We start from the raw sequence: 72,089 nt of genomic DNA, 5'->3' as shown, positions 1-72,089 counted from the left end.
TCCACCTTCAAGGAATCAATTCATGTCACAGAATTTTATGCTTATATTCTTTTTTAATCTGATACATTTTAGAAAGGAACTGATAACTCGCCTCAAGCTTTAGCTTTCATATTTTTGCATCCTTTAATTTTTCAACTTTTGATTATTTGATTTAATAAAATTATAGTAATTATAGTTTGAATTATCAGAAGTCAGAAGTTTTGTGTTGTTAACCTCAGAATCAAGCATTGATCTCCATCCTTGATATCCTGTGATGGTCATACACTGCAGGGATTTTTCAGGGATCAAGCATTTATCTCCATCTTTGATATCCCGTGATGGTCATACACTGCAGGGATATTTCAGGGATCAAGCATTGATCTCCATCTTTGATATCCCATGATGGTCATACACTGCAGGGATAATTCAGGGATCAAGCATTGATCTCCATCTTTGATATCCCGTGATGGTCATACACTGCAGGGATAATTCAGGGATCAAGCATTGATCTCCATCTTTAATATCCCGTGATGGTCATACACTGCAGGGATAATTCAGGGATCAAGCATTGATCCCTGAATTGCATCGAGATCAAGCTGTCAAGATCAACAGTATTCATTCAAAATTTCCATTCTCAGGTTGATATAAGGATTATAATTAAAAGCTTGAGTAAGTAATCAGTTCCTTTGCACACTGGTCTACAACATCAAGTATGGATTGTTGTTGTTGTTGTCAGTGATGTGGAGGAGGTTATTCCTGACGCATTTATGGGAGTTATTGCGTCATACAATCTTCAGTTTCAAGGTTTTTTGGATTTATTTTTTAATAATTTTTCAATTTTTTAAAAATACTAAAATATACCTTTGGTCATTATTTACCAGTCTCTGGCTGAATTGTTACAACATTAATATATTTTTTTTGGATTTTTCAATATCGAAAAATCTTCTTCTGACTCGTAAGATATTTTAAAATCTGTTTTTGCGCATTTTTATAATTTTCTAGATCTCAACAGTAATATTCTTCTTGAGAGGTTAGCAGAGGTAAGATTAAATACTTATATGTTGGGTTTAACAAAATGTTGATCAAAATAGAAACTAAAAATTCAAAATTAATGAAAAGCGAAGGTATGGATAGTTGAACTATCTCTGTCTAGTGTTGCTATATTGCAGAGAACTTGTGGGGGGATAGGTGGGCACCTGGTAGCAGTCATACTTTTCAAAATTTGTTAAATCCGTTTTCAGTTCTGTATTAAATTATGATTTCTTCAAATGAAAGCTGTTAAGGCTGCTTCCGCTAAAGTGTTTACAGAAAAGCTGCTTCTGCTGTTCAACCGTGAAGAAGATCCAGCACAGCTCCTCGGAGAAAGGTAATCTAGTCGGTTGGTTGCATGGTTAGCCAGATGGTTGGTTAGCTGGTTCATTATTCAAAAAGTTGTTTGGTGGGTTTGTTTGTTAATTGGTCAATTAGTTAGTTTACTATTTGGTCAGTTGAATGTTTTGTGTATTAGTTAATTTTTTGATTGATCGTTTAATTGCTTAATTCGCGGGTTCGTTGATTATTTGGTCACACACCCCTGACCCTTTAGTAAAAGTAAATTCAACCTAAATTGTGACCGCGTCAACCTTGTTGCACCGGTTAGTCCTATTGAGTGTCTGCTTTATTTACCCAATGTCCGGGCGATACAAACAAACTGGGACCGGAAAGGTGGACCCAGCTCGGACAATCAAATGTACTACGGCTGCCCGTGTGGTTGGTGGATTTTCTGATTCTTTGGTTGGTTTGTTGTTTTTTATTTAGTGGGTGGGTTGTTGGGCTAATTATTTGCCTCAAGCTCTAATTTTTAAATCCCCAATTTCTGTAAGACCTGAGCTGAAAACTTGAAAATAGTGGATAATGAAATCAATTATTTTGAAATAATCTTTTTTGTTATTCTCCAGACTAGTTTAATCTTAAGCTGGTATCTGGAAAAATATGTAAATTCTACCAATAGAGTGATGTATGCAAAATCCGGAATAGCCAATCACGAGCCGGAAAAAATTTGAAATTTTAAGAGAATCTTGTCGGAATGTAGGAGGGATATATATAAAAAAAGAGAGGATTAAGCAGGAAATTTAAAGTGTCCACATTAGATATTCAGATTAATCGATCGGGATTAACGGTATCCAATTCTAAAGTTCCCAGCTCTGATGTCTAAATCCTTTGATATGTTTAACTTTAAGTTCTTCTAGATTAAATAGATTTTAAATTAGATTAAATTTTGCAAAGTCAATGAGATTAGAAAATTAGAGTTTATATGCAGTAAACATTTCCTTTGAATTACATTTGTTTAGCTGGTTTATTGTAGCGGTTAGTAGGTTAAAGTTTCGGTTGGTTGGTTCATACCTGGTCGATTAATTGATTGATTGATTAGTTGATTGATTGATTATATTTTAGCTATGATATAAACTCAGTGCACAAACTGATCCTGGATATATTCTCAAGTGAAACATGTTGGAAACATTTTTATCTGAACGATCTGATGGTTCTCATAGATATTATTGCTAGGTAAATAGAACCTTGGTAAANCTGCAAAGGAACTGAGTTTTGCCATGAACTCTGTTTTTTTTATTCCTATATCTTTTCAATCCGATGTCGTAAACCATTGATATTTCAAAGTATGAGTAATTTTAGACCAAATAGTTTAAAATATCAAAGGTTTATACCATTAGGTTGCATCGATAAAGTGAAAAGAAAGCTTGAAGTTTTGGTATTTGCAATTTCGTTTTATCATCCAATTGACAAAATTATTTAAAGTGTTTAAATTATATAAAATTCTAGATAAGTCTATTTTAAAAACTTAATTTCTTGCCACTTATATGTTAATAATTTTATCCGGGATTTCATTTCAAAAATGTAAGAATTTAATTTTGATGGATTTTAGTTTAGTTTTTATTTTAACATCTTAAATTTATTGTTTACATAATTATAATGTAAGCTTATGTGCAGACAGCTGTGTGACCTAGGACCTGGTGTACATAGATATACTTACCTTGAGATGTCACATCTTGTACTTTCAAGGTATTATTATTATTATTATTATTATTATTATTATTATTATTATTATTATTATTATTATTATTATTATTATTATTATTACCATTATTATTATTATTATTATTATTATTATTATTATTATTATTATTATTATTATTATTATTATTATTATTATTATTATTATTATTATTATTATTATTATTATTATTATTATTATTATTATTATTATTATTATTATTATTATTATTATTATTATTATTATTATTATTATTATTATTATTATTATTATTATTATTATTATTATTATTATTATTATTATTATTATTATTATTATTATTATTATTATTATTATTATTATTATTATTATTATTATTATTATTATTATTATTATTATTATTATNAACCACTTGACCGGTTGCCCCAAATTTTGATTGGGGATTTTTAAAAGTTTTAAGTTGAGAAGCTGGATTTTTATAGGAAAAATTGTTTCCGGGCAAAGTTGGGTTCCCAGGCTACTATATATATATATATAATTACAGGTCTGTTTGCAGAGGATACTAGGAGAGGAAGGACAGTCCGTGGATAAAGAAAAAACGGAAGAAATTTGTAAAGCATTTTCTTGTTTTAATATTGATGTTTAACCATGTAACAAAATATACTTCTTGATTCCTTCTCAAATTCTATTTACGTATTTATAAAAGTTTAATATAATCACTGGAACAAAAAATTAGAAACTTTAAGAATAATTTTTCATGGTTTTTGAAGGCTTATTTCTGAACTAGAATTCAACCATGACAGTTTATTTTAAGCAATTTTTGGAACTTATCTGTATATAAATTTTTCCCCTTCAGGTGTGTTACTATATTTACAGGAAGATGGAATAAAAAATTATTACTACATCTTTGACAACATTTGAAAAAAATTTACTTGAGGGTTCAAGTTAAAACTTATTAATTTATGCAAATGTAATGATGATACAAATGCTTTTCTTCTCATGCAAGATGTAAATTTTACTTTCTAAACCTTTGAGAAAATTAAGGTTTAACGCCTGTATATGCAGGGTAATGTTAGATCCATTGAATATAGAATAAGGTTAGCTCGATCCTGCGTATACAGTGTAAAGATAGCTCCGGTGAATACAGAGTAGTGTTAGCTACAATGTATACAGAGTAAGCTGTTAAATCCTGTGTCAACAGAGTAAGGTTAGCCAGTGTAAAGAGTAAGGTTAGCTCCGGTGTATACATAGTAGTGTTAACTCCGGTGTATACAGAGTAAGGTTAGCTCCGGTGTATATACAGTGCAAGGTTAGCTCCTATATAGACAGAGTAGTGTCAGCTCCGGTGTATGCTGAGTAAGGTTAGCTCCGGTGTATATTTCCGATAATGAATCTCTGCATGACTTTTCTCACGACTGTATATAGAACACAAAACATTAGGTTATTCATTCATAGAGCTGAAAATAAGAAATATATCGGACTCGGGAAAAAAACAGAAGATCTTAAAACCTGCATTGACCTAAAAAAAAAATTACAAATTTGAGCATACAACATAAATGGGGAAAGAAATCAAAAGTTAAATCCGAGATTACTCTTCTTATGTAAAGTTCTAATATTGGCAAGTATAACATTTTTAAATCAATAATTTTATAAATTATTCCTTTATACAACCTGTAGCCCTGTATTGATACGTTTAGCAGAAAAGATATGTTTGTGGGTAAATAGTGAGCTCTGGCGTGATTGGAGCTGATTAGTTGGTGAGAACCAACCTAGGAGTATTTATAAGTATGGGCGAAATACAAAGAGATATTATTGTTACGACGGTGTGAACCAATCTTTGGGTATTTATGTGAATCGGTGAAATACTAAGAAATAATGTTGATTAGATGGTAAGAACCAACCTAGGAGTATTTATAATTATGGGCGAAATACAAAGAGATAATGTTGATTAGAGGGTGAGAACCAACCTAGGAGTATTTATAAGTATGGGCGTAATACAAAGAGATAGTATTGTCCAGTCGGTGTGAACCAATCTTAGAGTATTTATATGAATCGGTGAAATACAAAGAGATAATGTTGATTAGTTGGTGAGAACCAATCTTGGAGTATTTATAAGTATTGGAGAAATACACAGAGATAATATCATCATAAGTAAATATGATTATTAGTTATTCAAAGATTCGTTCTTTCGCCAAAAAAAAATTGATGTTTATATAAATGCTAAAATGCTTTCGAGTAAATAAAAGTTTATATCAAATTCCCTTTGTATTCAATTAACGGCTGTACGGAAGGCTCATATTTTTTGTGGCAACTCACATATCCCTTAGGAAAGATGGATGGCCAGTCAGAAGCATAAAATTGTGGCTAGAAGAAATGTCAAATTTTAAACTTCAACAACGAAATCAGAAAATCCTCTAATGTACGACAATAAAATAGCGGTTGGATAGCAACATCTTATACTATTAAAACGGGTGAAAAGCGTTCAAAAAGGCTAGTTTTTTTAAAAGAACTTTTCAATTCGTTAGTAGAAGAAAAGATTCGATTAATTCTAGATGAGTGATTTTTTTATTATTCTGTCTCCGTCAAACTAAAGTGGAATTGAAAACTAACTTATTTTCATTGATAATTTCATCACTCCTCCTATTTATTGAGAAGAAAAATATTTTGAATTTCTAATATATAACCGGATATATTTACCTTTCTCATACATGTGCATAAAATTAAAACTAGAGGAGCTACGTGGTCACAAACTCGTTCCAGTATTCATACATAAATTTGACCTTCTCCCTCCGTCTAGCTAATTTACAGTTATTCATAATTTTATTCTGTACATATCTATCATTTGGTATTTCGCCTTGTTCAGAATTTTTAAATAACCAAACCGATGAATTTTTATGCTTTAATATTTAAAGAAAGAGTTATACGAATAGAAAAAAAACATGGGTGAAAACGGGCTTGATATTGAAGCATGACTATCTGATATCTACACCGTAAAGCTCCAAAATATCTCTTAGATCTATTCCTCGCTACTTTTCTTCAAATAATACTAGATATATACAATAAAATGCACTAAATAGTGTTAATAATCTTTCATTACCTATATTTATGAATAAATAAACTATATATGTATAAATATATAGCGGAGAAAATATTAACTAGAGTTTAAGCTTTTGATTTTAAAACTACATAATTGATATATATATGACTAAGACAGCTTTTGATTTTTAAACTGCATAATTGATAAATATATGACTTAGACAAAAAGAACACTTAAAAATTTTCTGAAGTCTATTAAAGGGGCTGTAAACGTTATTTCAAGTGACCCAGTAATCATAGATTTCCATGTTCGATTCACAATAGAATACCCTTTATCTGTCGAACAATGAAGCAGATATCCGTCCTTTTTTATAATTATTGTATTAAATTCTGCTAATTTCATTCATGTTATCTGCTGGAAGGCATTATTTTTAGAAACCATAAATAAAAATCATGAATTTTGAGATAGAAAAACTAGGATCCCTAATATCTGTATTGTGTTTGCTTAGAGGCCGGGTACCTTTGTGATTCGGATACATGCAACTCTCTATATGGAGTTGCTCACTTTGAGTTACCAAGAAATTTCCTTCTAGGATTTTTTTAAATATGGCATTTTCATTTCATTTCTTTAATTTAAACTTTTTTAAGATAAGATTTCAGGTAAATCAGATATTAGACAGAATAAGATTGAGGTACTATGATAAGGTCAAAGAACTAGGATAAGATTAAGGAACTATTATCAGGTTGAGGAACATGATAAGGTCGAGGAACTAGGATAAGATTGAGGAACTATGATAAGGTTGAGGAACTAGGATAAGATTGGGGAACTAGGATAAGATTGAGGAACTACGATAAGGTTGAGGAACTAGGATAAGATTGAGGAACTAGGATAAGGTTGAGGAACTAGGATAAGATTAAGGAACCATGATAATATTGAGGAACTAGGATAATATTGAGGAACTAGGATATGGTTGAGGAACTAGGATAAGATTGAGGAACTAGGATAAGGTTGAGGAACAAGGATAAGATTGGGGAACTAGGATAAGATTAAGGAACTAGGATAAGGTTGAGGAATTAGGATAAGATTGAGGAACTAGGATAAGGTTGAGGAACTAGGATAAGATTGAGGAACTAGGATAAGGTTGAGGAACTAGGATAAGATTGAGAAACTAGGATAAGGTTGAGGAACTAGGATAAGGTTGAGGAACTAGGATAAGATTGAGGAACTAGGATAAGGTTCAGGAACTAGAATAAAATTGAGGAACTAGGATAAGATTGAGGAACTAGGATAATATTGAAGAACTAGAATAATATTGAGAAACTAGGATAAGGTTCAGTAACTAGAATAAGATTGAGGAACTAGGATAAGGTTCAGTAACTAGAATAAGATTGAGGAACTAGGATAAGGTTCAGTAACTAGGATAAGATTGAGGAACTAGGATAAGATTGAGGAACTAGGCTAAGGTTCAGGAACTAGGATAAGGTTCAGGAACTAGGATAAGGTTCAGGAACTAGGATAAGATTGAGAAACTAGGATAAGATTGAGGAACTAAGGTTGAAGGACGGAGGACTCGGGACAGGTGTTACTCCGGTGTGAATTCCATATTGCAGTAACCAACATTCCACTCCCAGCTCAACACATTTCTTATTAATAATAATGTTTTGTTTTTTTAATCAATAATTTACTTTAGAATTTAAAAGAAATATTATTTCTGCTTTTTTCATTTCTTATTAAAAGATATTTTATGATATAATTCCGTTTATAATCCTGGTTTGCGTTGTTTCCATAACAAACGTAATCCTTCTTCTTCTTAAAAACTTTATTTAAATAAGATAGAATTCAACAAAAATATATTTTAATTAAAAATATATATGATGCTGAATATTGCTGTCTAATGGTAAAATTTCTATTTATGTCAAATTTTAATGGGTTTTTGCAGGGATTGTGAAAATACTTATATTTTGATCGAAAACCAACTAGAAAAAGTAAAATCACAGCAAAATCTTTATTCGCACGTATGATACCCATTACAATTATATTTACAGTTTAATTCTACTTTACTCAACTTATTTAATAGGTCGATAAAGTTACTTTATCACCCTGTTGTAGGGCGATACCTTATTACCCTACAACGGAAAATGTTAGGTATGAAATTTGAAATATCAATAGTAGGGTGAAAAAGTTACATTTTTCGCCCTGTTGTGGGGCGATAAAATAACTTAATCACCCTACAACGGGAAATATTAGGTGTAATAAATTCCCTCAAAATATCAGGATTTTTTACTTCCGTAAGATTATAAAAGAGAAAAATACCAACTTTTAAAAGAAGGTAAATGACACTTTTATCACAGTGCAGCCATAAATATATGTTTTTTTCGGTTTGCTTAAACCTTCTTCTTTCAAAAAATCATTTTCGCGGATATCGAGGAATTAAAATTGCGACACACGTGGATTTCACTGTTCTGTCAATATTTCAGAAAACTGTGACTTTCGATCAGAATTTGACCCCTTTTACATAATTTTATAGCATTTTATCATGAATATGTTTTTGTTGGCATATACATTTTGAATGAAAAAGTATAAAACAAACAAATCTGTAAGTCTAAAGACTGTTGAGTTATAGACGCAAACACGTTTGATTTCAAATAAAAGAAACCGAATGCTTCTCTCTTTCGTTTGTTCGGGGTGGACAATGACCTTTCTGAAAGGGATTATTTTTATCAAAAAATAAGGGTTCGAAGAAACTAATATTTTTGCGTGGTTAAAGTTAATTTCAATACAAATATAATAAATTTACACAAAAATTCTATGGATGACAATATATCCTAATTATCATCAAATATTATGAAAAATTCTAGAATTTATTATGCTTAGAACTTTAATTTAAAATGAAGGTTTTAATTCTGCTAATTTATGATAATTAACTTTTTATTGTTATATCGTCTAATCTTTACCTCAGCTCACGAAAACTACAAATTGTTTATTTGAAAATTCGCAAAATATTACTGGAGATTTATTGATTTACATAAGGAAAATTTCCAATTCCAATTTAGGTTAACTTCTAACATTCATGGAAAACTTAACAGATTTCGGTGAAATTATAAAAAGTTGCTAAATTTCATTGAATTGTTTGATTATTTTAGTATTTACTTGCTTTCACTTCATTAGTTATAGTAGTGTCACATGTTGATATTCGTCAGAAGTAAAGATCATTTTTTGTTAGCATTTTTCTGACATACTCCTTTTTCTTTTTTAAACATCCCTTGCTCCCTGGCCATGAAAGAATAAGTGGTCTATTTTCTTTAATGAGCTGGCTTGAAAAGTTAAGCAGCTAGAGGGACGTGTATCACACTCCCTTTCCCAAATCATGGGGGGGGGGGGGTTCCCAATTACATTATACAAATCCTTTACAAATGGTACTGATTACTCGCATCTAACTCTAATTTTTCTAATCTCTAATTTTTTGCAACATGATGGTGAAAACTTTTGATAATTTAAACTTTGACTGTACTATGAAACCTGTTAAACTTAAAACTTTTCTGAGTTTAAAGAATTATGTTTGTTGCTCAATTCATTAAATTCAAATATAATGTAAGTGCATTCCATTACTCTACTGCAACAGTTTTTTGGCGTAAATAATCCCCCCGCCCCTCTAATCAGTGTTCCTGAATAAGGCCCAGACAACCCAAGGCCATGTTTCTCTGATATATTACTTTATAATTAAGAATGTCCAATGTCTAATAAAACACAAAACTCATCAATAAATCAGGAGAAAGTTTTGACGCTAAATATCATAGTTTGCGCTCATTGTATTTTAAATCATGTTTCACACTTTTAATACAAGTTTTATAGAAAGCTCGGGTATTGTAAATAGTTTAGTGATTCAGGTTGATCCACCAATATATATGCTTTTCAGTCATTTAACTTCGTGAATTAGAAAATATTCAGTGGAGGCTATTTTTTTATATCTTCTGATATCCATGCTGAGATCAAATGTCCAAATCAAATTAAATTTAAACAAATCATAAATATTCCGGCAGTAAGATAAAAAAATGTTAAAAATAGATACAGATTACAGATAAAACACTAACAAGAGAATATAGATACAGATTACAGATTACAGATAAAACACTAACAAGAGAATAGATACAGACTACAGATAAAACACTAACAAGAGTATAGATACAGATTACAGATTACAGATAAAACACTAACAAGAGAATAAATACAGATTACAGATAAAACACTAACAAGAGAATAGATACAGATTACAGATAAAACACTATAACAAGAGAATAGATACAGATTACAGATAAAACATTAACAAGAGAATAGATACAGATTACAGATAAAACATTAACAAGAGAATAGATACAGATTACATATAAAACACTAACAAGAGTATTGATACAGATAGATACAGATTACAGATAAAACACTAACAAGAGAATAGATACAGATTACAGATAAAACACTAACAAGAGTATTGATACAGATTACAGATTACAGATAAAACACTTACAAGAGAATTGCTGCCATTTTAACGAAATTTCCTGCTTACGTTTGATAACTGAATATTTGATGGCCATTTGTTTTGCACCGGGAAAGTTTTCTCTCAAAAAATTGGTTTTATGAAGTTCCGAAATGTGCATCTTTAATAATCTCTATATCTTTGCAACCTAATGTCGTAAACTATTGATATGTCAACCTATCAATTTTGTCAGAAAAGAGGGTCTAGGTTTTAAATATCAAAGGTTTTCATCATAAGGTTGCAAAGATAAAGGGAGTGTATATTTTCTTTGCAGTTTTATTTCAATGAATTGCACGATTTTTTTTTTACAAATGATTGATTGATTGATTAAAAACAAGCCAATACAATGTAATACAAATGATTTGACCAAACTCTAACAAGTTTCTTGTAGTTTTCTGTAATCAAATAATTCCCCCCCCCTCCCTTCCAAGGTTTATGGTGTGATTAAATAAAATGGTTTGTTACTACTGCATTGTTGCTAAGATATCGATTTATTAAACCCAGCTTTGATGTTATTGTTAAATTATATTAATAATACAAGTGTGTCACGTCTCTAATGTATTCAAAAATATAAGAAAATAACGTTTATATAAATTAGAAAGGTAAAGCACCGAGTTTCATAATTTGAATATTGTTTCCAAACTATGAAATAATCTTTATTTGTAGTTTAAAGACAAAATTGGGTAAAAACAGTGTATGATTTATAAAGTTTAAATTAAAATAAAAATTATAAATTATAAATAATGTAAAAGTAGTGTTAACTGTACATTGCGAAAATATGAATGTATGTCTCTCTGGTAATTTTTTGTATATAATTAATGGCTCAAGTCCCCTACTTTATTGAAATTAAAAAACACAAATTTTTGCAGATTTGCTCTTGAAAACTTTAGGGATCTTTTATAAATAGTAAAAATCGGCATTTATTTCCAAGAAAATTTTCAAAGATTCAAAGTCTTATTTGCCTAAAACTTTTGTTATCTGTCTGCAGGTATTTTCAAATTTGGAACACACTGCACGTTAAATAAAAGAAAATTTCACGATTGATTGAAATCTGATAAGTCTTCATCATAATTCTTTTCTTTAAAAGATTTTGACAAGAATAAAAATGATTTGAGTTTGTAATTATGTATGCAACCGAGGCTGGGAACATCAGAATGGTGGATATCGAGATCAATGCTTGATCCTCTCTTTTCTTAATCTCGAGACGAACCTAATCGTGTACTTGTATCCTGAAAAGTGCATAAAATTCAACCAATCAGAGTCCCGTATCAGAAGCCGGGAAATTTGAAATTTTGAAACTTAATTTTGAAAAACCGGTTTTTGATTTTTCTGTACTATATCCAAAAAAGAGTGGATTAAGCAAGATATTAAAAGTGCCCACTTTGGATATTCGGATTGAGCAATCGGGATTAAAGGTATCCCATATTTTAGTTTCCAGCTCAGGTAAACTAGCTTTTCCTGCACTTGGGAGTAAAATAAAAACTATAGGTCACAAAGTCGTACCACACATTTTGAAAACATTTGACCTTTTCCTAAGGTCAGGATTGGAATTGATCAAAAGAATTTGTTTTGCATTTAAAAATAATTGAGAAATCATTAAGTAAGTAGATTTATTTCAACAATGTTTTCGTCCAGTTTTTTAATCATCAGCAAAATAAGTTGGAAGTTGAAAACAAAAATAAATAATTAATTTTAATCCTCCTGTTTACTAGCCTTCTACAGTTTTCCACTTCATAAATATTTTCAATATGATAATCAATCATGGGTTTTTAGACCTTCAAGTTGATAGTAAACATAATTATTCATGTTTATTTATTCAGGGGCAGAGCGTGGATCTAGTCAACTATATATATTAAACAATTAACATTCTTAAGGGTATTAGATATACAGTGCACCCCATAAAACTTTGAAAAAGAAAGACGACTTTTAGATTTAAAATAGCATTTTAGATTGGCAAATAAACATAAAAAATAGCAATTTTGTATGCAATGTACACTGTAAAGAAATTAAAATTTACACTGTAAGTTTATTTCAAAGATTACAAAGACAGTGACTGAGGTGTAGAAGACCATCTATTAAAAATGAAAAATCAAAGAAAATCTGATGATGACACACTGGAAAATGGAAAATGCCAAAATAAAAACATTAGACATGAAGGAGACAATAGACAATTAAAGGCAAAAGACGCAAATAATAATAACAAATGACACTGACACATTCATAAAGAAAAATAGGCAAGACATAAAATAAAATAAGAGTGAGAGACAATAACAAGAATTTGGAATAGAAGCCTGTAATGACTTGAAATTAAAATACGACCAAAATAATAAAAAAAATTTAAAAAATATGTTGTAATCCCTTGAATAACAAAAAATATTTCAGAATATAATACAGTATGGTGCCTGCACTATTCTCTATAAAGGTATGATTAACAAGAAGGGGAATATGCAGGGCGGAGGGGGGGGGCAGACAATTTCCCCATAGAACTGATTATGTAAGAAACTGGTGCTGTATGAAAAATAACAAAATAAAAATTGCATTGTCTACTGGTTTAGGAATAAAATTATTGGAAATCGGGATTAAGATATAATCTGATATCCATATAAATTCTTTATTTTTCACTCTCCACTAAAACCAAGAATGTAAGGCAAGGAAAGGCAATTGCGGTTGTGTATACTCTGTGTACATATTGAAACCAGTTCTCTCTGGGCGGAATTTGTAAACAATAATAGATGCATCAGTGTTCGTTTAGTATCCGAGGAGGTTAAAAGCATTAAATTTTGATAATTTTGATAATACACATAGTAATTTCCTATGACCAGAATATTTCATTGATTTTTTATGTGAATGATGGATCCCATGTCAGGCTTCGACATCCGTCTTGTGTTTACATTAGCGCCCAGAGACAGTACACTGCAGTACTAAAGATGTGTACACTTCTGAAATGACTTTCCTTGCCTTACATCCTTGACTAAAACCCGCTATTCATTCGGTCAGTGTACTGCAAAAAACTGCAGTACACACCGAAAGCGTAGTTAATGGTGTTTTCTCATATTTTCTTTAAACTTTACTAAATGAATAAAAAGGGTGGAGGAATTATAAAATGTTAAGAGGGAGGGTGGGGGAGACGAGAAACGAGCTCAAAAAGCCAGTATTTACAGTACATTCCAGTTCATTTCATGTACCGGGCCGAATTTCAACTAGCCAGGGCAAGCAGTACAGTACAAAACAAATGAACGATCCCCTTCTACTGAAATTTATGTGTAATGTCTTATTAGAAATTCTCCTAGTCCGCAGTGACGGGACAACTAGGTGTATACCAAATATTTTTAAGAGGAGATAATTTTCAAATAAAAAAATTTTGTTCAGTGAACACACATATATATAGCCAAGATTGAAAATTTGCCTTTCTTCCCCGATTCTGCAAACTTTAAAAAAAAACATTCTAAATAAATTTTTTAAATTTAATGATGAACAATATTACGTTAAAACAACAAATAATAGAAGGACATTTTTTTGTAAAGCTTTACATAGTCAAGCTTAAGAATGGCATTGCGACATGAGCTTAAAGCTCTTGTATTGGAAACCTTTAATCACGATTACTAAATCTCTGTATCCGATGTAGACACTTTAGATTTTCTTCTTAATCCTCTCTGTTGTATATCCCTGAAGGATTCCAACCATAAAATTTCTACTTTCTAGATATTAGAGTGAGATTAAATTAATCTTAAGATTAATTAAAAGAGGAGACCTCGATATCCATAATTAATAAGTTTTCAGCTCTTGAATGTTAAAATAATTATAGTGCATACAACTATTTAAGGGAATATAATTATGGTGTTCTACTTATCAATAATTGCAATAGCATTAAATAATGATAATAATAATCAGAATAATAAGAATAATCATCTGTGGAAAAAAACTTTAGTGAGTTATATATTTCATATGAATGAATTTGAATAAATAAGACAATAAACTTTATATATTAACATTTGAAAGCATAAAAAAATCAGATTTTTTTCATCCATAAAAAATGTTACAACATAAAATATTATTATTTATAATTTGGGAACCCAGCTTTCAAAGCCAATCAACTCAATTTAGAGTTTTTAACCATTCCCGTGGTTCTACCAAGTTCACTAATCAAAATTTGAAGCAAATTAGTCAATGGGATCATGATATATGATCGTACATATACAAACAAACAAACAGAGATTACTATTATATATATATATATATATATATAGGTATATTTAGTAAGGCAAAAAAGGTTTATCTAATATCTATTTAGTTTAAAATCTAAACAATAGTTTTATGATAAATAATAAAATAAATTATAATTTTAAATAAGTTTAATCCCTTTTATTATTTAGAGCCTGTTGTAGACTAGTGTAGACCCTGTTTGATATTTTTAACAAATCTTTCCCTCAGTGAATTCTATTTAGAACCCCCAGGCATGATATTTTCTCTTTTATTATTATTTACACCCATATGAAAAAATCATACAAAAAGTCAGGGTTTTGACAGCATCGAACCTTTTAATGTTTGTATCTATTTTTGTCCAAGAAATACAAACAACTTTCATATTTCTTAAAATTTTAGAAATTTAATAGTAATTAATAATTATGTATAAATAAGCATCATAATTCTATTTTTAAAACCCCAGTTTGACATTTTTTTTCATTTGGGTGTTTTTGTTGGTAGAGTGGTATGTTATAGTAATTATATCAGAGACCCAACCATTGATTAGCATTTATACCNTTGATGTTGCAATAAAGCAAGCTACTTTGTTTTACACTCAATGGACAGTTTAAAGTCATAACTCAAGACTCTTCCGATCACATGGTGTTTGCAGGCTATAGGTCATACTTTGGTCCTAGTGTAGCAATTCAAACAGTTTTAAAATCAAGGACTCAATTTTTTCACCTTTAATTATAAAACAGGTCATTTATTTATTTTCCAAAGAATCAGTTTTGTCAATTACCATTAGGTCAACTGGCCTAAAGGAATTGAGTCTTTGCCACAAACTCTGATTTTCTAATCACTATATCTCTGGAAGCCAATGTTGCAGATCTTAGATATTTCAAACTATGAATTCTGTTAGATCAAATAATCTGAGTTTGAAATATCAAAGGTTTACAACATCGAGTTCTAAAGATATTGAGGTTTAAATATTTGCTTTTGTTCCAAAGACTCAATTCCTTTACCACAATTTACAGTATAAATCCTAGTTGAGCATACTTTCATATCTTTAGATTTCTCTTAAAAATACGATTTTTAAAGTTCAAATTTGAACAGATAAATAGTATTCGATTTTGAAATGGTTGTTTGATATGAACTCTATTCACCCAAAAACATAACGATATAATAGGTATAATATTTGATTTAGAAACTTTTTACTTCTATGATAATACACGCTAGCCAACAGTGCTGTAAGAATTGTACTATAACAGTATTCTCGATAAGTTTCCTTTTGTAATTCTTTTAGAATTTCAAGGGTACCCATAGGTTCCCTCAAAAAAATTCAATTTGGTCCAGCCGTTTGGCCAAGTCATAGCTAACATATATACAATTATAATTATAGAAGCTAAGAGCTTTATTATAAAGATAGATTTGTACAATTTTTAAATTTTCGAAAAATTGAAATCTGGACAATTTCCCAACTTTTCGGTTAATTTTACCAATGTCCAGGCGATACAGTACAAACTGGGACCGGAAAGGTTGACCCGGCTCGGAAATTCAAATGTGCCACGGCTCCCCGTGAGTATGGATAAACAGATAACAATGAGACAAAGAGAAGCTGTTAATTAACAGCTTCTCGTAATGAAAAGCTGTTAATTAACAGCTTCTCGTAATGAAAAGCTGTTAATTAACAGCTTCTCGTTATGAAAAGCTGTCAATTAACAGCTTCTCGTAATGAAAAGCTGTTAATTAACAGCTTCTCGTTATGAAAATCTGTCAATTAACAGCTTCTCGTAATTAAAGGCTTGTTAGAAATCAAAACTCAAAAATGAAAGTCGTCTTCAATGTATTCTTATAAACACCGAAAACTGTATTGATAAAAACGCCGAGAGCTGTATTATACTTTTTTATTTTAAACTCGCTCATACGATTGGACAAAAGTTATTGATTAGCGATGGAAAAATATTATTGGAAAAATAGCGATGAAAAATAATGATTGGAAAAATATCAATTGAAAAATATTAATGGAAAATTATTAATGGAAAAAATATCAATTGAAAAATATTGATGGAAAAATACCGATAAAAAATATCTGTAGAAGATATAGAAAATTTGTTGGAAAAATGTCCTTGGAAAACATTCATGAATAATAGTTGAGTTTTTTCGGAAAAATTACTTTCAAATATTTAAAAATATTTTTAATTTTAATGTAAAGTGGTTGTCTGCCTACCTTATATTGAGACATCAATTTAAAAACTTTTCAAGCGAGACGATTCTAGAAAATTTTTCTAATTTCTCTCAAATTTCCTGCAGTGTAAACAAAGAAAGTGCAGCGAGCATGAAACCACACTATATCTGACTATTCTCACAAGCTCAAAAATTAATCTTTCATCCATTTTTTTATTTAAAAGTTTATAAAAATTACCTTCATTTTTTTAAAGAACATTTGAGACTCAACCTATAATTTATGAATTAGGTTAAAAAATATTTTTAAAAAAATAATATGGAGGTTATTAAAAGATGAAATTACGTTTAAATGTTGCGAATTTTTATCAATTTTACCTTGATATTGCATTGTTAAAGTAATATCAAACTACGGAAAGCAGTTCGAATTTTCGAGTATTATATTCGAAATATGTTTAACAGAATACGGATGGAGGAAACAAAAATTTTAGATCGGAAGTTTGAAGGAATTGAACCTTTGCCAAAACCTTTGGTAGACCTTCAGATATTTCGAATTTATGATTAATGTTAAATCAAATAATCTTATTTTGAAATATCAATGATTTATGACATTGGGTTGCAAAGGTTTAAGGATTGGAAGATCAGAGTTTGTGACAAAAACTTAGTTTCTTTCAACTATACAGTGAACGTGGGTAAATTATATTTTAAGGATTTTTTAAAATCGTTGTTTTATTTACTTAACTGCTGTATGTTGTGTTTTGTGAGCAAAAACAATTGAAAAGAAGCAAGAAAAAAAATGAAAAACCCAGCTTTTACATTCGCTTTTTTTCATTTCGACATTCATCGTTCTTGAAGGGCCCATTTCGTTCGTTTCTTTTTGATCGTTCAAAATAAGACAAAAAATTTCGTTCGTTCTCAAATTAATCGTTCACTTTTCATCTATTTCGTTTATTTTCTTGCTGAACGATCTTTCAGTAAATCGTTCGTTTAGTAAAATTGTTTGTTTAGTAAAATCGTTCGTTCAGTAAAAATAAAATTAGTTTACAAAAAAGACAATAGTTTTTTCAAATTTTTTTGGAAAAATCGTTCGTTCAGTAAAAAACGAACGTTTTCAAGTTCGTTCGAATGATTTTAAATTGGTCACGAAAAATTTCGTTCCTTATACTTTTAAGCGGACATAAAGGATCGCTGGCCTGTAGACTGAAATTAAGCTTGAGCAAGATATTGTTGACCAAAAGTATGGTTCTTTCCAAAAATATATGACATGAAATAGATTTAATACACAATAAAGAAATAGTAAGGGGGAACTCTGGGTGGTGGGGGGGGGGGAGTTTTGGGCAGAGAAGACGTCGGGAATAATGAATTAAAGACCGGGTTAAATATAATTTATAGCTCCTAGCACAGTAAAAGAATAGCACCTAGATAGGTAAAAAGAGAAACATGAGTTTTTTGTCTGGTTATAATAAAAATTACTTCACGCCTGAATAAATGTAAGAAACCCCCCCCCCCCTTCTTTCATTCAACCCAACAGCTCCCTCCTCCCCCTTCCTCAGCCAACTACTGCAGCCCCCTCCCCTTAATCAACCCAACAGCTCCCTCCTCCCCCTTCCTCAGCACACTACTGCCACCCCCCCCCCTTAATCAACTTTTTAATGCAATTCACGGCAATTGAGACTTCTGCATCACACTGCACAATTTAGGTTGCAAAAAGTAGAAAATGCAAATCATAAGACTGAAAACTGCAGTTCTGGAAAGTTTAATTTTAATGCATAATTTTAATTATTTTAGTTTGTACACCAAATACAGGGGGATACCCACAAAAGATGAGAATTTAATGGCGATCTTAATTTAGTCGTTTACACTTAATTGAGTCTTTAAAAGGTATATCAAATTGAGGGGTTGACTAAATCATTATCTCAGTATCTCGGGGAGGGGGGCATAATTTTGGGCCACCCCCTGAGCCCCCCCCCCTAAAAATTGAATAAAAAGCAGTGAATTCCTATTTCTTATTTGTTCAAAAAATACCAGTTTACAAACTCTAGTTTTCCCACTTTCTATCTGTAAACTACAGTTCTCCTACTTTCTATCTGTAAACTTTGGTTCTCCTACTTTCTATCTGTAAACTCTAGTTCTCCTACTTTCTATCTGTAAACTTTAGTTCTCCTACTTTCTATCTGTAAACTTAAGTTCTCCTAATTTATATTTGTAAACTCTAGTTCTCCTACTTTCTATTTGTAAACTCCAGTTCTTCCACTTTCTATATGTGAACTCCAGTTCTCCCACTTTCTATCTGTAAACTCCAGTTCTCCTACGTTCTATCTGTTAACTCCAGTTCTCCAACTTTCTATCTGTAAACTCCAGTTCTCCCACTTTTTATCTGTAAACTCCAGATCTCACACTTTCTATCTGTAAGTTTACAGGCATATTAGTATAAATAATAAGATGAGAAAACAATTTTAACGGGTTTTTCTAGTCATTTATTCAATTCCAATTTGGTTGTGCCTTTCAAACCAATTGACTTTTTATTTCATATCATAAATTTCCATAGGGGGGGGGGGCGGCCTCCCCCTTCCAGGAGCTCAGGGGGGCCCCGTGGCCCCAGGCCACCCCGGTAGTCCGCCCCTAATCACATTTTCTGGCAAGGCTAGAAACAAGTGTGCATGCAGTGGCAAGGTGTACTAGAAATTTAGTAAAAAAGACTGAATGAAATACAAACTGTCGTTTTTGAAATCTCAGTACTGACAAAGAATCAAGACTTATGAAAGTATATAAATAATTCTTTTTTAAGATCTTCAGGAAAACCTGGAGTTTAAAACTAGTCTATATATAATAAACTAGGCTCAAGTTCAACTTTTAATTTGGGCTCTATACCTATGAGTATCTTCTCTTTGTACAATATAAAATAATAACAACAAAAAAGTCCTTGGATTTTATAATATTTTTTTGTGAATTTTCGAAATTTTACAAAAATCCAAAATTTGTGGAGACACATTTTTGTAGTTCTCAGCGTCCATAAACCTTTTGTCTCTGTTTCGGTGTTTGCTTGTTTAAATGTCCAATCATAGCTTGATCAGTAACCTTCTGTCCGATTTGCCTCAAATTTTGAATGGAGGAATCGGTATCACCGCGAAAACGGGTTTTGGCTCGATTTAATAGTTCTAAATGAGTAGGCTGACTCTTATAGAGTAAACTTCCAGGCAAAGCTGGGTTAAGCTAATTTAATTTCTGCACGAGTTTCTCCTTAAAAATGTATTAAAATTGTAGAATTGTGTATGCTTCATAACATTGTTGGAATTCAGTGCTTTCCAAGTTGAAAAAACAAGGTTGCCTACGGTCTACTGTTTTGATTGGCTAAATTCTAAATGGTACCATTGTGAAATTGACATATCCCGCTTAATTTTACTAGAGGTTTATTTGATATTACTTCTGCACAATATATTAAAAAAAACACTGTCCCAGTTTGCTTACAGCCTTAAACAGGGCTGGGCACGATCAGACATTGTTCTACCCGTTCGTTCTAGCTAAGAACTGAACGTATAGCTAAGAACGAACGGACAGGAAAATTTTGAAAATGCGCAAAAAAAATTATTAAATCCGTGAATATTTTTTTCGTTCAAAAGAGAAGATGTTCTATCTAGATAGAGCCACAATTAAATGTTCTTTAACTGTTTTGGTTTCAAGTATCCGTTCGTTCTCAGCTAAGAACTAAACTTTCCGTTTAGTTCCGTTTTAGCTCGTCGTTTTGGGTTCGTTTGCCGTTCTTCAAGAGAATCTTCTATTAATTCGTAAACGAGACTTTGCCCAGTCCTAATTTTACATTAATCCATAATTCAAGAAATATGCTTTTAATAAAATTTGAATTTTGAATTTTCTGTTTAATTTTGTAATTTCCAATGTAATTTGTAATTCCTTTTTAAAGTTTTATCTAATCTAACTTTTTATCATATATTTCTAAAGTTTTAATGAATTTATCAAAATATATAAGTTATTCTTTTGAAAATTTAAAATCACATTTACTTTTATGAAAGTTTTATATTTGAAGGGGTGGGAGATTATGTAAAATTTATGAAAACTAATGTTCTTACACTCACTAAATTCAAACTTTTAGAATTTAGTTCTACATTCATTTTCTCCTGTACTTCTTTATCCCAACAAACATTAATATTTGTACAATTTATCCACTATTTGTCCAATTTGTCCATTATTTGTCCAATTTGTCCACTATTTGTCCAATTTGTCCATTATTTGTCCAATTTGTCCATTATTTGTCCAATTTGTTCACTATTTGTCTCAGTATTTATATAAAATAAAAACAAAATCTTGATTTTTTGCAAAACATTAATATTTAAATTATTGGTAAAGGAATTGAGTGTTTGCCACAAAATTAAATTTTCGAATCCCTATATCTTCGCAACCTGACGGCTAAACCTTTAATATTTCAAACTTTTATTATTTGATCTGACAGAATTCATGACTTAAAATATCTAAGGTCTAAGACATTGTGTTTTAAAGAAATATGGACTAAAAGACAGAGTTTGTGGCAAAGACTCAATTCCATTTTTTGCAGATTCTGAAAATAGCAGCTAAGAGCTTTCTAAAATTGTGTAATTCGTCATATATACTTTAATACAACGAATTTTAAGAAAGGGGGGGGGGCGGACAAGCTCTGGCACAGAAAAGGTAAAAAGGAGAGGCATTTTGAAATTTGTTGAGAATTAAAACGTGCACGCCAACTTGGTGAAAGTTTGACAGTACAGGGGTAATGGACATTTATAAAACGTTATTTAAAAAGAGATATTAATATTAAAACAATGTTTAATAAAGATGAATTTGTTAATTTTCCAACCCGGGCGGAAACTGGTTTTATTATTATTATTATAGATATAATCTGTACACTGCAAAGGTACATGCAATGGTACAATCACGGGCAGCCGTAGTACATTTGAATTTTCGGTCTCAGTTTGTACTGTATCGCCCGGACATTGGGTAAATAAAGCAGACACTCAATAGGACTAGCCGGTGCAACAAGGTTGACGCGGTCAGACTATAGGTTAAATTTACTTTTGCTAAAGGGTCAGGGGTGCAATATATATATGCAATATTATGAGAAAACAAAAACAAAAATTTAGTATAGATAGACATATCAATATATTTTTATTCGGGGATAATGATCGGTATCTGCCTTATAGAAACCGAGCATTAGGGGTAACGGTCGGTTTCTGCCTTATAGAAACCGAGCATTAGGGGTAACGGTCGGTTTCTGCCTTATAGAAACCGACCATTGCGACCATTTTGTTGGAGAGCCCCAACTTTGCATTGGAGAACCCCAGATTATCATTGGAGACTCCCAGCTTTTCATTCAGACCCCAGATTTTCCTTGCAAACACCCAGATTTTCAATGGAGACCCAAATAAAGTCATTGGAGACCACAGATTTTTTTTTAGACACGCAGATTTTCATTGAAGAACCCAATTTTTTCAGAGGAAATCCCATATTTTCGTTGGAGACTTCCAAATTTTCATTGAAGATCCCATATTTTCGATGGAGACCCCCAGATCATAATTGAAGACCACCAGCTTTACATCGAGACCCCCAGATTTTTATTAGACACGCCATGAAGTTCATTATAGACCCCAGATTTTCTTTGGAAACATACAGATTTTTATTGGAGACCCCCAGATTTTCATTGGAGACCCTCAATTTTCATTGGAGACCCCTATATTTTCCTTTGAGACCACCAGAATTTCATTGGAGACCAACAGATTTTTATTGGAGACCCAAGATTTTCGTTGAAGACCCCAAGATTTTCATTGGAGATCCTAAGATTTTACTTACAGACACTAGATATTCATTGGAGACCCCAAGAATTTTAAAGGCCCCCTAGAATTTTATGGGATATGCCTAGATTTCATTGGAGACCTCAAGATTTTCATTGGAGCTCCCCATATTTTCACTGGAGACCCCAATCTTTTCCTTGGAGACACTAGATTTTCGTTGGAGACCCTAAATTTTTCATTGAAGACCCCAGATTTTTGTTGGAAATTTACAGATTTTAGAATCAACATTTTTTGAAAAAAAATCTGTTCACATTTTTGAGTTTTGAATAAGTAACGGTTAAGGTTTCTTGACCTAAAAGCCTAAAATTCGGCAAATATTATCTAATTAAAACATAATATCTGTGAATTGAGAAATTTCTCTTCAGATTGAAGTTTCTCTAAAAAGTACAAAAAAGGTCCTTTAATGTTATTATTAATGTTATTGTTCCATATAATTCTGGGGAGCACTGTATGTTTAAAACATAATTGAAATGCGAAAATTTTATTTCAAATTTTCAATTAAGATGTTAAAGATGTAAATATTTTTGTTTGTCAACGTATTCAAATAATTGGTAAAATTTAAAATAAGAAAAGAGAATATCATATTACTAGTATTCAATTAGTTTAAATACAATCTAATAATATTGATAATAGTGATATTTAGTGTTCTCATAACCTTCATTAGTTTAGAGTAATATCAATGCAAGCTTTAGCTTTAATAATAGCTCTTTCTCGACTAAATTTCAGGTTTTTTTTCTGCTAAATGTTATTAATTATTACATTTGATTTTGGGCAGCGGAAGTGACCTTTTAATTAAAAAGTGCTGGAACGTTTCACTTCTTTATGTTAAACCTCTATTAAGCATCCTTTAAAAGTGCTGGAACGTTTCACTTCTTTCTGTTAAACCTCTATTAAGCATCCTTTAAAAGTGCTGGAACGTTTCGCTCTATCAAGTGACCTTTTAATAAATAAGTGCTAGAACATTTAACTCTATCAAGTGACATTTTTATTAAAAAAGTGCTGGAACGTTTCACTAATTTATATCTAACCTCTAAAAAAGCATCCTATTGATTAAAAAGTGCTAGAATGTTTCACCTCTATTAAACATCCTATACGATTAAAAAATGCTAGAACGTTTCACTAATTTATGTTTAACCATTAGTAAGTATCCTTTTAATTAAAAAGTGCTGGAACGTTTCACTCTATCAAGTGACCTTTTAATAAATAAAATGCTGGAACGTTTTACTAGTTTATGCTTAAGCTCTAGAAAGTATCCTTTAGATTAAAAAGTGCTGGAACATTTCACTAATTTATGTTTCACCTCTATTAAGCATCCTTTAAAAGTGCTGGAACGTTTCACTAATTTATGTTAAATCTCTATTAAGCATCCTTTAAAAGTGCTGGAACGTTTAGCTCTATCAAGTGACCTTTTAATAAACAAGTGCTGGAACGTTCCACTCTATCAAGTGACCTTTTAATAAAAAAGTGCTAAAAACGTTTCACTAATTAATGTTTAACCTCTATTAAGCATCCTTTAAAAGTGCTGGAACGTTTCGCTCTATCAAGTGACCTTTTAATAAAAAATTGCTGGAACGTTTCGCTCTATCAATTGTCCTTTTAATAAAAAAGTGCTGGAACGTTTCATTAATTTATATCTAACCTCTAGAAAGCATCCTTTTGATTAAATTGTGCTGGAACGTTTCTCTTCTTTATGTTAAACCTCTATCAAATGACCTTTTCATTGAAAAGTGCTGGAACGTTTCACTAATTTATGTTAAACCTCTATTAAAGTATCCTTTAAAAGTGCTGGAACGTTTCACTAATTTATGTTAAATCTCTATTAAAGTATCCTTTAAAAGTGCTGGAACGTTTCACTAATTTATGTTAAACCTCTATTAAAGTATCCTTTAAAAGTGCTGGAACGTTTCACTAATTTATGTTTAACCTCTAGTAAGTATCCTTTTAATTAAAACGTGCTGGAACGTTTCAGCTCTGATTCAAATGTACTTGAGTTGAGTGTGATATTTCTCAAATAGAAGTTTAACGGATTTTGAGATTGATTTTAGATCGACTTAAATCACGTGACCAGTTTCTTTTTTAATTTTCAGTTCTGCTGATTTCGACTGTGAATGCGGGGCTTATGAAAATACTGAAGCGGAGGCTGCTAAATGTATGCTAAAAATCAAGGGACAGATTTTGAAAGAAAAAAAATATCAAAATTTTTTTTGTGAACACAATTAGTCCCGAAAAACGTAATTAATTTTTTTTAAATTTCATGTTATGTGTCTTACAGAATACATAAATTACAACGAATTGGAATTTGATCGTTCATTTTGAATTTTATAGAAACTTCTCATCTTATCTTTAAGTCATTTAAAATAAATTAACTCAGAGGAATTAATTTTTGATAACGCAAATATTTGATATATGTTGGTATAAAAAAAATCTCATGAATACAACCTGTCATTTTATACTCAAGAAAATTCATGTTTTAGAGTTATTTTTGATAATCTTTGACAATTGATCCACGACAATTTCGTGATTCATCTTTAAATTGCTGACAAGTGACAATTTTACTTTGATATTATAAATTTATTATAACTTTGTCATGCATATATCCAAATACCAAAAAAATAAAAATTATTTAAAAAATTTTTTTCTTTCAAAATCTCCATTGTCTAGGATTCTGCTGTTTCCGCAGCACAATCAGGAAAACCGGTAAAAGTTAATTTAAAAAAAGTTTTTTGTAAAAATAAAATCGTTTCTCTACTTTTAAACAAACTTTTTGTGATTACTCTGTTTTTGTGATTACTCTGTTTCTGTTATTACTCTGTTTTTGTGATTACTCTGTTTCTGTCTGTTTGTGTAATTCACAAATTCACAAAGAAATTGATTCTTTGCCACAAGCTCAAATTGTCTAATCCCTTTATCTTCACAACCTACATGGTTATTTAAACCATTGATATTTTAAACTTAGATTATTTTATGTAAAAGAATTCATATACGAAAATATCTAAGGTTTACGCCATTGGGTTGTAAAGATATAGGGATTTAAAAATTAGATTTTGTGGCAAATATTCAATTCTTTTTCTAACACTCACGAATTAGAAGTGTCAATAAAGATTTTTAAAAATATTCTAAGTGATCTTCATACTTGATCCGGCAATGCTGTCAAGGGTACCGTTGTAAATCGGGTATTTCCATCTTTGAATGGAGGATCACTTGAAATAACGCTTACTGTCCCTTTAAGTTGTAAATTGTAAATATTATATATATTTCATATACAGGGTTACCCACAAAGGATTTGTGTTAATATTAATCTTTCCATGCTTTCTTTCTTTGCCAAATAGTTAAATAAGCCATTATATATGTATATTCAAGGTAAAACTTAATCTAAACATACTTAAAGTCGTCTTTACATTCTCAACCTTTGTGGGTAACCCTGTATACATATTTAAATGTTAAGAAAGAAATAAAAAAAAGAGTAAATTATAAAGGCTGGAGGTACAGAAGGTAGAATAGTTGGTGGCTATGATGTTGATAAACGATGCATGAAGAGACCATCAATGATTTTGCTCAAGTAAGCTCTCCCTTATTTTCTACTTTTATTAAATAGAATACATGTATACTTTAATGATAACCCTCCCTCTTCCTTCCAAAATATGTTTAATTCTCTAGCTGAACCAAATAGAACAAAATCATATAAATTAGAACGGGTTTTAAACAAAAAATTTAGAAAGCTTTCCGTCCGCAATGTTTCATAAATTAAAGAAAATAAATCTGCAAAAATATTTTTAAAAAAATAGTAATAAATATTTATCTTGAGAATTTTGAAAGGTTTATAATGGGAAAAACCTAGTTGTAAGAAGATTCTATATTAAAAAAACTTAAGCTTTATTAGCTTATTTGTGTGTATTCATAATCCTTAACATCCTGTATTTTAATTTATCTCTACATTAATCCCTCTGATCTTACCCTGCCACAGATCACCTGAGTCTGACAATCTTCTACCTGACAGTCAACTCCTTACCTATCCAAAAACATAATTTGATGTGTGTAGTGTAACCAATTATATTCATAATCGTTAACTTACTTAGAGCCAACCACTCAAAACAACCTACTCTGGTTAGGCGGGTCCAAACTGCATAGTAAATTGTGATTGCTAATTTGTAATATCTCAAGCTTTGTAGTTGAATAAAAATATGAAATGAATATTAGTTAAAACCTGAAAACTGTGGAATAGGAAGACGACATTAAAGCAATAATTAAGTGTATTTGATGCAGTTACAAAGCATATAGGTATATACTAAAAAAAGTAAAATGGATCTATCTACACTGCACAATTGCCGTGTCTCATGTTCATTAAACTGTTTAAAGTGAAAACTTGAGCACAAAAGTCGTCTTTCCCTTCCGGACATTTGTGGTTCTCATCGCATTTTCAGCGAAGCATTGAATAAATTATTTTGCTACTTTTCAAATATGCTTTTTCCAAAGAAACTGATTACAATCCATAAATTATAATTGTCTAATCCCTATATCTTTGCAACCTGATCGACGGACACACCTGGCAAACATAAAGGGATTTAAAGATTATATTTTGCGGCAAGTTTTTTAGTTCCTTGGCTTCTAATACTGGTATTTTCCAGTTTTCTAGGATAGAATCTAGGATACCTGGTTTGACAGCTGGAGGAACAATTATTAATAAATTGTTTTCTAGGATAGAATCTAGGATACCTGGTTTAACAGCTGGAGGAACAATTATTAATAAACTGTTTTCTAGGATAGAATCTAGGATACCTGGTTTAACTGCTGGAGGTTTCTAAGGCATAATTATTAATGTTTTCTAGGATAGAATCTAGGATACCTGGTTTAACAGCTGGAGGTTGTGGAGGAACAATTATTAATAAACTGTTTCTAGGATAGAATCTAGGATACCTGGTTTAGCAGCTGGAGGTTGCGGAGGAACAACTATTAATAAACTGTTTCTAAGATAGAATCTAGGATACCTGGTTTAACTACTGGAGGTTGCAGAGGAACAATTATTAATAAAATGTTTTCTAGGATAGAATCTAGGATACCTGGTTTAGCAGCTGGAGGTTGCGGAGGCATAATTATCAATAAACTGTTTCTAGGATACCTGGTTTAACTACTGGAGGTTGCGGAGGCATAATTATTAATAAACTGTTTTCTAGGATAGAATCTAGGATACCTGGTTTAGCAGTTGGAGGTTGCGGAGGAATAATAATCAATAAACTGTTTCTAGGATAGAATCTAGGATACCTGGTTTAACTACTGGAGGTTGCGGAGGCATAATTATTAATAAACTGTTTTCTAGGATAGAATCTAGAATACCTGGTTTAACAGCTGGAGGTTGCAGAGGAACAATTATTAATAAACTGTTTCTAGGATAGAATCTAGGATACCTGGTTTAACAGCTGGAGGTTGTGGAGGAACAATTATTAATAAACTGTTTCTAGGATAGAATCTAGGATACCTGGTTTAACAGCTGGAGGTTGTGGAGGAACAATTATTAATAAACTGTTTTCTAGGATAGAATATAGGATACCTGGTTTAACAGCTGGAGGTTGCAGAGGAACAATTATTAATAAACTGTTTTCTAGGATAGAATCTAGGATACCTGGTTTAACAGCTGGAGGAACAATTATTAATAAACTGTTTTCTAGGATAGAATATAGGATACCTGGTTTAACAGCTGGAGGTTGCAGAGGAACAATTATTAATAAACTGTTTTCTAGGATAGAATCTAGGATACCTGGTTTAACAGCTGGAGGAACAATTATTAATAAACTGTTTTCTAGGATAGAATATAGGATACCTGGTTTAACAGCTGGAGGTTGCAGAGGAACAATTATTAATAAACTGTTTTCTAGGATAGAATCTAGGATACCTGGTTTAACAGCTGGAGGAACAATTATTAATAAACTGTTTTCTAGGATAGAATATAGGATACCTGGTTTAACAGCTGGAGGTTGCAGAGGAACAATTATTAATAAACTGTTTTCTAGGATAGAATCTAGGATACCTGGTTTAACAGCTGGAGGAACAATTATTAATAAACTGTTTTCTAGGATAGAATATAGGATACCTGGTTTAACAGCTGGAGGTTGCAGAGGAACAATTATTAATAAACTGTTTTCTAGGATAGAATCTAGGATACCTGGTTTAACAGCTGGAGGAACAATTATTAATAAACTGTTTTCTAGGATAGAATATAGGATACCTGGTTTAACAGCTGGAGGTTGCAGAGGAACAATTATTAATAAACTGTTTTCTAGGATAGAATCTAGGATACCTGGTTTAACAGCTGGAGGAACAATTATTAATAAACTGTTTTCTAGGATAGAATATAGGATACCTGTTTTAACAGCTTGAGGAAAAATTATTAATAAACTGTTTTCTAAGATAGAATCTAGGATACCTGGTTTAACAGCTGGAGGTTGCTATGGCATAATTATTAGTAAACTGTTCTAGGATAGAATCTAGGGTACCTGGTTTAACTACTGGAGGTTGCTAAGGCATAATTATTAATAAACTGTTCTAGGATAGAATCTAGGATCCCTGGTTTAACTGCTGGAGGTTGTGGAGGAACAATTATTAATATACTGTTTTCTAGGATAAAATCTATATAGGATACCTGGTTTAACTGCTGGAGGTTGCAGAGGCATAATTATTAATAAACTGTTTCTAGGATAGAATCTAGGATACCTGGTTTAACTGCTGGAGGTTGCGGAGGAACAATTATCAATAAAAAGTTTGTTCTGACTGCTGCTCACTGCTTTTGCTCACCTAAGGTGAAACATGTTTAAAAGGACTGTAGACGGAATATCAAGTGTCCTTTCATTTCACAAATATCATATCTGTTTCACATTTTCTATTTTAAAGGGACTGTAAGCGCAATTTCAAGTGACCCTTCAAGCAAACATGTTTATTTTTGTGAGTTTATTCGTTGCATCCAATTGACAAGAAGTGCGCAGAGAAGCCTTAAATGAAAGAAGAAGAAAAAACAGTTAAAAGCAACAATAACAATGATATCTAATTTATACCAGGATTGGGCTAAGCTTTTCAGAGTATTGTTTTAAATCAGGCATTTTTATATTTGCACGGAGGGTCACTTCAAATTACGCTTACATGTTTTGTTAAACCATGTTGAATTCTGCCAATTTTATTCAATCTCTCTACACACCATAAACACACAATAGAAATAAAAAATTGCAAATAATAAATTTTAGATATACAGTTAAGCCCTAATTAAGCCATACTTCGAAAGAATTCATCAAATGTCGTATTCTTCATTTTCTGATGGAATGCTGCAGATATTTAGTTTTTTAATTAAATGATTATATGGAGCTCTTTAAAACTGTTCCCACATATTCATGGCTATTTATTTATTTTCGAAAATACTGAGATTTACGTAAACTAGTATAAAACCCATTGAAAAATTGTCAAGACGACATTTGATAAATTCTTTCGATGTATTGCCCATTTAGGGTTTAACTGTAGAAAAGTTATTTTTCCTTCATTGAAGATTGAAAGATTATAATTTAAAAACAGACTTGTCTCTCTAATTTGGAGTTATAAAATGTTCCCATGAACATGAACAACATAAACAGTTGTGAGTTTTGTCTCATTTCTCTTGCAAGATTATTTTTAAGCTTCTAGTAAAACTATTTGATTTATAACAACCAGAAATACACATATGGTTTCATAAATGTCGTCTTCCTAATTAAGTTACTCTTTAGTCCTCGTGGTATAAATAAATATGAAGACGACATTAAATTTCACTTTTTCATTTCTACCAAGCTTTAAAACAACATTGATGCCCATAAACGTGGAAACAAAGATATGTTGCTAATTAACAGTTTCTCTTAGCCTACGCGTAAATTTGTAATTTGAAAAAAGCTTGTTAGAAATCAAAACTAAAGTAGAAAAATCGTCTTCATTGTATTAATATAAACCCCTATCACTGTATATATATTTAACTGTAGGTAGGAGAGTGTAAATTTAACAACGGTAAACAGTCAACTGAAAAACTTCCGTCTGGACAATACAAGTTCGAAAAAGGAAAATTATAAAAAAATATTTGTTTAAAAATTTCAATAAAAATTCAGATATACTATTTGATCTGACACTGCAACCGAAGATGTAAAAACGTAAAAATCAAGAAGTTTTTTGCCAATTACTTTTTTTAAAACTGAAGCTAGAAAAAAGGCGTTCCATTGTAAATTGGTAAAGTAAAATCAAAGAGCAAGGCACTGCGACAGTTTAAAGTCGAGGCTGTGTAAGGATCTAATGATGACTTATTTTCAGAGTTTTCTATATCTCAGTGCTCAAGTAAAAGAGGGGGGGGCGGAATTGAAGTTTTGAAGAATCTTTGAGCTTTTTTAAATATTTTCAACTTTGTTTGACCTTACAGGCAATTTATTTTACCTTTGAGAAATTATTAAAATATAAAATTTTGAAGAAAATTTTCATTAAGGAACTGAGTTTTTGACACAAACTTAGATTTTTTAACCCTCATATCTCTATATGTTGTAGATATTTGATATTTCAAACTATAGATTCTGCAAGATCAAATAATCTATGTTTGAAATATCAAAGGTGTACACTATCTGGTAGCAAAAAAAAAACTACGAAAATCAGCGTTGAAGGAAAAAAATTAGTTCCTTTGGCATGGCGTAGAACCGTAGAACAAATGAATAACTTGTTTTTTTGGATTAAACTAGCTTTAAAATTTTGGCCTGACATTATTTTATAACTGAGTTTAAACAGGAACACATGGTACTACTGTAGATCCGACGGTCAAGGATAGAACTAAAGTACTAATCGCAGGTTCAGATCTTTTTAATCAGTTTCAGAGACATTTCTCGACACATGAGCCAATTCTGAAGAAACCCGAAATATGAGTCTTTGCCACAAACTCAAATTTTATCATCTCTATTCATGTCTGCAACATTTTGTTGCAAAGATAAAGGGATTAGAAAATCAGAGCTTGTGGAAAATACTCAATTTCTTTCTTGGCATGTTACTAACATTCTTCTTGCAATTTAATACAAAATAGGTTTGAATGGCATTTTTTGCTTTTACTAGATTGTAATGTATGAAAAATAAAAGAATTTATTTGAATCCTAGGGATGTCAGCGTCATATTCGAAAGACGTTGTGGAAAATATGCTTCTGGAATCAGGTTTGGTTTGGTTTGGTTTGGTAAAATATTATTCTTGAATCAGGTTTGTTGAGCTGAAAACTTTAGAATGGTGGATATTGAGGTTAATTCTTGATCCTCTCTTTTTCTTAATCTCCAGACTAACCTAATCTTGTATTTGTATCCTGAAAAGTGTATAAAATTCAACCAATCAGAGTCGCGTATATTTAAGCCGGTAAATTTGAAATTTTGCGCGCCATTTAAGATTAATATACAAAAACGAGAGGAACTCTATAAAAAAAAAGGTTTTTCTCTTCTATATCCAAGAAAGAACGATTTAAGAAGAAAATCAAAAGTGTGTCCTTTGGATACTTAGATTGAGTAATCGGGATTAAGGATATCTCATTCAAAAGTTTTCAGGTTTGGTAAAATATTATTATCACTTTAGGCAACATTACTATTAAGGTTTTGTGACCTCGGAACTCATCTATTTTTTATTTTGCGTAAAAACATGAGAACAGCAAATTTATCAGAATGAAAAAATAATAATAAATTCAACTACTAAAATTCTATTTACTATGCTACAATATTTTAATCTAAAAGTCTTCTAAGATTTGAATTTCAATGAAATTAATGGAAACATTTCAAAATAAGTTTTAATTTCCACAAGGCTTAACAATTACTCTTATTTAGAATTATTAACGTAGATTTTTGATAATCAATATTAGCTCTCTCATCTCTATTATAGTCTATCCATTGAATCAACTTTTATCTAGAAATTTTCGTTAAAGAATTTATTGTCTAAGAAAGAACATTAATAGTTGAACTTTTTGTACTTTGCTAAGTACGTACACATGTAAAATATTAGGCTTTTTGGGCGCTTCACCCAGATAAGCAAAGTAAATATAAAGAACATGATATTCTGAAGCAATGAACTTTTTTATCTAGTCCTGATGACCACTCCTCTGTCTGCAAAAACCTTGAGGGGGGGGGTCCCAGGGAACTCCTCGCCCTCTTTCCAGAATTAAGATTGCACTCTATTTTGTAGAATAAAATAAAAGAAAGCTTTTAGGAAAAAATATTTCAAAAACATTCTTACTCTTTGCAGTGAGATAAATAATAATGAATAATGAAAAAATAAAAAAATCCCATGTATGCGTGTACGCACGCATACACACAAATTGTTACTTTCAGTCACTCTTTCTGAAAAATCAAGAAATATTTTTAAGATCACAGCAAAAAAAAATCAGAGCAACGATCCAAAAAGTTTTCTGATTGTATTTTTTCTCTTTTATTTCTTTCGATTTCGGGAAAATCTTCAGAGTTAATTTTAATTCTGTTCACTCGATTAATGATTAATGTACATCCAATAATCATGAAAGGTTTTACTGTTGAAAAAAAATAAAACTATATCTTTTTATTTTTCAGATTCTAAAGGGGTCCGGAAGACGTCCAATATTATTGTCCATGAAGAATATCTGTTCGAGAGTGAGGAAAAGTATAAGCTTTGCAACCATGAATATCAAATTATTCGAATACTAAAAATATTTTTAATTTATTCAGTCTTTCAATTTCCGCATAAAAGTAAACCTTACGCACCCCTTCCCTTTAGTAAAAGAAATTCAACCTAAAGTCTGACCGAGTCAACCTTGTTGCACCGGCTAGTCATATTAACCCAATGTCAGGGCGATACAGTACAAACTGGAACCGAAAAGGTTAACCCGGCTCGGAAATTCAAATTTTAAACGCTGTCCACGGCTGCCCGTGACCTACTCTTTATTTTGTTAGGGTGCTCCAGATGACTGCACTACGCACCGAAACTTTATTCTAGGATGTTTTATAAAAGCTTTTTAAAATACTAAAATATGTTTAAACTGTTACTAAAATTAAAACTTAAAGATTCTACAGTCCCTTTAGAAACCTTTAAAAAACCCTGAGATATGTTGTAGACAGTCCCTTTCAAAAAACCCTGAGACATGTTGTAAACAGTCCCTTTAAGAAACCCTGAGACATGTAGACAGTCCCTGCTACATGTTGTAGACAGTCCCTTTTAAGAAACCCTGAGACATGTTGTAAACAGTCCCTTTAAGAAACCCTGAGACATGTTGTAAACAGTCCCTTTAAGAAACCCTGAGACATGTAGACAGTCCCTGCTACATGTTGTAGACAGTCCCTTTAAGAAACCCTGAGACATGTTGTAAACAGTCCCTTTTAAGAAACCCTGAGTTGTAAACAGTCCCTTTAAGAAACCCTGAGACATGTAGACAGTCCCTGCTACATGTTGTAGACAGTCCCTTTAAGAAACCCTGAGACATGTTGTAGTACGTTAAAGCTGGATACTTGGCTTAGGTGACTAGGTATGATATAGCTCTAGTGGAAGTAGACGAACCATTTGATTTCTCTAAACCTCTTGAAGTTAGTCCTATCTGCCTTTTTAACCCAAAAATAGATGTAAGTTTTATCTTCACTATAATATTTAGATAACTTTACATATTTTTTAAAATTCATTTCACCCTTTTAGTTTATCTCTTTGGTTTAAATCCTTTTTATTTATTTATTAAATCCAAAGTTTATTTCTTTAAAAAAAATGTTATTTCAAATTTATTCCAATTGTTTTCTGTAAATTAAAATCTGTTAAGAATTGTAAAAGATCCAATCTTAAATGAAAATTTCCTTTTGTGTAGAAAAGAAGTTTTAAATAATCTTATCATTTGTGAGACAAACTTTAGACTTTTTTCTCGACTGAAACTTTTTATTCCATTCGGCGTCGTACGTATATATCAATACAATGAAGACGACTATTGAGCTAAATTTAGATTTCTACAAAGTTTTCAAACTACATGGATACACATAAAAATGGAAACAAAGAGAATAAACACTTTCTCTTTGTTTCTTGTAAACTTTAAATTTGAAAAAAGGTTCTTAGAAATCAAAACGTATAAAGAAATGTCGTCTTCATTGTATTGATATAAACGCCAACTACTATATTTGCCAGATTGTGGCTACTCCTTCCTATATAACTGGGTTTGGTCATATCTTTGAAGCTGAGAAGAAAGACACAGACACTGTACAAGCCAAGTGCAATACAGGTAAAATAGTTTTTAAAAAATTCAGAATACTATCAAAAATGTCTAAAAAACATCATCGCCGCTATTTCAAAGCACAATCGTTTCATTTTTTTCAGTCGTAATTTTTTTTAGTTATTTTTACAGGAAATAATTTTCAACATTAACGATTTCTAAAATATTTTCCGCTAACGCCTTTACAATTGTTAAGGATCAGTCGCTTTAAAAATAAAGGAAAATACCGTTAACGACGCAAATATTCCACTAGTTGTGCCCTTCGTTAACAAAATCTTCCGTCAATTTTCAAAACTTATGATTCATAAGCAGAACTTTGCCCAACTCTAGTATAGAGGGATTGCATAACTTTGCCCACCTCTACTGTAGAGGGATTGCAGAACTTTGCCCACCTCTAGTGTAGAGGGATTGCAGAACTTTGCCCACCTCTAGTGTAGAGGGATTGCAGAACTTTGCCCACCTCTAGTGTAGAGGGATTGCAGAACTTTGCCAACCTCTAGTGTAGAGGGATTATTGTAAAGTGCTACTTCAACTTTGCTTATCCACAAATCCATCCTTTTAAAAATATTTAACCCAAATATATTCAAATTTGAAAACATGGAATAATTATGGAAGGATAAAAAATATTCCTCTGAAAGGAATTGTAAGTGTAATTTCATATAATTCTCCATTAAAAAGGGCAATCCGATTTACAACGGTACCCTTCAAACCTTTGTGTGCTCGTTGAGTGCAGAGATATGTGTGTGTAAGCAGAACGAACCCCGCTGTGTTGAGTTCAGACTGAACACAACAAACACCGGTATTTGCAATTGAATACAAGCGGATTTCGATAAGTTTACACAACTACATCTCTGTACTCGACAAACACACGTAAAGGTCTTCGAACTTGCCAAAAGCATTTCTAAATTGCTAATATCTTGTTAGAAACAATGAACACAATTTAAAAGATATTTCCAAATGTCTTTAGTTCTCTCACATTTTTTTCGTAGTTTTAAGCAGAATAGTTTTAATTATGGAAATACTTTCGACATTAAAAACAATAAGGACTGTAAGTAGGGATTTAACGTTTTAATTTTATTGAAAAACGATCGTTTCGTTATGAAAACGACGACGACGTTTTTAAAAACTATCGTTTTTTCAAAAAATTCGTTTTTAAAAATGGTCGTTTTTAAAATTATTGTTTTGAAAACGAGCGTTTTTCAAAATTTCGTCGATTTGTTAACGATCGTTAACATAATTGTCAATAAAAATGTTTTTTCCAAAACGATTGTTTATTCAAAAGCGCACGCTTTTTATAAAAACAATCGTATAAAAACGGTCACAAATCATTTTTAAAAAACGATCGTTATTCATTTTCTAAAAGTTTAAAACGAGTGGGTCGTTTTAAAACGATAGTTTTTTCCAAAAACGAAACGATCCTTTTATAAAACGATTGGAAAACGAAACAAAAAACGATCGTTAAACGATTAACAACTTTGTAAGCGTAATTTCAAGTGACCCTACATGCGAAACAGTACCCTTAAAACATTTTGCTGATCCTTAATGTGAAAGATATTTTATCTTTTCTTGGTTTGAAAAATGTTTAATTCTATACTTTTTTCAAACGCATGTCACTTTTGTAGAGAAGAAACTACAATTGGAGCTCGGGTCACTTGAATTAAATTAAGCTTTTTTCTATATATTTTTGTATCGCATTTTCATCTCAAAAGTCGGGAAATTTTTTTTCATCCTGAGGTTCATTGACTCAAATTGGTCTTGGAAACTCTTGGTAAAATGAATTCCCTTAATCTTCTAGAAAAGTAATTGTCAAGTATTTTCCATCAAATTAGGTATTTTGAATTGTAACCTTAAAGAGAAAACAGTAATTTTAGATGTTTTGGAACATCTTAAAATCTAAAAACTTTTGAATATTTTCAAATAAAGGAATTAACGAAAATATCAAATTAACATGGTTCTGAAAACAAAAACATTTCTTAAAGAGAGTGTTCGGAAAAATGAAAAGGGTGTATAGGCTGATCCCGAATGAAAAGGGTGTACAGGCTGATCCCGAATGAAAAGGGTGTATAGGCTTATTCCGAATGAAAAGGGTGTATAGGCTGATCCCGAATGAAAAGGGTGTATAGGCTGATCCCGAATGAAAAGGGTGTATAGACTGATCCCGAATGAAAAGGGTGTATAGACTGATCCCGAATGAAAAGGGTGTATAGGCTGATCCCGAATTGTATTCCGTATGAGTCGCTTTTAATAATTTTCTTCATATAAATGCAATAGATAGAAGTAAAATTAGTAGCGATTGATATCGAATTCGATTCGTGATCAGCCTACACACCCTTTTTCACGAACACTCCCTTAAAATTAGAAACCCAATTAAAAATCCCCCTTTAAAGATGTCCATGGGATCGAGTAATTGAGACTTTATTTACCTATGTTTTTATAAATTAAACAAAATGGAAAGATATATGGTGAACAGACACTTGAAGAATTTGCTTTTAGGTGCTGGTGGTCCATCAGAGTTTCAAGCGGTAAAAATAGCTTTAATAATTTAATAATTTAATAATTTAATAATCAAGTAATTCTGAAAATAAAACCTTTTCCCACTTTATTATATTTTATTGTATAAGTATTTTTCACTTTGTTGTAAATTTTTGCCCCACCGGTTGTCCCACAAAGCATGGCAGTAGGAAGACGACTTGAATGTATCTTTGACAAAAAAATTTGAAATTCAGTCGTCTTTAAACATGTATTATTCTTGAAACAATGACCACAACATATCCTAGTCCTGGCATTTCCAAAATATGGTCTGCCTTTTCTGTGCTGTCAATATTACAGGAGATATTTAGAATTTCTTTTAGATTTCAATTTCATTAAAGAAAGCCAAAATTAAATTGAAACCGTCAAAAATACCACTTTTTGTAAATACCTAGAAATAGGATATTATTTGATTATCAAGTCTATAATTAACTTCTAAAATTACGAAAAAATGTCGCAAATTTTCAAAATCAAAGACGACGTTCACGTTTGCTACTCTCATGTGGGACACCCTGTATTTTAAATTTCGATTTCATTAATAATGCTAAGCAGGGTTTCAATCGTATTCGTAAAATTTAGCACTTGAGGGAACTAACTGTTTGCATTGAATTCTTCTTTTCTAATCCGGAATTATGTAAACCTTTGATATTTAATCTAATAATTAATTTAATATAAAAAAATTTAAAGTTTTAAGATAGAAAAACTAGGATATCTACCTCATTGCCAGTCAAGTAGAATCGGACATGACACTCTTTATTACTTGCAATTAAATCTACAGTCCCTTTAAAGGGAGTGACCACCTATGTAAGGTAGTTGAACTGAGTGTGCAGTGTTGAGGAAAACTTCGTTCGGATTCATTTGAGATATGTTAAACTTTTTAAAGATCTGTAAATCCTGAGTTTGAGCTCAAATTCGACGTTCACAACTCCTACTTTGGGGGTGGATACGTTTTCAGAATTATTTTTTTTTAAATTATTAAATAACGAAAACGAAAAATAAGGTAAAAATTATACAGTAATCTAATTAGATGGTTGGGAACATATTTCTCAAAATAAATTTGTCAATAAATCAATGCTTAAATCGATTATTTCGTTTTCATTATTACAATGAATTTCTTATCTTCTATGAATTTATTCGCAGAGCTCTTCAAATTCTTCAAATGTCGTCTTTTCAATAATAATTCTAAAAAATCTGCGAAAATCTTTTTGAATAATTAGAAACCAGAATAAGAGAAAATAGAAACTAATAATTAAACAAGATTACTTATTTTTGATGATACATGTTCCTAAACATGACGTATGTAGTTTATTGTAGAACTTTTTTTTACATTTTATGTCGTCGTTATTTAATAATTTAAAAAAACAAATTTTAAAAACGTATCCACCCCCAAAGTAGGAGTTTTGAACGTCGAATTTGCGCTCAAACTCAGGATTTACAGATCTTTAAAAATGGTTAAGTGTCTCAAATGAATCCGAAAGAAGTTTTCCACAACACTGCATACTCAGTTCAACTACCTTACATAGCCGGTCACTCACTTTAATTAGAATTAATAAAATACAGTGATAACCAAAAACTCTAAAATAGGAAGACGACATTATATCAATACTCAAGTGTTTTTGAAGTTTTTAACAATGCAAACAGTTTACTATACACTTATTAAATTACTAATTCAGTAAAATAGGTTCGTTTTACACTGCACAACGGCGATGTGCCATGTTAATTGGACTATTTTAAGTCAAAAAAAACTGTAAGTTTATAAACAAAACAAAAACACTTTGAAATATTTTAATAAAGTTTGCTTAAGTGCAGGAGATTCTTTGTTGATGATGAAGATATTAAAACAAACGATAAGGATTGTAACAATAACGAAAGGTAATTTAAATTGTCGTACATTGGTCAGCATATATATCAATACAGTGACAGTATTTAAAATGGTGATCTAATACAATCAGTACCTGAGTATTGGTATATAACCAACCTTTACATGTAGTAGTTTAGTAACGGATACTGTATTGGAATATAACCAACCTTTACATGTAGTAGTTTAGTAACGGATACTGTATTAGAATATAACAAACCTTTACATGTAGTAGTTTAGTAACGGATACTGTATTGGAATATAACCAACCTTTACATGTAGTAGTTTAGTAACGGATACTGTATTGGAATATAACCAACCTTTACATGTAGTAGTTTAGTAACGGATACTGTATTGAAATATATTTCAGCCTCTGTATATCGGTCAACAGCTTTATATTGACATAAATACTGACCACACGGTTCTGCAGATGATTTTTGCACTTTATGATAAAAGGGGGAGGGGTTCGTACAGAAAGTAGAAAAGAGAAAGTGTGTCTAAGTAAGAGTTTTAATTAGAAAAAAAAACAGAAAGGCTTCAGGTTTGGCTCATTGTGATTTCTTTTTATATTCCAGTCGATCTTATCTTATTCTTGTGATTTGCAAGACTCAGATTCCAATTGATTGATTGATTGATTATCGTTTATTTCTTTATGCCTTGCAAATGAACGATTTAAGTCACTAAGTGTCAAGAGTTTCTCGAAGCGGCAAAAATAAGCCTTCTAGAAAAATATTTTTCTACAAATAGAAATTGCATTGTATCTTATTTAGCTTATTATCAAATTAGAGATAAATCCTTATATCGGCGCTATGTAAATTGAAAAATTTACTTCTACTGAAACTATAGTGTATTGTATTGTCTACGCTGGTACAGGCGATTATATCAATATAATGAAGACGACTTTAGATTTCAATTATGATTTATATAAACAGCATGGATATACCAAAAAAAAAATATGGAAACAAAAAGAAGCTGTAAATTAAAAAAGCTTTTCTTTAATTACTTGTAAAGTAGCAATTCGACAAAAAGCTTGTTAACAATTAATACTTATCTTCTTTATTTTGATATCATTGCCTACCAACATATTTGAAAAATAATAAGCCTGACAACTTAAAGATTTGTTTGTTCAGTCCTGCAAAGAGAGACAAAGATTGCCAGCTTCTGTTCAAGAAGGTTCCAGAATTAGCCATGGTAAATATATGACTACAGCAGCTTGCATCAGGGCATTTTGCTTTCATCAATAGTTTTGAAATGTTTAATTTTTCATTAATATCTCAAATCATAATTTTAAAAATTAGCAAATTGTCCTGATTTATTGGGGAAAATTCAAAAATTTAATGGAGAGATTTTTTTCAAAAACAAACAAAAAATGTTCTCATGTTTGTGCAGGAAAAACAGGAAAACTGTTTCAGTTTAAAACAGCATCAAATAAAACTGTTTTAGGGAAAGACAGATCTAGATATCAAAGGAAAACTATTTAAAGCTAAAACAGATCTAGATATCAAAGGAAAACTATTTAAAGCTAAAACAGATCTGGATATCAAAGGAAAACTATTCCAAGGGAAAACAGATCTAGATATTAAAGGAAAACTATTTAAAGCTAAAACAGATCTAGATATCTAAGGAAAACTATTTAAAGCTAAAACAGATCTAGATATCTAAGAAAAACTATTTAAAGCTAAAACAGATCTAGATATCAAAGGAAAACTATTTAAAGCTAAAACAGATCTAGATATCAAAGGAAAACTATTTAAAGCTAAAACAGATCTAGATATCAAAGGAAAACTATTTAAAGCTAAAACAGATCTAGATATCAAAGGAAAACTATTTAAAGCTAAAACAGATCTAGATATCAAAGGAAAACTATTTAAAGCTAAAACAGATCTAGATATCAAAGGAAAACTATTTAAAGCTAAAACAGATCTAGATATCTAAGGAATACTATTTAAAGCTAAAACAGATCTAGATATCAAAGGAACCTATTTCAGGGGAAAACAGATCTAGATATCAAAGGAACCTATTTCAGGGGAAAACAGATCTAGATATCAAAGGAACCTATTTCAGGGGAAAACAGATCTAGATATCAAAGGAACCTATTTCAGGGGAAAACAGATCTAGATATCAAAGGAACCTATTTCAGGGGAAAACAGATCTAGATATCAAAGGAACCTATTTCAGGGGAAAACAGATCTAGATATCAAAGGAACCTATTTCAGGGGAAAACAGATCTAGATATCAATGGAAAAATTAAAAGATGTTTTCCAACAAGTATGCCTGGTGGAACTATTGGTTGGTGTGCTACTTGTATACCAGGTTTATATTTATTCAAACATTGATTTATTTTGATTCTGAAATTTTGCTAAAGTTTGGATTTTTTTGGTGTCTAATATACGGGGATCGGAAAGGGTGTAAATTCAACACTGAATTCCCTTTTATAATATGAGCAAGTAAAGCCTATATGAAAATGGTTTAACTTTTCAAAAAAAATTTTTTAAATATTTCTTAATTTGGCTTCATAACCCTGTAACTAACCAAACCCTTTGCATTAAAAGAAAAATTTCTAAAGCCCGAATGGGGAAGAGGGTGGAAGCTGCCCCCCCCCCTTCCGGCTAGGTTTAAGATTTATCAAAATATTCCTGGGTATTTGTTGAATAAAATTGTAACCATAAAAGGACAGTAATTGCAATTTCAAATGACTCACTATTTAGATAGTGTCAGCTTTGATTCACAACAGTACCCTATAAACTTTGATTCAAAACAGTACCCTATAAACTTTGATTCACAACAGTACCCTATAAACTTTGATTCACAACAGTACCCTATAAACTTTGATTCACAACAGTACCCTATAAACTTTGATTCACAACAGTACCCTATAAACTTTGATTCAAAACAGTACCCTATAAACTTTGATTCATAACAGTACCCTACAAACTTTGATTCACAACAGTACCCTATAAACTTTGATTCACAACAGTACCCTATAAACTTTGTCTGATCAATATCATTCAGATAAAGGTTTATTGGGAACCATCTGTCAATTGGGCACAACCCTCTTTAAAGGGACTGTAAGCGTAAGTTTAAGTGACCCTCCATGCAGCGATGATAATACCCAATTTACAACGACAACCTTAAAGACTTACTCTGATAAAAAAAATGTGAAAGATATATTCGCATTTTTCTAATTTTGAACGTGTTCATCTCTGTAAATTTCTCCATTGCTTTTTATAAGCAAAAACCGCTCACGCCACTTTCGAAGAGAAACCGTGCATATGAAAATAAAAGTTTAGAGGAACAACATTGCTATGTAATTCATACTTTAATCTTGTAGGAGCTACTGAAGGACAACCTGGATATTGTAAGGAAGGACAAACTGGTGATGATGTCGACGGAAGGATTAATAGATTTAATTTTTTATTTTCTTTCATTTTCTTCTTTAAATCCGATATCAATACTTTTCAAGTATTGTTTCTTGCTGTGTGAAAGAAAGAAAATGGTTAAATTCTAAGTTTCTTAAAGATGTTAGTCTCAAACTTTTAGTGGTTTAAACTGTGACAGTTTTCATGAGTTTGAAAGGCTACGGCTCCGGTTGCAAATAAGAATTAGAAAATTAGAGATGAATCCGTTTCTTTACATGAACATTCTCATGTTTCCAAAAGTGCATTTGTTGAATGTAGGTTTTAGTGGGTATTGAAAGGGACTGTACGCGTAATTTCATATGACCCTCTTTGCAACATTTTTTGCTACACTTTTTTAGTTTTAGAGGACATTACAACAATTATGAAATTCTCTCAATCTACGAGCTCTACAGTTGCAATAGCTAGCTAAAAAAGCACCGGGTTAAATTCAGCGTTAGCTCCTCTTCGCTTGGCAAATTGAAAAAAAAAACTGGAAAGAATCAGCTGTTCCTGGCCAGGGAGTTGAGAATGGAATCAGCTGTTCCTGGCCATGGAGTTGAGAATGTAATCAGCTGTTCCTGGCCAGGGAGTTGAGAATGTGAGCAGGAAGTGCGTCATTTAGACAAGGAACATAGCAGCAGACATTAGAAGAGCTGCATAGTAGAGAAAATTGATAAATATAGATTCAGCCAAAAAATTATAATGTAAAGATAGTTATTTCGGAGATGTACACATTTTTTGCACTGCAGTGTACTGTCTCTGGGCTGTAAATTAAACACAAGACGGATGTCACAGCCTGACATGGGATCCAACTTTCAAATAAAAAATCAATGAAATATTCTGGTCATAGGAAACTATTATGTGAATTATCAGACATTTCAAAAATTAAATGCTTTTATCCTCCTCGGATACTAAAACACTGATGCATCTATTCTTTTTTACAAATTCCGCCCAGAGAGAACTGGTTTCAATTTGTACACACTACACAGAGAATACGCAACAGCGATTAACTTTCCTTGCCTTATTACCTTGGATTCAGCCTGCTTATAAAAACAGTCATACATTTTTAATACAGGGTCGACTTCGAAGTGTCGCAACGCCTTGGGCTTTGGTTTTACCGCTCTAATTCACTTGTTTTTCCGTACATTTTAGCACTATAAAAGCACTTCTTGTTAGCTTTGCTTTTAAGAATTTATTGGCAAAACTCTCATCGTTTTTATCACAGTGGCAAAGATAGTAATGACCGATTCACAAGAGTACCCTTGAAAGCTTTGTCTGATCAAGTATGAATTATATATCAATGTAGATTATTTTCCGTTGTGGTTTCTTTGCAAAAGTGAAGCATTTTTACTGCAGGAAAACAAATATGAATTATCAAAAATAAACACTTTTAAACACTGAAAACCGACAATATCTTCAACATTATTGATCAGATAAATGTTTAAAGGGGGCGCATGATAACCGGGCATCATCATCTTAGCATATATACATATATATATTTTTTACATCCAACGCGTCATTCTTTTGCAAAAATATTTAATACCTTTAATCAGACTTGGTTGCAAAACAATTAAAATATTAATCCAAATATACAGATGATGAACTCGGAACAAGGTAAGATACTACAGGGAGACCCATAAATCTGGAGTAAAGGAAGACGACAGTTTTACTCAACTAATGATGTTAAATAAAAATAAAAGAATATAAATGCCCGAGGATTGTGCAGTGTAAACAGACCCATTTAACTAAATAAGTTGATTTTAAAGCTACTGGTAAAATATTTCCTTTAAAACATCATGAAAACCACATTTATAGCTTTAATGTGGTTCTTCCTAGTCCACAGTTTTCACATTATCTAACTTCAATGTTATTTTAGCTCCCAATTCTCAGGGCTTTTGTAGCTCCCAATATTTCAGGGCTACTGCAGCTCCCAATATTTCAGGGCTACTGCAGCTCCCAATATTTCAGGGCTACTGCAGCTCCCATTAATATTTCAGGGCTACTGTAGCATAATATTCAGGGCTACTGTAGCATAATATTCAGGGCTACTTTAGCTCTCAATATTTCAGGTCTGATGTAGCTCCCAATATTTTAGGGCTAAAGTAGCTCCCAAAATTCAGGGCTACTGTAGCTCCCAATGTTTTAAGGCTGATGTAACTTCCAATATTTCAATACTGATATAGCTTAAAATACTTCAGGCGTGATGTAGAGACCAATATTTCAGGGCCGATTCACTTCCTAATGTTTCAGGGCTGATGTGGCTCCCCATGCTGGATGGGGCTACTGTGATAAACAGTGCTTTTCAAACAGATTATTCGCAGGGGCACTTCAGGTAATACTTTCTGGCGAAACAACTTCAAAATCGTCTTTTGATCTTTGAAACTATTTGCGGCATTCAAATATCAACCTCAGTTTTCAGATGCAGATACATGTAGGGTTGTTAATAAATTTTTAAAACGATCTAAAAAACTATCGTTTTTCGTTTCGTTATTATTTTATCTAAAACCGATTTTTCGTTTTCAAAAAGAAATTTTTGTTTTCAACTTAAAAAAAAAATCGATTTTTTTAAAGCCACCCTATTTAAATTTTAATTTTTTCAGAAAGATAAGGTTATGAATGTTGTCTTAAATGTTTTTTATCGAGGCAAATAACCTAAATGTTTTCGACTGACCTCGGATTTTCCGACAAAAAATGTATTTTCTCTATAAAAGCTCGTTTACGATCATTAACAAAGAGTCGTCGTTAACGGTCGTTAAAAAAACGGAAAACGACCGTTTCCAAGAAACGACAAATTATCAATTTTAAAAGACGAAAATCTTTTTGAAAACGACCGTTTTTAAAAAACAATATTTTTGTAAACGATCCTTTTTCTTCGACATTTTCGATACGAAACGATTGTTTTTTTTTAAGTTGAAACGATCCATCCCAAGATACATGTGATTTTTCAAAACGTCACTGTATTACATCTATTATTAATTTTCAAAATCAAACAATTATTTTAAGTTTAAAAATTCAGATAAAAAGTTTTCAACTATTTCAGGAAGCCCAACTTACTTCCTTATCAGATAAGGGAAGTACAATTTAAAACAAAAACAAATACTCTCAATCCATATCGGAATTTTATTAACTCTTGAAATTGCAGTTATGAATTTTCAAAAATTTTAAATCTTGATATTCGTCATACAATTTTTTACATATATGTATAACTTTACCTGGGTCTAAAACTAAAGAACGAAAAGTTACAACTTAAATGTTAAGTTTCCCGTAATCTGGACCAAATAAATACATCGTGTATCTATCTAATACGATATATTTGTTACTTTTCGCGCTACACAAATTGAGATTACGAACTTGAACTTGTTGAAGTTATAACTAGATTCTAAAAGTCGTCTTCCTATTTCAGAGTTTTCTGGTTATCCTCCGCGTATACTACAAAATTTTGTTCATGAGAAATATGCAATTAATAATTACGTCAAATTTTAAACTTTTAAAGTGTGACTTTAGGATTGTGATGATAAATCCAAGGTAAGAAAAAAAGGATTTTGAAAAAATCGATCTATAGAAAAAGAAAAAATTAATAATTGCGATCAAATATTGCATTTGCTTAAACAAATCAATAAAAAATCTTTAGATTTTCCAATTTGTTGAAATAATTAGCAATCTAATTGCATCTTATACTTAATTTAATGTTCAGGTATCAGAGTTTAAAGTGTATATTCGTAATAGCAGTTTAATTGACAAAATATATACGTCTGCCATGTTTTGCATTGTAATACACTTGCAGTAAGTTAAACTTTAAAGGGAGTGACTTGCTAGACATTGGAGTTAGGCTGAAAGTGCAGCATTGTAGGGTAAAACTTTAGGATTCATTTGATATCAATAAGTTGTTTCAGTTAGCAGAAGATAAGCTTTTTGTTATTATTATGTATCACGGACAAAATATGTAAAAAAATATTATAGACTAATTAATTTGCTATTTAGAAACATATTTCTTAAAAGAAGTTATCGATAAAGACCATAGTAGAACCGTAAATTCAATTATTTTATGATCACATTACCTTTGCTGTCTCAATAATTTTATTCGCAGATTTCTTCAAAATGTCGTCTTTGCAATCACAGTAAAGAAACCCTCCAACAAGTAACTCTAGCTGAAAGAATTTTCATAATTATTTCCAATGATATAAGAATTCATTAATTTTCTCAACCTGTTTGTATAAATACTATATTTGTATAATAGTATTTGTAACACGTTTTGTCTGTGTTATTTAAGAATAGTAAAAAAACCGTTTCTTCTGCTGATTGAAACAACTGGTGAAATATTACAAACGACTTTACACTCTTATGTAAATATTGTACACTGTAAAAATGTCTCATTGGTATCAAATAAACCCTAAAGTTTTTCTCTTCAATACTGTACTTTCTTCTTAACTACTATGTCTAGCATACATAAGTTCTTGAACCGACCGCAGAGCTAGCAAAGAAATGGGCCAGGGCAAAAAAGAAAAGTTAACACATTGTTTTTGCGTCCGCATATATGTAACTTACGGCAAGTGTTACTTATTATTTATCATTTGGTATACTGTTCCGTTTTGCCTTATATCAAGGTGATAATGCAGGGAAAGTTAATTGCAGTTGCGTATACTCTGCGTACATATTGAAACCAGTTCTCTCTGGGCGGAATTTGTAAACAAGAATAGATGCATCAGTGTTCGTTTAGTATCCGAGGAGGTTAAAAGCATTAAATTTTTGATAATTTAGATAAATCACATAATAGTTTCCTATGACCAGAATATTTCTTTGATTTTCTTATGCGAAAGATGAATCCCATGTCAGGCTTCGACATCCGTTTTGTGCTTACTTTACCGCCCGGAGACAGTACACTGCAGTACAAATTATGCGTACACCTCTGAAATAACTTTTCTCGCAATATTGCCTTGCCTTATATAATCTTTATGTCTAGCGTAAATCTCGATCTAGCTGGTTAGATGTCAGCCAGGTTCTTGAAATACACCAGACATTACATTAACAGTGATATAAAAAATAATTCAGAGTCAAAGTAACATTGGGCAAGTTTTATGCTTGCAAATTTGACCATGAATTATTCAACCCCGTAAAACAATGCACAGTTTTATTTGTATTTAAATGTATAAGACTAAACTACTATCCTTCAGGAATTTTTAAAAAAAGATTCCGAGCTTGCTCGACGACCAATACCAGAAATAGAATTCTGTGCAGCAAAGAAGCAAGTTTTTACTATTCCAACATATAAACAAGGAAATCAATTATTTTTGAAGACAAACTGTTTTATATGCGCCTGAAAAAGATTTAATTTAGAAAATAGAAATTTGAAAAAAAAGAAAATCCACAATTTTGTTTTTTGTTGATGTTCAAAATGTTCTATAAGATTTAGAAAGAAATTAAGAAATTATTAAGAAAAATTGAGGGAAAAGAAGTATATAATATTTATATAACTGTGGATTATAAATGAAAAATTGTGCATTAAAAAATCATAAACATATGTAACGTAAGGTAAGGTCTGTGTGGAAGTAAATATATGAATAATTGAGTTGTTCAGAGGGAGCAGATTTTAAATTTGTAAAGAACATTACAGAAATAGTTTGGGGAGGAAGTGATACTTGCCAAGGTAAATACTTCTCTTAAATTAAAGGGAGTGTTCGCAAAAATGAAAGGGGGTATAGGCCTAATGCGATAAAAAAGCGCTTTTGATCGCTACTAATCTTACTTCTATCTGTTGCGTCTATAAGGAGAAAAATGTTAAAGAAGTCGCATACCGAACAACTTAGCGCCCATACAAATTCAGAAAATTACAACATACCACTAAGACCGTAAAAATCAATTTAATTTCAAACAAATCATTCAGATATTACAAACTATAGTCATCGATTATCTTTCGCCACATTTGTATATAGTTTATATTTTATAATATTTTTTAATTAATTTGTTTTGAATTTGATTATTTCTCATGTCGCTTGCGCAACTATCTAAGAATGCCGCGCAGCACCACTCACATTTTTCGAAATCCGTTATAACGTTTTCTAAAAAAAATAAATATTATAAAAATAAAATTTTTACAAGGTGATTCTGGGGGCCCGCTTTGGATAGTTCATGAGCAGAAAGCTTATCTAGCTGGAGTTACTAATAGAGGAACAGGGTGTGCTAGGTAAACAATTTATATGTATTTACTTTGTTTGACTGTCTGTCTAGGTGTTTGTCTGACTGTTTGTGTCCAATAAACGGCTGAACCGATGGGGCCCAAAATTTTGTGAGGGACCTTTCATGACCTCAGGGTTAAGGTTTATGGATGCTTAAAATTACAAAATAATGTGTCCAAACGTTTTTGAGTTTAGTTAAATTTTGAAAATTCGCGAAAAATTATTTTTAAAAAAGCGAACTTTTTTTGTTATTGTTTTATATTGTACAAATAGAAGATGCTCACAGATATAGCCACAAACAAGTTGAAAAACAAAGCGCCTTAAAAGCCTAGTTATGATAAATATTCAAATAATTGATCTCGTTTATTGATTTCTTTGATTGATTTCAACACTTTATCTCCGTTAAGGATCAAATCTAATTAGCCTATTCTTTAATTCGTTAAAAGAATTGGGTCTTCGCCACAAACTCTGACTTTCTAATCCCCATATCTGCGCAACCCAATATCGTAGACCATAGATATTTCTAACTATAAATTCTGTGAGATCAAATATTCTAAGTTTGAAATATTAAAGGTCCGCCTTCAGGTTGCAAAGATATATTTATAAGAAAATGTGGATTCGTGGTAAGGACTCAATTCCTTGTATTCTTTTTTATATCTGTCGAGAATAAAGGTATAATCTAGTTTATTCTTCCAATTGTTTTGTTTTTCACCCCCCCCCCCCTAATTTCATTTAGAATATCACTTCTTTATCTGTATCCATTGTAGTAAAGACTTACAGACGTTTTGATAAAACCAAATTGTTAAGTGTGAAATTTTGTAACTTCTTTATTAGTGTTTTAATGTTTAAAAAGGTATTATTAATATCTATTATCTGCATATGTTTTGTCAATAAAGTAAAAAAAGAGTTGTGATGTTCAACAAGTTATGCAATTTGTAATTTTTGTTTTACAGAAAATAAGATATCTTTATTTCTTATGAACAATAATGTGTGACGAAGAAAAATCGCTAAAATCTTTTTAATTTAATTTTATGCTTTTTTTCAGGCAAGACAATTTTGGAATCTACGCTAGAGTTTCCGCATACAAGTAAATTCATTTAAAGGGACCGTCCTTGTTATTTAAATTCACCCTCTATTCGATTCACAATAGTACCCTTTAATTATTTTTCTAAGCAAAAATGATTGTGAGTTTCTCTGCTAAAAGTGAATTGTAAAATCATGCAGCAGTGACAAAAGAGAAATTATAAAGAGAATTTTATATTTTCCAAAACAGAAAAAAAGATTAAATACCGGACCTTCATGAATTGGGCATTCATCAATTTAAATTCAGGGTTACTCCCTTTCAGTAATTAAATCTATTTTTTTTTCATTTCTACAAAAAATATTATTTTCAGAGAATGGATCGAGAAAAATGCAGCTTCTGGTAAATGCTGATTATCAGATTGCAGATACCAGACATTCTTGAACCAGAAAACAGACATGAATCAATTTTAACCAGATGAAAATACCAATACCAGAAAATTACATACTCCAGGACACTTAACAATATGTGAAAAATTGTGAGAAATTATTAAAAATATAGTTTAAACTTGATGCTTCATACGTACTTGATACTTGACACACCGAACAATGGACACCAGACACTTGAAGCCAGACATGGTTACAAATAGTTAAATACTATACACTTGACACTGGATACCAGTACACCAGAGACACCAGACACTGGCTACCAGTAACTAGATACTAGACACCAGGCACTTGATACCAGCACACCAGATACTAGACACCAGACACTGGATACAAGTAGCCAGACACTAGACATTAGACACTGAATACCAATAAAGGGATATCTGAAACCAGACACTGGATACAAGTTACCAGATACTAGACACCCGACACAGGATACAAGTTACTGGATACTAGACACCAGACACTGGATAAAAGTAACAAGAAACTAGACACCAGACACTGGATACCAGTACACCAGATACTAGACACCAGACACAGGATACCAGTACACCAGAAGATGACACCAGACAGAGGATACTAGTACACAAGATACTAGACACCAGACACAGGATACTAGTAGACCAGATACTAGATACCAGACACTGGACACCAGTACACCAGATACTAGACACCAGACACAGGATACAAGTACACCAGAAGATGACACTAGGCAAAGGATACCAGTACACCAGAAAATAGACACTAGAAGATGACACCAGACACAGGATACTAGTACACCAGATACTAGATACCAGACACTGGATACCAGTTCACCAGATACTAGACACAAGACACAGGATCTGTAAAATATGTATACGTATATGTACATGTATGTATGACTCTCCATGCAAAGATAGCAGTGCCCGATTCTCATTGATATCCTTAAAAGCTTTGTCTGATTAGATATGAACTAGATATCAATGTTTATATTTTAAAAAAATTGTTTATTAAAAATTGTGATTTCTTTACAAATTTTTCTTGCACATATCTACTGCAGGAAATTATATAGGAATTATTTAAATTTATCAATGTAGGACCTAGAAAACCGAAGATATCTTTAACATTACAGATCTTAAAAAGGGGTTCAATGGTGAATCGGACAATGCCATCTTTGCTGGGAGTGTCACTTGAAATTAAGCTTACAGTCCCTTTAAAAGATCCAGAAAACTTTTCAGCTGGTAGTTTACAAGTTTATAGATTAGGAATAGGTTATAAATAGGACTGTACAGGGTTACCAACAAAAATAAGACTGTAAAAGACGACCGGAACCTGTATAGAATAAGACTGTAAAGACGACCGGAACCTGTATAGAATGAGACTGTAAAGAAGACCGGAACCTGTATAGAATGAGACTGTAAAGAAGACCAGAACCTGTATAAAATAAGACTGTAAAGAAGACCGGAACCTGTATAGAATAAGACTGTAAATACGACTGGAACCTGTATAGAATGAGACTGTAAAGACGACTGGAACCTGTATAGAATGAGACTGTAAAGACGACCGGACCACGTATAGAATGAGACTGTAAAGACGACTGGAACCTGTATAGAATGAGACTGTAAAGACGACCGGAACCTCTATAGAATTTAAAGATCCCAAGGTTAAATTATGTATTCTATACCTTAGATATAGTAATCTAATGTTTTTTTGATGACTTGGCAAAAAAAAAGTTGACTGTAGCAGGAAATCGTGAATATTAGGAAACAGACAGTACAAATTCCAAACAGTCGTCTCTGAAGTCTCATCCTTTGTGGGTAACCATGTATTTATTTTAATCAATCCTAAAGACATCTGTATTCTGTATTGTGTAGAAAAGGACATACAACTTTTAAAACTATAAATTTTCTTAAAACTATAAATTTTCTTTAAACTATAAATTTTTTTAAAAACTATAAATTTTTCTTAAAACTTTAAATATTTATTAAGACTATAAATTTTTTTAAAAACTATAAAGTTTTCTTTAAACTTTCAATATTTCTTAAAACTATAAATTTTCTCGGTTAAATAAATCCTTTATTTTATGCAATATACATTAGATTTTCCAAAAATTGATCCAATTTAAAAATTTAAAAATCAGTTTCGTTTTACGGAAATAAAAATAATAAACAATAAATCATTTCTCAATAATTAATTTTTCAAAATTGGTTAACGACACTTCAAACTAAAGAAAATTAAAATCTTTCACAGAAGAGATATGGAGAAGTTTAATTTCTTCTACATACATATAAATATTATATATTATATATTGTTTTTGACTTCAAAAGTCACTATAGTAAAATAAAGAGATCTAAAAATGGATATTTCTAACATTTATTTAAAAAAACGAAAGTTTTGAAATATTTGCATATAAGACGGAGTTAAAATTGGTTGATTTAGAAATTAACAAAGGAATTAATGATGAATATTTGATGGGACTTCATGGGAGTGTTTTAGAGCTTCATGTTGGTGGAGCAGATCAACAGGAACTGGGACAACAGGGCTTATCAAAATCAGTAGGAAGAGATTGCGGCTTGTCATGCTGGCTATGAGCGATTATGTTGTCTCTGGAATGCATGATGAACTGGTAACCCTCAGGTATAAGCACGCCTGCTGTTGGCTGAGTATCTGTATCATCATCATGAAGGAGTCAAGAGGCTCCCTGTGTCGGAGCTGTTACTAGCTCAACTCTCCTAACCTGACTGAGGGCTGGGATGTGTAGAGGGGTGAGGGGGGAACGTAGGAGCAAGGGTGACATGTGGGCGCTTCATGGCGGAAATGGATACACACGTCTTGAGAATAGTCATCGGCATTTGAGTCGGTAAAATAGTCTTCCTTATATTTCGAATTTGTGTTAACAATTGAATATATAATTTCTTAAATCTAAACTAAATTAAATACTTTTTTGCTTCTTTGAGTAATAAAGATGATATAAAATAAATTGAAATGTAGTCAGAAAACTCTGAAATCGGAAGACAAAGTTTAGAATCTAGTTATTGAAATTCCAATGAGCATGAAACATAGCAATTGTGCTGAGTAAACAGACCCGTTTCCCCAAATTAGTGATTTAATAAGTGTCAGATGGTAACTCTCTGTTAACCCAATTGCTGGGATCAATGGTGTCCGATAATACTGTGGAATATCAAATAAAGAAAGATTTTAAGCTGGAAGGATTTTTTAATTAAAACAGAAAATATGCAAGATCTTACAATTAAAAGTATTTGATCCTTTAATTACGTTTTTTTATTCATTTTGATAAAAGATAATACAAATATAAATTAATTTGTAATGTACTAGCTTTAGAACTCAGCATTGCCCAGGGTACTCATAGATACTCCCGCTGTTTAGTCGCGCTTAGTCGTATATTACGATTTTAGCTATTTTTCCCCAGAAGAGTGGACTGACTCAGTTTAGAATTTCAAATCTAAGCTAAGAACACTCCTGCGGTTCTCCCGAGTTCCCCAATCAAAAGTTTAGGCAAAACCGTCATGGTGTTCATGAGTTATGATCGGACAATGAAACAAACAGACAAAACAACTTACAACTGTACATATCATATGTACAAAGTGGCAAATCGTCCCGAAAACATAGTGTTTACATATACAGGGTGTCCCACATCATATTAGACCGTCAACGGGTCTAATGTTAATGATGAATGTCAAAGTCTACTAAAGTCAACGAGTATGGGTACACACCCTTTGCTAAAGGTAGATGTCAAGTCTACTACGGTCAACGAGAATACATTTCTACTTTTGTTGAATCAATATGTATTCATAAGTTCAATGAATGCATTCCTGAAAATGTTTTGATTATTTGAGTGCTGACTAATTATCTACTTGTAAATGCACAATGAATGCATATTCAGTTGAGATTTCAATATGTATACTTTGTTTCAACAAAAACTATCAAACAAAATTATCAAACATTATATTTTGAATTGGCTCCTAATAAAGTTTCTTTTGTGTTTAATTTTAAGCTGAACCATCATACATTATTATTTTGTATTTTGTGTTTGAAAATAAATACTATAACTATAACTATAAATTGCGATTTTTGGGACTAATTAGAAAATTTCATTAGAATGAATCATTTTCAAAAATAACATAAGGCTTATATATAAGAAAATTGTTGCGGAAAATGATAAGTTTTTCGAGTATTAAGGGTTTATTTTGGTGCTAAAGATTGGAGATAATCTAATATGATATGGGACGCTCTGTATATCTATCTGTTTGTTGGGTTAATTTGGTTCAATAAGCGTAAAATAGCTGAATCGCATGGTGACCAAATTTTTTCTGTGATTTTTATTGAAGACTTCCAAGTTTTGTCGGAGCTATACCTAGATTTTTTTTGAGAAAAAAACTGGTCTCTGCTGAAAAAACCAAGGATAAAAATACGTAGGGTCTCCGACAAAAAGCTTGGTGTATCCAATGAAAACTTTGGGGGTCGCCTGTAAAAACCTAATTTACACACGTTTGAACTATAATCTGGTTCATTTGAACTATTTATTTGTTTATTTGAAATAGTTTTGTATTTAAACTATTTTAAGTTTTTTTTTGGTTTATTTCAACTGTTCTTACGTTCACTTGAACCATATCATTTGAAATATTTGTTGTTGTTCATATTCTAATTGATGCTCGTGTCAATCTCAAAATTATTAATGATGTTCCTAGAAAATAGTTCAAATGAGCTTAAATACTGGATCGTGCTAATTCAACCTACACGATATGACGTCGTGTCAGTAGTTCAAATAAACAATAGTTTAAAACGACCAATGGTTCAAACTGTAGTAGTTCAAACAAACGGTAATGTTACATCGTCTATATGGCAACATCCCCCCTACTGAACAATTCTGACCTACTAATTTTCCGACCTATACTGCAATATCAGACCTACGCAGCTGTTTATTTTTGTATTATTTGAGGGTTAGGGTAGGTTTTAAACTTTTATTCGTGTTATTTACTATATACCTTGAACAGACTGATTAAATGTCGTCTTCACCGATGGCATTTAAATAATGCGCTATTGACAGTTCCACAGAACAATACGAGGCATTTGCGCTCTAAACGGGATTGATTACGTTGCGGGTTAGGCTTGCGGATTTTCTTTGATCATTTTTGTAAAATAAGCTAATTTTTCCATTAGTTTTTCTCCAGAAATACTTAACCAAAGCATTTTACAATAAATTATACAATTTTTAGGTTATTGAAGATGACCCGAAGGAAAAAATGATGCACAATAGTGATATAAATGTTTTGGGATTAGCAGAACCGAAACTATGGAATAAACGAAGCTAGCAACTAACTTTTTTACTCAATTTCTACAACTCGTTAAATGATAAGGTACAATTGAATATTGAAATGATGAACATTAATTTTCGTTCGTTATTCAGCTAAATTATTGTTGTAATCAAGTGCGTATACAGGGTGGACTAAGAAAAATGTGTATTATACTCAATCAATAAAAACTAACCTTTCCAAAAACATAATCTCGAGATTATGTTATTCTTGAGATTAATTATTTAGATCAACAAATTTAAATCAAGGAACGCCAGATGTGTTTGCTTTCTTCACTGGAAGGGCCGTCACTTAATTTCTCACCCATTTATTTATTAATGCCATGGTTAAAATTAGTAAAAAAAGAATCTTTAAAGTATTATTAAATATTTTTTTTCACTGATTAATTTACAAAATGGCCGACAACATATAACATGGTTGTATAGTGATATGATTGGTAAAATATGATTATTTCCGCTTATTTTATTTCTATTTTATTTTATTTTTATTTCCGTCTTAGGTAACTTTTGCTGTGAAATGGCTTTTGTGACCCATAATGGTTCCGGAGGACGGGGGCAGAGTAGGAAACATAACAAGCATGAGGTAAATAAATATTTACATGTTGTTGTAATTTCAAGTGAACTTTTATGCACTGAAAACGAAACCTTTATCAGAGAATAAAAAAGAAATTTTTGTTATTATAGCTTGAAAATTGCTAAATTCGTACAATTTGATACCCTAATATCATAGTTGAAAAAAATCAATTTTCTAAGTGAAAAACATAGATTTTAAGGGTACTGTTGTTAAATTGGATATGCTGCTTTAATAAAAAGAATCACTTATAACTATGTATGGCTACATTTCCTTTCAGTTGTTATAATCTTAATAGATTATAAAATAATTAGGCTTTTAGGGCGCTTCGCTCGCGCCCATCTTCTATTTAACCTCTTAATTGTGGCTTTATCTGTGAGCATCTTCTCTTTGTACATTATAGAACAAAAACAAAAAAGTTTGCGGATTTCATAATATTTTTTCACACATTTTCAAAATTTTACAAAAATTAAAAACTTTTAAACACACAATTTTGATCATTCATAAACCTTCCCTGGGGTCACGGGAGCCCGATCGGTTCAGCCACTTGGACGTTTATTGGATACAAACAAACAGACACCAACCCAAACAGACTTCCAGACAAGCTAAATTTATATATAGATTATCTACCACTGTAGATGTCAGATTTTAGATAATAATTAATCAGAAATTTATTTTTCTTGTTTGTCCAATGTTAGTAAACAAACAGTAGCGTAAGTAAGGGGGGTTATTCGGGTTACTTTTATTTGATAGAGTTTGTTAATCCCAGAAACGCCCCTGTTTTAAGTTCACAAATGGATACCATCTTTTATTGTTGTAATATATAATATATAATATACTCATAAGTTAACACAATTCCCGGTTTTACAAAGCAGGGAATAACTTTTAATCTCTTAAAATAGATTTATGATTTATGATTTAAGATTTAAGATTTATGATTTATGATTTATGATTTATGATTTATGATTTATGATTTATGATTTATGATTTATGATTTATGATTTATGATTTATGATTTATAATTTGGTAGAGAATTGATGAGTTGATTATTTGTGGGGAAAAGTATAGCTTTTTATTTCTTTACATCTATCTATATATCTTTCTCTCTCTCTCTATCTATCTATTTATATATCTATTTACATCTATCTGTCTATCTTTCTCTCTACCTATCTATACATATTACTGTCTATAAATCCATCTTTTTACCGGCCAACATATCTATTTATCCACCCAAGAAATCTCTTTCTTTCTATCTATAAATCTATAAATCTACAAATATAAATATATATCTATATATATTATAAAGGATGAGGAGGCAGGGAAGGTGTTTGTTGGAGGACTCAGTTGGGAAACTGCACAGGATAATCTACTTAGATATTTCTCCAGGTTATTATTATTATTATTATTATTATTATCATTATTATTATTATTTAAGGTTTGGTGAAGTTATCGATTGCGTCGTGATGAAAAACGCGGAAACGGGAAGATCTCGAGGCTTCGGTTTCGTCACGTTTAGCGATCCTTCGAACATTGATTCCGTGATCCAGAGCTGCCCGCACACCCTGGACGGTCGAACGATCGATCCTAAACCCTGTAATCCTCGGTCTGCACAGAAACCAAAGAAAAACACGACCTGGCCTAAAGTGTTCTTAGGTGGGATTGATTGATTGATTGATTGATTAGCTGATTGATTGATTGATCGGGTTATTGATTGCAAATAAACGTGTTTTATTAATAAACAAAACTGTTTAAACCTACCTAGAAAATACCGACTTTTGTTTACAATATTTGTTATTGTTTTGATTAAACTAATTCTTAATATGATCTAATGCATCACATTAAAATATGTACATAAACTCTATCCCTTCCACCTTATACCATATTAGGTCAATTTTAAACTTTAGAAATATTTTTTTTTTCTTGTGAAATTTTTTTTCTTCATTTAATAGTGTGTCAATAATATCAGGGTTCAGTCATGTGTTTGTTGTCTATTCTGAACCAATAGAAATAATATGGCGGTAACATCTATCTCTCTGTCTCTCTCATTATCCAATTAGAGTTATGAATCCTTCAATCGGCGCTATCAGTAAATTACTTCTACTGAAACAATGGTGGTCAATTTATTTATCTATTTATTTATCCGTTATGATTTTTTAATTTTTATTATTAAACAAAGATTTTTCAAGCTTCGAAAATCATTTCTATTTACGTATTCATTTATATTACACAATTAAATTCTTTCATTTATTTATGTTGTAACCGCCAAAAAAGTTCTTTGAAAAAAGTTTTTGGAAATGAAGTCCTAAATTTTGGTACTAGAAAAGTCCTGTGGAAAAAAATCCTTGAAATAAAAAATCCCTGGAAATAAAGTCCTATATTTTTGAGAATTTATTTTCTTGGTTTTTTTTCTGTGATTTTATTAAAAAAAATCCCCGGAAAAAGTCCTCTTATAGTGAAAAATGCATAGGAACAAAGGATGGTGAGGTCCCACACAAAATTTGGGCCCGATCGGTTCAGCCGTTCTACAAACAGACAAGCAAAGTTTTTGTGCCTAGGAGGACTACCTAGTAGTATCACAGAGACGGATCTCAGAGCCTTTTTCTCCAGGTGAATTAATCTCCCTTCTCCCCCCATTATGTTTCTATCCTTTAGCCCCACCCCACCACACCTCCACTTGTTAAGGCAAACAGTTTCAGATTTGAAAATTCTGATTAATAAAGAAATTGCCAAAAATTGTCAAGGAATGCGACCTTTGTTAAAGAATACATCAAGATTCTATTCCCTTCCAATGGAGAAAGTGGCGAAGTTTAACCAGGGAGCAAGGAATAGAAGGGAGAGACAACTGACGCGGTTCGCCCTACCATATGATTATACATGCTTTGCAGACGGTACTCCATTTTATATCGAGCTGTTTGATTTTTTAGTAGGGCCCTACAGGAAAAATATGTATTGGCTCAATTTTCTTTCACCAGTTTCGCCAATACATATTTTTCCTGTAGGCCCCTACTAAAGGTAGGGCGAACCGCGTCAGTTGTCTCTCCCTTCTATAAGGGCTCCCTGAGTTTAACGAATTCTTAATAAGTAAAAATACGAATTTATCCCCAGAACAAAATGCATATTTCGACAAAAAAATAATGAACAGCCAAAAAATATGAAAATTGTGTATGGCATTATATATAAAGAAATTACAGTAACTGAACAAATTATAATAAGCAAATTAGATTTAAAACTTAATTGTCTCGATGGAGGAAAAATTAGTTTTTGTGTTTGTTTTAGATATGGAGAAGTTATGGAGGTGGTGATAATGTACGATCAGGTATAATAATCATTTTGTACAATTTTTAGAAATATAAAACTTTAGAATATGTTATCATTATAAATAAACTAAGGGTCACCCTAAATACAATATATAAAAAATATAATAATATTAATAATATATAATTATTAATAATAGAATTTAAAAATTTATTATTATTTACCAGCTAAAAGGCGTTGCCCGTGGGATAAAAATGGAATTTTTTTAACCTATGTCACCCCCGGCTGCCCATGAGTGTCCACAAAAACGTTAATTTTTAACCTGGTCCACCAATTTACAATACATTCAACAATTTCTGTTGGGAAAGGGTCGTCATTGCTTTTTACTATTTTTCCGGTTTTCCTGTTGGAATTTACTATATTTCCGGTTTTCCTGTAGGATTTTACTATATTTCCGGTTTTCCTGTAGGAATTTACTATATTTCCGGTTTTCCTGTAGGATTTTACTTTTCCTGTAAGAATTTACTATATTTCCGGTTTTCCTGTAGGATTTTACTATATTTCCGGTATTCCTGTTGGAACTTACTATATTTCCGGTTTTCACTGTAGGATTTTACTATATTTCCGGTTTTCCTGTAGGAATTTACTATATTTCCGGTTTTCCTGTAGGATTTTACTATATTTCCGGTTTTCCTGTAAGAATTTACTATATTTCCGGTTTTCCTGTAGGATTTTACTATATTTCCGGTATTCCTGTTGGAACTTACTATATTCCCGGTTTTCCTGTAGGAATTTACTATATTTCCTGTATTCCTGTAGGAATTTACTCTAATGAATTACCCCCAGATCGGGAGAAAAGTAAAAAGAATATTTGAATATTTTTGGGAGAAAATGAAATTTGATACTTACTCCCTATTTTGAAAAAAAAAATTAGCAAAAAAAATATATAAAAACCCTAAATTTTTAAACTGTGTGGAAGTACTTGCGGAATGGGGAGGGTTTACAAAAAATATATACCCGTACTGTATATCAGGCTAGAGAGTATAGGATGTATATATATTTACAGGAGAAGAAGAAGGCTCGAGGGTTTGGTTTCCTCTCCTATACTACCGAGGATGCTGTAGATCTAGCTGTAGCAGAACATTATGTCAACATACAGAACAAGCAGGTGGAGATCAAGAGAGCTGAACCTAGGACAAATATTTCGGAGCTTAATAACGGACCCTTGGTCGATCAGTGGGGCACGCCCGCCCAGAATGGGGTACATAATGGGGCACAGGCCCAGGTTACACCTACTTACAGTGGATGGGGGGCACCCCCCACACTCCCGCCTCCCGTTACACAGAATTTTACTCCGACTGCGTTCACCGTTGGTCCAGGACACTGGGGAACGCCCCCTGTTAGTCAACAATCTCATGGATGGGGAGCCCCACCCCCCGCCCAACATCATAACTCCTACGCCCCGTTAGCCCCTTCTCACCCAATACATTACAACGGACACCATTTTATATCTCCAAACCCAGCTCCTAGCCACACCTTCACCACATCCTACTGGGGTTCTCCTCCAGGACCAACCCCACCCCCTTCCACCCCTCAAGAGATGTACTCACCCCACGCCGCCTCCCCTCAATCCCCCCACCAACCAAAGTATGAAATGTCAATGACTGGGTACCATTTGCACCCAGCCCCTGGTCCACCGGAATATACCAGGATTTATCAGAAGCCAATGAACCCTCCCCAGTACTCCAGCTCTGCCACCCCTGAGTACTTTTCCCCTCCTGTGGTTGCCCCTGTGGCCTATGCAGCTGAACCTTCAGGGCCCCCACGGATTGGAATCCCAGGGGGCTATGCACCCCCTCAAATTGGGAATTTCCACTCCTACCGTAGATCTTAGTACAAGCGCATCTACTTGACGAACAATAGTTCCAGATCTGATATTTTCAATATGTTGTTCATTTCTTCTTTACATTCAAGGTTCTTGTTTTTTATACATGAAATTTTCATTGCTTATCGTTTCAAGATTCAATAATTTTATTTTATATTTATTATTTTCTTGAATTGAACAAATTTTACACGACACGATGCAAAGTCGTTTCTTAAAGTGATGCCATGGATCCCAATTGTACACTTTGTACACCATTGTACCGTATGTTATGAGTTTATCATAATCAACCAAAAATTTTATTTATTTTGTTCAGTTACTCTATTATGAATATGCCAACTTTTACAATATGTTTTTATATTAGAAATAATCTCGGACAAGTTTCCTAAATACCCTGCTAAAAGTACACAAAGAAAAACTCAAAAAAAATTTATTAATGAAAAAAAGTATTTAAAACGAAAATGAGCATTTTTTTAATGGTTTTTTATGTACTCAGTGGAAAAAAAAGTCAAAGAAGACATCACAAAAAGTTAACTTTTCATCATAACGCATTATACTTATGTTATCCCTGGCCAGGGTTTTTTGCATTTTAAACAGCAAAGAAACTGAACACTCGCCTAATACTCTAATCTAACCCTCCTTTTATCTTTACATCCTGGCACTAAATTTAATGAATTCGATTTGCTTACCGCCGCCGGCTTAAATTTGAATCACCGATTCAAATCCTTCCTGAGTCCGAATTTTATGAATTTGAACCGCGTCTCAAAGTCGCCAAAAATCGGTCTCAATTGAGCGCCGCCTTGAATCTTAAAACAATTTTAAGTGAAACCAACCACATTTGAGTCGCGTCTCAAATTTAAGCCGCGGCTCAAATTCATTAAATTCGGACACTGAATCTTTAAATAAACTGGCAACAGGTAGTTGTGACGCAGCTCAAATTCAGTAAATTCGTTCCCTGATATCGTAAACCTTTTGATATAGCAGAATTTATATCTTGAAATATCAAAGGTTAGTACGACACCAGCTTCTAAAGAAAAGTGGAATCAAAATTAGAATTTGTGTCGAGTATTCAGTTCCTTTAAGCATACACCAGATAATACCAATAGAAAAGGAATGTTGTTTTATTTATTTAGTAAAGAAACTTTTGTACATGAATACCTTAAAGCGCCCCTTTCTTGGTAAAAATTCTAAAACTAATAATTTTTTACCTGACATTATACATCCTGGATTGGTTGGATTTTTTAAAAGGGACCAGGTTAGGCACCCTGGAAGCTACGCATGTTAAATTTTAGAAAATTTATTTTTTGCCGCGACATAAGCATAAAATCATTTATTTAATACCAAGCGACTAAATAATAGAAACCCGGGCAACGTCAATATATATGTGCTCTACGGTTATCATGTACCACAGGTTTTGATTAAATCTAAATTCAACATTTTACCTAAACTAAGACCAAATTTAATAAATTTGAGCTACGTGGCTGAACTACTGCCGGTACAAATGTGAACCACCGATTCAAAGTTTAAGATTTAAGAAGGATTTGAATCGGTGATTCAAATTTCAACCGGCGGTAAACAGTTCAGCGACCCCGCGAATTTATTAAATTTTATACCTATCTGTTAAACATTGGTTATATCGGTGTACTGATAGTATTGTAAATATAAAAAAGGAAAATTCAACCAATTGAAATAAAATTTTAATATTTTTTCAAAGTCAGAAACTTCAATTTTGTGAAAGTTTCAGCTAAGCATAATTATTATTATTGCCAGGCTAGGTGTCGGTATCACCAGGATTCGCAAAAATGTTTTAGAAATGTTTTTACTTTTTTACATTAAAAAGGCGTAATTCATTATTTAAAATGGCAAAATAGACCTTAAAACAAAAATTGTAAAATATCAGCATTATTTACCCTAGCCTGGGGTGTAGAATGTAGCATTGTAATTAGAAAATTTTGCACCGTTTATATCTGGTATAATAAGGAGCAGGGAACCAGGGGGGGGATATAATTGAATATAACATTTTTTGGAGCTTACCGAATATTCGCAATTTAATCTTTTTTACTAATGCTATTTGCCATTTATTTTTGGATTTACTTTTACTTCAGAATAATATATTCTTTTGGGTTTTCATACTTTTGTAAGCATAGGAACATTTTANGTGGGGTAATATGTAATTTACTATTTCTAGCTGATTTTTTATAAATAAATTGTGTAATACATGTTAGCATTACACGTTCAAAAATACACAAAAAAGTTTTAATGATGAACAATTCTCGTTTGTGCAAAAGTTTTGAACATACAGCTTTAATGTGTACCTTGCTCCTTTCAGATAAGGGACTACAGACGTAATTTCACTGTGACTTTACATTTATAGAGTGGCATGTCCAATTAACAGCGCTACCCTTAAAATTGTTTGATTTTGAATGAAATATTCTACTTTATCTCTTAGAAATTCTCGTTCGATATACGAAGGAAATAAAGGAGCTTTTAATCCCTAAATCTTTGAAATATTTAATGTCTACAACATTGGGCTGCAAACTATAAATATCAAAATATCAAAACTTTAAAATATCAAAGGTTTACATTATTACGTTGCAATGATATATGGGTTAAAACATTAAAGTTTGTGACAAAAACTCATTTTCTTTTCATAATTTAAAACGTACCATTGTGAACCAGACATGTCACTCTTTCAATTGAAAGGGTCACTTGAAATTACGTCAGCAGTTTCTTTAATGTTCACGAATCCATATCTATTTGATACTAGAGCGACATCTTTTGTATCCTTTTACGTTAGTTCAAAAATTTAATTTACCAATCGGATAATTGGTATATTAATTATTGAATTATTACAATTGGTTTATATGAACATTTTTACAGGATTTTTAATTATTTATGTAAAAACATGTTTCCGTTTCAGTCATTGGAATAAATTTATCTTAGTAGAGTTGTTTTCTTCAAATGAATGAATAGACTTATTTTATAATCCCTGAATTATTGAAATCTATGCTTTCCAGGTTTTTTTTTAAAGGGTAATGAGATTGAGCCATCCTTTGTTAGAAAAATAATTAAGCCCCAATCTGCATATATTACTGTGAACCAAGTCAAGGAAATAAGTTTTTGCCACAAACTCAAATTTTCTAATCCCTAAGTCTTGGCAACCTGATGGCGGACACCCGTGAAATAGGCTATTTGATCTAACATAATTCATAGTTTGAAATATCTTAGGTCTACGAGATTGGGTTGCAAAGATATAGGTATTAGAAAATCTGGGTTTGTGACAAAGACTCAATACCTTTGTGCGACTTCACTGGTAAAATTGTGCAACATTTTAACTTCTTTATATTATGTATTAAACAACTACAAAATATAAGATAATAACTAAGAGACAAAATAATATAATTACTAAAATATTTATAAAAAATGAAGAACAGTAATAACAAATTTTGCGGATTTATAATTTAGTTTTCGTAGATTTACAAAATTTTACAAAAATAAAAAAAATGTTTAGAGACAATCTTTTGTATTTCTGGGGTCAGGTGAGGTCGTTAATTGGATACATTACACACTAACAGACAAGCAAAGCATATATAAAGACTAGCTTGGAAACCCAGCGTTGTCCGGGTTACTTAAAGTTACTTCCGCCGATTACAAGCAATTGGTCATGAATTATGAATCCGAATGTATTTCCCTATAAAAGTCGACTTATTCAACTTTTTCTCAAAACCATGCCAGGAACATTCCCGTGGTTTTCCGAAGTTCCCCAACCAAATGAGGCAAATCGGTCAGAGGGTTTATGAGTTATGATCGTACATCCAAGCAAACAAAGAGATCACAACTATACGGGGTGTCCCACAACATACTGTATCGTGCTTTAAATTTCAATTTCCGTGACTACTCAGAAAATCTAAAAAGAATGAATCATTTAGAAAAATTGTATATTGCTGATATAAAGATTTTCATACCAAAATAACTAGGTTTTCGCGTATTATGTGAGATAATCTAATATGATATGGGACGCTCTGTGTATAGATGTATATTCACAATGAGAACCCGAAAACTGTGGAATAGGAAGATGTCATCAAAATTATAATCAGAGGAATTTGATGACGCTATAAAGCAAATGGTTTTTTCTAGTAACATTGTAATCACTTATTATGGGACTGTTTTTATTACTAAATTGATGTGTTTAATGAACATTGAACTACCTAGAGTCGAGTTCATATTCCAGAGATTTCTGGTTCCCACTGTAGACAGTAGATAAAGCCTTTTCAAAGCATATTTTTTTTGTCTGATAATAAAAAAATTGGTATTTGGTTTTAATAAAATTTATTAAAATATAAACGTAAAAACATTATATAAACTTATATAATAAAATAAATCAATATGTTATAGCAATACTTTATAGGATTGCGCATTGCTTATAGCTCACCATATTAAGAGGGTAAAACTGAAATCGATGAATCAATTTTCAAAATACATAAACAAGAGTGACATTACAAATATGATATGAATATTTTAAGATACGAAAAATGTATGAAATTTGTTTTTTATAAGGTGAGAAAAAAACACATATAACACGTGAATCACAGGGGAAATCCAAAACTCGTCACAAAACATGATTTTTACGTATTTTCTCTGAGTAAAGATATTAGCCAAAACTATTTTTGGTTTAAATCGTTGGTCAGAGATTTTTTTGCCTAATGCAATCAAAGCAAACTTATCGAAAAATAATTTTGAAATAGGTAAAACATCGTAGATTCTTTTTAAGTCTCTGTTTGTATCGTAGGCCAGCTCTGTAGGTCCAATGTGGGTCACCTTGTAGGTCCAACGTGGGCCACCCTGTAGGTCCAATATGGGCCACCCTGTGGGTCCAACGTGGGTCATCCTGTAGGTCCAATGTGGGTCACCCTGTAAGTCCTATGTGGGTCACCCTGTAAGTCCAATGTGGGTCACCCTGTAGGTCCAATGTGGGTCACCCTGTAGGTCCAATGTAGGTCACTATGTAGGTCCAATGTGGGTCACCCTGTAGGTCCAATGTGGTTCACCCTGTAGGTCCAACATGGGCCACCCCTGTAGGTCCAACGTCGGCCACCCTGTAGGTCCAATGTGGGTCACCCTGTAGGTCCAATGTGGGTCACCCTGTAGGTCCAATGTGGGTCACCCTGTAGGTCCAACGTGGGCCACCCTGTAGGTCCAATGTGGGCCACCCCTGTAGGTCCAATTTGGGCCACCCCTGTAGGTCCAACGTGGACCACCCTGTAGGTCCAATGTGAGCCACACCTGTAGGTCCAATGTGGGCCACCCTGTAAGTCCAATGTGGGCCGGCTCTGTAGGTCCAATGTGGGCCACCACTGTAGGTCCAATGTGGGGATGATTAGGGGAGGTTGTACTGTACCGGGTACCCAAAGATTTCAACTTAGATAATCTGTTTTGTACATAAAAATTAATTGTAATGATAAAATTTTATGATTTTTACTTTTCAAAATTCATTGGATAAAAGATTGATCTTTATACTTTCTCTTTGTTTACAAGAGAGAGTAAAAAATCGTTTGGCTTCATGTTATCAATCAATCACACCAGAAAGGCTAAAATTTAGGTTTACATTTCGTAAAATACAAAAAAAAACTATTTAAACTTGGCACTGTGACAGGGAAGTCAAGGGAATTTTACTTTACCGGTAAAAGGAAAATAAGTAAAAGATTAAACTTTCCGAAAAAGTAGTTGTACACGTTTTTTTGTCGTCTGAAAAGAGGGAGAGGGCTGTGAAATCTAATAATTTTGGGATAAACTGCAGCCTGAAAGAAGAAGGTTAAACCAGTGTGCTCCACTCAAGAACTATATATGCAGGATGATCAAATAATCAAGAACATTGCCTTTAATCCTGTCAACATCAACATGTTATTTTCTGTATTTTAAAAATTAAAAAATAATGTAAACCAGATTTGTAAGGGAATTTTACTCTACCGGTTTCCGAACAGGGAACCCGTGGCTAATAAAAAAAATAAACTTTTCGAAAAAGTAGCAAGTAGTTGCACATAATTTGCTTGTAGTCTGAGAGAAAATGGGCGAGTTTTTTTCAGTGTGGGTCGTTATTTTATTAAATTATCCCAAGGGACGTAAAGTAACTTTACGTCCTTATGTTGGGGGAATCATGGGCCTGTAATGTTGGAGAAAAGGCGGTAAAACTGCAAACTCAGAAACAATTCGAGATGTTCTTTTAGGTTCTTGTTAACAAATAAAGAAGTTAATAAGGACAGTGCTATTTCAAAAAAAAAATTAACTCTCTGTGATAAAATTTTCTATAAATGCTTCCAACATCTTTAAATATGTGACAGTTACTAAAAAATAAAATGCATTAAAGTCTAGTCTAGATAGACAGATTTCACAAAATTGATAAAAACATGGTGTTCCAAAAAAAAAGCTTCCAAAGCATTACAAATACAAATATGTAATGGGCGAAGATGTCTTTTTTTTTGGGGGGGGGGGGCGAGGGCAATTGATTGACAATAACTTGGTTAGTTTTTTTTATAAAACTTTTAAGGTTTATGTAGATCTTTTTTTGGTGATTGCTCATTACTACAGTGATAACTAGAAAATTTTGAAATAGGAAGACGACTTTAAAACTCAAGTTAGGACTTACACTAGTTCAATAAACATTAGACATAGCCAAGTGTAAATAGACCCATTTTACTTAAAAAGTGCCTAGCGAAAATACTAGTAAATATATTTTCTTTGAAAAAAACATTAAAAAGCTTAAGCAGTGCTATAATGTCGTCTTTCTATTTCATTGTTTTCTGGTTCTAATTAGTGGCGTTACAGGAGGAGGGAGGGGAACCTGTCATAAGCTTATATAGGAGGGGGGGGAGGGTTCTCCTGTCAAGGGCGTATACAGAAGGTGGTGGGGTGGGGGTGCTTCTGGTCCTTGGGCCCTTTATCATAATCATGTGATAGGTGACTCAAATATTTTATCATAACAATACTGATAACCTGTAAATAGTTGTAAAATACCGATAATATAAAGAATAAAACAACTGTGTTTTACAGATTTACAATCGGAGTTTCCGCAGTCAGCAATATCTGGCTTTCCAGAACAGTTTCTAGTTTAGGGATTTCTAGTCCAGGGATTTGTGGAGAATACATGCTTGAGTTTACAACATTGGAGATCGCAGGGTCAGCTCGGGGACTAGGACCTGTATCCTGGTCACGCCTAGGACTAATCTCAGTGTCTTTACGCTGACTTTGTGCTGTGTTTTGTTCCCGAAGTGAACTATATACCGTGTTTTGAAGGTCCCTATGAGGATTGTGTTCCCTAAGTGGACTATGAACTGTTGGGAGTAGGTCCCCCTCACCGACCAGGTGGTTAGGGACACGATTCTGTTCTGTATAACTCACGGCTCGTCCTAAAGAAACACGGTAAATCATGAAAATAGGACAAGAAAGACGATTTTCATTAACCAATTTGCATAAAATAATCTTTTAAATCTAGTGAAGGTTTAGGACTATCTAGAGTAGGTTTAGGACTATCTAGAGTAGGTTTAGGACCATCTAGAGTTGGTTTTAAACTATCTAGAGCAGGTTCAGAACTATCTAGAGTTGATTTAGGACTATATAGAGCAGGTTTAGGACCATCAAGAGTTGGTTTTAAACTATCTAGAGCAGGTTCAGAACTATCTAAAGTTGTTTAAGGACTACCTAGAGCAGGTTAAGAAATATATAGATGTATATATAATTCAATATATATATATATATATATCTAGGTTTAGGACTATCTAGAGCAGGTTTAGGAATAACTATATATATATATAATTATCTAGAGTACAGGTTTAGGACTACCTAGAGCAGGTTTAGGAATAACTATATATATATAACTATCTAGAGTCTAGGTTTAGGACTATCTAGAGCAGGTTTAGGAATAACTATATATATATAACTATCTAGAGTCAAGGTTTAGGACTACCTAGAGCAGGTTTAGGAATAACTATATATTTATAACTATCTCGAGTCTAGGTTTAAGACTATCTAATGCAGGTTTAGAAGTATCAAGAACAAGGTTAGATCTATGCAGAGCAGGTTAAATAATCTATTACCTGGATGAGGTTTAATATCTTTACTAGGAGTAGGTTTAGGACTGTCTGGTGTAGGTTCGAATATTCTATAGAACCGGTAGTCCAGATTAGAAGGATCGTCTTCGCTCAACTTCTCACCAGACTAAACCAGAATATATTATTTCAATATGAATAATCAATCCTTGATCGAATACAGGTTTAAATCAATGCTTAGGATCAAATCTCCGGATCTTGCTGGATCCTAAACATTTTATTATTTTATATTATAAAGATTTATTCACACACAAAGATAAAAAACATATATAAATGGTGTAGTTTAAATTTGTTTAAATAAATTTTTTAAAATGCAGCTTTCCAAAGAAAAAAGAAAAATTATACAAAATTATGCACAAATAGACGACATTGATCATTACTCATTACATAACATGTTTATCATTTCAGTTATTACGTAATCATCGAATCCTTCAACATATAAATTATTCGTTCTTGTATTTAAAAGTTCTTGTAAAACCGGAACTTTCCATGCATGGTCCAATGGGACATCAACATATTTATTTGTTTCCTGGATCCGAATCCGTATACATACTTTATACAAGGGTCAAAATATCAAAAAAAGAATCTGCATAAAATAAGTTGTTGCTCTCAAAACACAAATCTCCACTGATGCAGATCCTAAGCCCTCAGGTTAAAATTGTACCGAGGTGGGCCGGACATGTCGCTTTAAATCTTGAGCGTCATGTATTTACTCCCCTTGAAGTAATTCTAACCCCTATCTATCTGTATCTACATATCCACAACGCCAAGATCACAACCAGGGCCGAAAATGAAGGGTGGCACTCGGGCGCGAGCCCCCCTTCTGTGAGATCAGATTTAAGGTAAAATAAGTGCTTTTGACTGTGTAAGAGACCCCCCCCATGCAAAAGCATCAGTTATTGGCCTATTTTCTGTTTGTGATTAACTGACCTGAAGCTCGAAAGTGATCTGACCGCGGAGAGATGAAAGGAAATTTACTGCTTCCTGGTGTCCTTAACATTCAAATTTTCATAAAACATTTAACATTTCAGATTCAGATTCCCCTCCCTTCCCTAATCTCCATAACAAGCTGTATTCACTACACTTTTCCGACAGTGTGCGTGAGCGACCCAAAAGGGGAATGGAGGAGTAGTTTCTGCAATCTTTAAAAACCTTCATCTGCCCTTAGCAATAGAAATATTGGGCGTTTTTGCTGAATTTGGAAAATAAATTAATTTTGTGGATTATACGTATCATAAAGCGGGAGAAAACTTGCCAGTTAACGTCCAAAATAACAATTATAAGTTGGATATTCGAAACCATTTATTTACCTTTTTTAGAAAAATCTTCTCCGTTCACCGAGAGAAGAATATCTCCCGCATTTAACTAAATATGAAAATTATGTTACGAAGCAATATAAATTTTGACTATTGGCACTATAAATGTGAATTTCAGAAAAGAGAATTCGATATAAACCGTTGTCCATGGACACCATGGCAAAAACATCAAACAGAAATAAATTCTGATCTATTTACGGTGAAGTAAACCTTAGGTCACTGATTAAAAGATCATCACTTAAAATCATGTTTTTTATTTATAGTGTAATTGTTTATTAAAAATAAAACCTTTGAAGATCTAGCGATCGCCGAGTTCGGGAACACCTCTGAGACGATGATCGGTAGATTATGCTCCTTTCCCCCGATAATCGCCATGCCAAGGTCATCTGCAGGGTTTTTCAGGATTAACACCTGGAACAAAATTATATTTTTAACATAATTCTTGAGTAAAATTTCTTCTGATTTTTTTAATAGACAAGGAAAAGTTACATAAAAATATCAAAGAGCGAAAATTAGGTAATTTCTGTCATGGCTAAATTTATATTTGGGGAACAATTCTCTTTTGATTTTTTTAGGGACGGGGGGGGGGGGAGGGGGTAGAGGGAGGATGTTAGTATGGAGGTCTTATTCTCGAGGAAAAAATACCAGTTTTAATAAAAACTGTAAAAAAATGTTCATAAAAAATATTTTTCACAGAGCTTATCCGGCTTTTTAAAGCTAAAAATTGTTTAGATTGCGAATGAAGAGTTCAAATTAAAATTTAATAAAAATAAAATTGACGAACGGCCATCATTATCTCGATAACAACACTGACCTGTTTTCCCTTGGCGTGCATGCTTTCTTCCCTCGACTCTCCATTAACCGCCGTTCCATTCTCGGCGTTTGCCGCCGATCCATTGGAATGTTTGACGATTGTTTTCGTTTTCTCTATTTGAGGGAACTCCTGCGCCCGTTTAGTTCGAAGCTCCTAAAACATTATAAATGCTGAAGGATGGTTATTGGTTCAGTTTCAAAGGAACTGTAAACGTTATTTCAAGTAAAAGCGGAGTATGTCGGATTCCCACCTGTACCCTTTAAACCTTTTTATGTTCAATCATGTGGAACCTAGTGTCGTCTTCCGTCTTATAAAGTGTTTAATTCTGTAAACAACTTTTTTGTCTCATCTGCATAAAATAAAGTTTTTTTTTGAAGAGAAACCAAAAACAAGGATTTTTTTGTCCTTTTAGCT

At 32.1% G+C, this 72,089-nt stretch overlaps 3 protein-coding genes across 3 annotated transcripts in view; 2 read left to right on the top strand and 1 right to left on the bottom strand.

The window, feature by feature from the left end:
- The first annotated feature begins 23,396 nt into the window (after positions 1 to 23,396).
- Positions 23,397 to 50,554, top strand: LOC111707521 (uncharacterized). Its single transcript, XM_023480632.1, has 25 exons — positions 23,397 to 23,504; positions 24,866 to 24,944; positions 25,440 to 25,475; positions 26,255 to 26,337; positions 29,467 to 29,569; positions 30,764 to 30,839; positions 31,548 to 31,607; positions 31,908 to 31,961; positions 33,348 to 33,412; positions 34,269 to 34,370; positions 34,915 to 35,008; positions 37,493 to 37,521; positions 39,333 to 39,400; positions 40,517 to 40,577; positions 41,603 to 41,699; positions 42,718 to 42,777; positions 44,380 to 44,398; positions 45,035 to 45,116; positions 45,825 to 45,854; positions 46,289 to 46,309; positions 47,956 to 48,058; positions 48,360 to 48,428; positions 48,881 to 48,965; positions 50,003 to 50,044; positions 50,352 to 50,554. The coding sequence occupies exons 1-25, from the start codon at positions 23,458 to 23,460 to the stop codon at positions 50,389 to 50,391; spliced, it is 1,605 nt and encodes a 534-aa protein (XP_023336400.1). The 5' UTR covers positions 23,397 to 23,457; the 3' UTR covers positions 50,392 to 50,554.
- A 5,000-nt stretch (positions 50,555 to 55,554) lies between these two features.
- LOC111707517 (heterogeneous nuclear ribonucleoprotein 27C) lies at positions 55,555 to 62,698 on the top strand. Its single transcript, XM_023480629.1, has 7 exons — positions 55,555 to 55,781; positions 56,236 to 56,318; positions 57,613 to 57,692; positions 57,742 to 57,959; positions 58,862 to 58,913; positions 59,583 to 59,622; positions 60,628 to 62,698. Exons 2-7 carry the CDS (start codon positions 56,253 to 56,255, stop codon positions 61,453 to 61,455), a joined length of 1,284 nt encoding a protein of 427 aa, XP_023336397.1. The 5' UTR covers positions 55,555 to 55,781; positions 56,236 to 56,252; the 3' UTR covers positions 61,456 to 62,698.
- A 5,734-nt stretch (positions 62,699 to 68,432) lies between these two features.
- LOC111707519 (Golgi-associated PDZ and coiled-coil motif-containing protein) overlaps positions 68,433 to 72,089 on the bottom strand; it is an 8,608-nt gene continuing 4,951 nt past the window's right edge. Inside the window, exons 10-15 of the mRNA XM_023480631.1 lie at positions 71,676 to 71,828; positions 71,150 to 71,272; positions 70,856 to 70,910; positions 70,476 to 70,537; positions 69,534 to 69,654; positions 68,433 to 68,846 (exon numbers count right to left, since the gene is read on the bottom strand). Of these exons, the coding sequence (XP_023336399.1) occupies positions 68,485 to 68,846; positions 69,534 to 69,654; positions 70,476 to 70,537; positions 70,856 to 70,910; positions 71,150 to 71,272; positions 71,676 to 71,828 (876 nt within the window). The 3' untranslated portion in view covers positions 68,433 to 68,484. The remainder of the gene's footprint in view (positions 68,847 to 69,533; positions 69,655 to 70,475; positions 70,538 to 70,855; positions 70,911 to 71,149; positions 71,273 to 71,675; positions 71,829 to 72,089) is intronic.

Source organism: Eurytemora carolleeae, unplaced genomic scaffold, assembly GCF_000591075.1.
Source record: "Eurytemora carolleeae unplaced genomic scaffold, Eaff_2.0 scaffold625, whole genome shotgun sequence".
In the NCBI taxonomy this organism is placed as follows: domain Eukaryota; kingdom Metazoa; phylum Arthropoda; class Copepoda; order Calanoida; family Temoridae; genus Eurytemora; species Eurytemora carolleeae.
Note: the sequence above shows the minus strand (reverse complement) of the source record. Positions and strands in the feature narration are given on the sequence as shown.

What these genes read in the sequence shown, in the direction of transcription:
- LOC111707521 (XM_023480632.1), top strand. Translation starts at nt 23,458, where the DNA reads ATGCAAGCTTTAGCTTTAATAATAGCTCTTTCTCGACTAAATTTCAG. An exon ending in ACTGCTTTTGCTCACCTAAG is followed by an intron (nt 29,570 to 30,763) that starts GTGAAACATGTT and finishes ATTTAACTGTAG; the next exon opens with GTAGGAGAGTGTAAATTTAA. An exon ending in AAATATGCTTCTGGAATCAG is followed by an intron (nt 31,962 to 33,347) that starts GTTTGGTTTGGT and finishes TTTATTTTTCAG; the next exon opens with ATTCTAAAGGGGTCCGGAAG.
- LOC111707517 (XM_023480629.1), top strand. Translation starts at nt 56,253, where the DNA reads ATGGCTTTTGTGACCCATAATGGTTCCGGAGGACGGGGGCAGAGTAGG. An exon ending in CTACTTAGATATTTCTCCAG is followed by an intron (nt 57,693 to 57,741) that starts GTTATTATTATT and finishes TTATTATTTAAG; the next exon opens with GTTTGGTGAAGTTATCGATT. An exon ending in CTGGCCTAAAGTGTTCTTAG is followed by an intron (nt 57,960 to 58,861) that starts GTGGGATTGATT and finishes TTTTGTGCCTAG; the next exon opens with GAGGACTACCTAGTAGTATC.